Source organism: Cupressus sempervirens, chromosome 1 (assembly GCF_028749045.1).
Source record: "Cupressus sempervirens isolate cs-2001-9-10 chromosome 1, ASM2874904v1, whole genome shotgun sequence".
NCBI lineage: Eukaryota > Viridiplantae > Streptophyta > Pinopsida > Cupressales > Cupressaceae > Cupressus > Cupressus sempervirens.
The window spans coordinates 322,283,639-322,355,727 of record NC_143118.1 but is presented as its reverse complement, the minus strand read 5'-3'; the positions used below and the strand labels follow the sequence as shown (position 1 = coordinate 322,355,727).

The 72,089-nt window shown below is 35.5% G+C and overlaps 1 protein-coding gene and 1 pseudogene across 7 annotated transcripts; both read right to left on the bottom strand.

Moving 5' to 3' along the window:
* Window positions 1–6,048: 6,048 nt before the first annotated feature.
* Window positions 6,049–6,703, bottom strand: LOC149577454 (14-3-3-like protein pseudogene; annotated as a pseudogene).
* Window positions 6,704–14,706: 8,003 nt separating this feature from the next.
* LOC149577453 (uncharacterized) lies at window positions 14,707–59,975 on the bottom strand. Of its 7 annotated transcripts, none has more exons than XR_016363496.1 (14): window positions 59,669–59,960; window positions 59,437–59,555; window positions 59,133–59,296; window positions 40,208–40,281; window positions 39,752–39,911; window positions 39,479–39,503; window positions 38,946–39,032; window positions 38,263–38,434; window positions 30,539–30,612; window positions 30,306–30,375; window positions 15,916–15,987; window positions 15,648–15,781; window positions 15,362–15,446; window positions 14,707–15,142 (listed from the first exon to the last, which is right to left on the bottom strand). XR_016363496.1 is itself a non-coding variant. In XM_089823864.1 (14 exons), the coding sequence occupies exons 3-14, from the start codon at window positions 59,281–59,283 to the stop codon at window positions 15,084–15,086; spliced, it is 1,152 nt and encodes a 383-aa protein (XP_089679990.1). In that variant the 5' UTR covers window positions 59,284–59,296; window positions 59,437–59,555; window positions 59,669–59,975; the 3' UTR covers window positions 14,707–15,083. The 7 variants fall into 7 exon arrangements, 4 of the variants coding, with proteins under 4 accessions (XP_089679990.1, XP_089679994.1, XP_089680003.1 ...); XM_089823864.1 differs by having other exon boundaries at window positions 15,362–15,435; window positions 59,669–59,975; XR_016363501.1 differs by having other exon boundaries at window positions 14,873–15,142; window positions 15,362–15,435; window positions 15,648–15,756.
* Window positions 59,976–72,089: the final 12,114 nt, after the last annotated feature.

Genomic DNA, 72,089 nt, shown 5'->3' with positions numbered 1-72,089 from the left:
TATAAAAAGAGATATATTTTTGGTATTTTTTGTTTTTAAAGGAATGCAATTTAACAATACAACTATATGAATTCCTAATTTAACCATGGTTTAGCAAAGCAAATAACAGAGATAAGGTAATGAGAGATGAAATTAAATAGCATGAAAGGGGAATTCCTAACAGACATAAGCCATGGTAACAACACATCTGTGAGTTAAATCATTGAAAAGATTGGGTAGGAAACCAATTAAAGTAGGAGCAACGCTTCTTGAAATCCACTGATATAATCGTTGATGGGAATTTAGTAAAACCAAAAGATGTTTCACTTCTTATCAAATTGCAAGGCCACAGAAAGTGCCCTCATGCAAGACAAGAAGCTATGTAGGAACAATAAGGTGATCTCTTCTCCAACTCGGTACGTCAGCAGAATTTGTCAACACGTGGCAAACACCAGAACTAAAATATCATGCAATCAAACTAACATAACAAAACTATTGGCTCCCTTATTATTATGAACAAGAATCCACAAAAATAACACACTCTAGCAAGAATAACTGTACTCATAATGAGAGCACCAAAAGCAATTATTATTGCATCAAAATAATGGTCTGGAATACATATTACATTCCTAAATTTATAAGAAATCATCTCCTCAATTTGTGTTGAGAGTGAGAGATCTCTTTATGCAAACATATGCTTCTAAACTAATAAAGAAAATCTATTTATGTACAAACTGACTCTCTAAATGGTGCTAAGTAGGACTTAATGGGTGCATGAACCTTGTTTATATCAAGTAATGAGTGCATGAGCCTTTACATGTCTTAAAATAAATAAAGAAGCAATAGATAAGAAGAAGGAAGTTGTAAGAGGATCTGGGAGTCACTAGAATCTCTAGAAATGGAAGCTTGGCCTTCTTTGAATGTTTCTAGGAGTTACTGTCATTAGAATACGTTTCTAGTGCATGGAAAGCTCTAAAAATACAACAGGCAGTTAATTGTTGGCACACCTCTAACTTCTTCAAAATTTCTAGCGCGCCTTTGGAATAGCATATTGTTGAAATAGCACACCTACGCACCTTTGAAGCAGGTTCAAAAAATCCAAAAAATTTCGAAGTGTCAAAATTGATTTCTAGCTTTTGGATTTTCTTCCCTTTTATACCAGAGCGATGTCTGGATGTTTGCTCTTGAATTTTTCTATAATCTTCATCACTTGGGAAGCTTCCAAAAAATCTAAAGCCTCATATCTATGCCTGATAGTTTTCCAATAATTACTGATACCCATTTGAGTATCCACAAAATCATCAAGTCTACTATCAAGTTTCAAGAAAACATCTTCAATCTTGAATGCTTGCCTAATATCTTCATCAGATGAAACATCCTTGAAAGTTCTTTAGAATTGTTCAACCATTGCTTATACTAACTTGAGCTTCGTCTTTGTCTCATCTTCAAAAGTCTCGAGGGAAATAGCATCATAATACCTGTATGCATGCAAAAAAAAATCTTGAGACTGGCCTTTTAACTTCTAAATATCTTCATGAAGTTCTTCCATGACCTTATTTTTGGTAGCTATCTTCTCAATCCAATCCTCAAGTTTATCAATCTCATCTATTGTATACACTTCTGTGAGTGTACGATACCTTTGACCTTTTATTGTTTGGAGTGCTTGAAGGTCTTTTCCCTAGGTATGCACCTCATCCATAAGCCCAAAATCCCAGTCTACTATAGATACTAGTTTCTCCGCATTAGAATGAACATTATGCAACAGGTTCAAATTAGTTTGTATTATCTCTACACCTTTCTACTCAAAATTGTCACATCATTATTGACATGCTCCCAAAAATGAATCAACTTGGACACTCCCCTTATCTTTCCTTTCTAGTGTCACAACAAGAGTAACCTCTAGGTGGTCTTGATCCAATGGACCTACAATTTCATGCAAATATTGTCTTAGTAGCTCATTTTCTTTGCATAGCTTTATCAATTCATTCTCATTATCATCAAAATGCTTGAACACCTCCCTGACGCTCATAGTGATAATTACTTTAGCTACATCTACTTTGGGCTTTCCTAATGGGACTTTTGTAATCTAATAGTCCTCAAGAATCAAATCTTCAGTCTCAACATTTGGAGGAGGAATAGCTATGTGAGCAAGTAGGTCCTGATCTCTATTCTTCATTATGAAGGTAAATTGTTGCACATCACATGTACATGGCTCAAGCCTCTTGATGGACTCTACTAGCACATCCATACTCTCCTCTTCATTCAGGTTCAACTATCACTTTTGTTGAACCATAACTTCCCTTTTCAACTAGGTTGGTACAGTGCCCATAGGAGACATGTTTGGCTAAAGAGGAGGATTGTCTTATAGGCCCTTTTCCCTTATCCCTCCTTTTTGGAGTCTTCTCCTTTATAGAGATATCTAAATTTGGTGTCCCTACATCTGTAGTATCGAAAGTCCTTATCTTTGTATCCTGAGAAGTTTGTTGGGGATCTTCAAGTATATGTCCTTCCTCTAATACTTCATCAGTTGACCTTTTTTCTAGCTCCTCTTGATACGCCTGTCTCTCTTCTTCAATGAAAACAGGGAGGGGAATGGCTAATCCTTTTTCCAAAAATGACAAATCCTGAAATGATGGTGGTGAGGTACCCATAGATCCTTGTGGTAGAGGTGGCATTTGATTCCAATCTTCTTCCAAGGTTGGTTTGTGGGTGTATCTCATATTTTATCACCCACCATTTCAATTCCTACTCGCATAAAGTCGAAATTAGACATCTTGAAAATATTTGTTCCCTACCCCTCTTGCTCATCCATCCATTGTTGTTGTTCATCCTCTGAAATTGTAACCTCAATAGGTTGTCTAGGAACAAATGGTGGCGTAATGGTGGAGCTACTCCTCTCTTCCTAGGGAGCCCTTGCCAAGCATGTCCTTCGATTAAATGGGAGATTTTCTTCTTCATCTTCTTCATCCTCTTCTCCTTCATCCGCCTCAGGGATGGTTTTTGGGACTAGAGGAATAGGTATAAGTTTTCTTTGTATCTTTTGCATTCTAGTCCTTCTAACCGTAGGTCTAACTTTAGCTTTCTTAGTAGCTGAGGGAGAGGCTTCTTCCTCTTGTACAGGTGGTGACACCTCTGTGCTTCCTATTCTTGTTTTGGTAGAGACACTTGTGGAATATCCTAAGCTTGAGATGCTTCTTCATTTTGAGGCTTTTGGTTCTCAGGTGCTTGAGTTGCCTCTTGGGCTTGAGTCACCTCTTCTTGTTGAGGTACTTCAGCTTTAGGTTCAGCCTACTTTGGAGAATGTTTTTTCTTCTTATTCTTCCCTTTTTCATCTCTAAAATACCCAACACTCCTGTCATGTTTATATACCATTTCTGGCCTAATTGGAGATTGGGCAGGGAATGTTGGCACTATGACTTTTACACCTTTATCCTTTACTAGGCGTGTTGTGGCTTGGAAGGTGATTGTTTGAGGAACTGGGTCCATCTTAAAGGGCTTCTTGATCCAGTCTCTTGTCAATTGAATTACATGTCTTGCCCTATTATTGATATTTTCATTCTTTTCCTTGTCAACCTCTACATTCATAATTGGTCTATTAAATATCTTGTCATGATTGTACAAGGGATCTAAGACCTCTTGAGGGTCTTGTTGGAAAACCTTTAGTGGGATCTTTATCTTCAAGGCACTTCCTACTAGATATAGAGTCATCCTAAAATAATCCCTAATTCAAATATCATAGTTATCTATCGCATTCATCCAATGATCTTCTACTGCATCTTCATGAACAAATTGTTTTCCTACCAAAAGTTGAACTCTGTCAATATTGTCAAAAATTGGACAAGGGGAGTTGTAATATTCCAAGGGATATTGATCCCATTCTACATCAAAGGTCATGATATCCTATTTCCACTCAACTTCAAAAGGACCTATAGTGATAGGCCATACCTAGGTCTTCTTGTGTTGTTTCCTCACTCTTTCATATGCAAATGTGAGCTATCTTGCAATATCTAGTAAAATGAGCCTATTTGATGAATATCTCAAGAGTTTCTTCAAATTCATAGTTGTACTTGCTACCATTAGGTAGGTGAATGTCTTGAATTGGATGTAATAGGCACTAATCTTTGCAATCCTTGTTGTTGCCTCTACTGACATCCTCTTGGCATAATCATCCTCAATGAACCGAATGATTGCAAAAATGAAAGCATCATTCACTATTTTGTATTCTTTGCTATGATCCAAGAGCTTCTTCTTTACCAGTTCGGGATATACCACACAAGATCAAGCATTAGCATCTTGCATGCTTCCCTTCTTATAAAATCCTGAATAGTTAGTTGTCCTTACCGCCAATAAATACACCAAGTATGATGTTATGTAAAACTTGGGGTCGGCTTTGACTCATATCAACTACTCATCTAAGTTTTCACTTAGTATTGTGGCCCAATCAATTGGCATTTTAGCTATTCTGATGGTCTCGATGAAATGTATCATCCAAATGTTCAGGTGCCCAGCTACTAGTAGACCCATAATCCTAAGAAAAAGCACAATGGAGTATCCAATATCATTCTTCATGTATCCTCTAGTCATATCTAACTTGCCTTCTCTTCATCCCACTGGTGTTCTGTCAATCAAGAATGATGATTGTATGATCTCTTTAGCTTCTTTTTCATTTTCCCTATAGCATCTTTCTGCTTGATGATAGGTGATTTTAACATATTGTTCCACTCTTGGGAGATAGAAAACTTTCTCAATGTTTCTCGGTCTTAAGTCTAGGACTATCTTCCCTGTGATACTTTTCGCAAATCTTCCTTCTGACACAATTCTTTGCCAAGTCCATGACAAGCTCTAAAGATTGCACTGATGTGGGATGTGAGGCCACATTAACCAAGCTTGATCTTAAAAGTGCTAAGATCATCGGGGATCTCTCCTTAGGCTTGTTGCAAAGTACCAAGAATGCGCTCCAGTCTATGTGTCCCAACTTAGTATCTCTAATCTCTAAATAAGCATCATGAAAGTGTGATTTATTAGGTTCCCTTTGAAACTTGAAAACAACTTCTTTTGGAGCCATCTTCTCTACAAGTGAGGACGACGAGGAAGTCATTTTATCTGCACAAAACATAAACACATTAGTCCAAAGGGGTGAAAATTAAACCTTAAAAAAACCCTAACTATTAAAAAACCAGACCCAAAACCCTAAAACCCTCACAAAACTAGTCAAATCCCCCTTTTAGCTCTATTTATGCAATTTAGTGCACCTTGCACACCTTGATAGGTGCGCTAGGTGGCCTAAATAACCTTTATAAGGTTATTAAGTGCGTAGTGGCATAGGTGTGCACCCTTGCGGAGTGTCCACATGCGCATGTGCGCTACTACACACATTGCATGTGCTTTTAAGGGAGACCTAGGGTTCATGGGGTTAAGGGCCTAAAATGGTGTGCATATGTGCACCTTGACAAGGTGTGCATATGCGCACCATTACCTAGGTTTCTTTAGTTTAGGTTTTCATGAAAGGTGTGCACCTTGGATAGGTGTGCATGTGCACACCTTTACTTTGTTGACTACATGCTTTGTGTGCAGGAGAGGGGTTTAGTGCACCTCTATGGATGTGGATATGCACTCACAATGCCCTGAAAGAAAATAATGAATAAGGGGAGGGGGTGATCCTAGGTATTTATAGACCTGGGACCATGCACACCTTTCTAATGTCTGCATTTGTGCATGTGTGTAGGTGCACACCTCAAAAGGGTGTGCATGTGCACTAGTTCAGCTAGCGCACTTATGCACCTATCATAGGTGCACATGTGGGCTAGGTGCGCTAGTGCACACCTTAATGTAAAAATTCCCCTTTTTCCTCAAATCCCTCAATTCCAACACATGGGTTTTTTAGATAGAGGACCAGGCAGGACTCAAACTCTAGGTAGAGCCCTAAAAAAGACTTAGGCCTTGGACTAGGGGTTGGGGAAAACAAAAAGAATTACTACGATATTGGATAGAATGGAGTCATTTTCCTTATCTCTTTGTGAAAAGAATTTGTTTATTCATTTTTTGTGCTTGGTATACAAACACCTAATTTTAAGTTTTAGGAATTTGAGGGTATAACTGTGAACTTCCCCCAAATCGATAGCTCTGGCTACCCATTTTGTGAATGCACCTTATGATTGTATCCTCATTCATGTTTGATGTCTGCAAGCTCATATTATGTGCAAGGAGTTGCATAATAAGTGTTTTGTCTTTGTAAGATTCTTCACCCAACATATCCAACACTGTATATGTTCACCAAAGGCATGCTTGGCAGGAGAACATGTTCGATCAGGAGAATCCATAATTTTATTGTAGAATACAGAAAAATTGTGATGATCTAACCCTGGCCTGAGGGGATAGGTTGAAGCGAGTTCTTTCATTGCAAAATCTTGAGCATATTTGTAGGCAAGCAATGTACTTTTTTTTAGCCTCCTTCCCGTCATCACTCGTACTTAACTCTACCAGATAAGGAGATTATCTCCCTTCATCTTAAGACAAAACACAAGATGTGAATTACTACCATCAAAGGAACCAGATACAAATCAAGAAGACGGGGAATGTCTTCACGCATATTGCAAAGCTTAGACTTGACCTTAGCACTATAGCCTCTAATCATTGTCACATATTCATCACTACCACAGCTTTCTTCCGTCTGTTTAATTGAACAATTTATCCTTTAAAAATCCCTAAAAGCTCCAATCACATTTCAGATGATGAATTTGGGTATGAATGCCCATTTAGGCCGAGAAAAACACCTTACTTCTTTTGTTCATTTCCTCTAATATCATAATTCAGTCAAAACATTATTATCATGGGATTTACCCTTCAAGGCTCTACAGCTATTTAACTTAGAGGCGGATTTCCTTTGTGCCTGGTGGAAGTCATTACACTACACATCTTTCCAATGGCTCAATGTGCTAAGACTCCAATGACATTGTCTTTTGAATTGTGTAATCCCACACTGAACAAATTGGCCAAAATGGTAATATCCCTTTCATTGGTTGCTCACAATCTCTTCCAAGTCTTAAGACAACCAGTCAGAAGGGAGAGCAGTCAGAAGAAGATCCATCCGCCATTTTACCTATGTCCCAATCATAAGCTCATACCCCCAGTTATGAATCATACTGATCTCTAAAACTAGCAACAACAGAGGGGTTTGGTATTTACCAAGTAGATCACCTCATTAAAACTAACATTGGAGGCACCGACAGAGATCGTGGGCTAAGATTTGAATAGGTTTGAGGACACTGGTGGAGCAGATGACAAAGAATGTGTTATGATACCAAAGAAGAAGGGTTTGATTTTGTGTGCATATGCAGTAGAGCTATTTCCTTAGGTGAAAGGATTGTGTTGAAGTTCTTTTTTTATAACTATTGTGGCAATTTTATAGTTGCAATTGCAGGTTTCCAGAGACTGTGTGTAGAATTAGTCAGTAAAATTTGAATATTTTTCTATTGACAAATAGGTAACTAGTGTGAGTTTTTGTTGTTGTTCAGTTTGCAAGGTAGAATGGAGTTTCTATAAAGTAGGATATTTAGCAACAATGTTGTTTGTTTTTAATTTTTAAAAGAAAACATGTCTAAATAGTCATTCAAGGCAAGGAAAGTTTCTTCTTTTTAATCCAAATAATGCTACTAGACTCTATATAAGATTGTTTGTGTTGAATTTTATTAGACTTTTTCATAAAAGATCCCACATTTACAAGAATTATTACATAGTTGGGTTAACATCCTTTGTATTGATAATTACAGGCCTTTACAAGAATTATTACATAGTTGGGTTAACATCATTTGCATTGATAATTACAGGCCTAAAGTTGATCACGTGTTTCCCCAAATGACGCAAATTTTGCTTGCAAAAATAGATGATAGATCCTATAAAAAACTGCCCCTAGAATCTATAGCACACAATCAAAATTTAAGAGAACTAATGTAAATTTATCAGATAAAACTTTTTTTTTTTAATTGTGTTGGTTAAGTCAAGTGTCAACACACATTTCTTGTGGTTGAGGTGTTCAAAGGTTATGTACAATCTTTCATTTTCAAACTAATTTATAAAATATGTAAACTACTATAAATTAGTATGTATAATTGTATTTAATTTACTATTCAAACTCATTAAAAAATTTAATTTCATTTGAATTTAATGTACAAATTTTTGGTTTTGATTGTGTATGTATTTTCAGCATCAACAATTAAAGTAAAAAATTCATGCATCAATTTATTGTTATTTCTTAAAAAATTATTTAAGAAATGTAACTTTTCAATGAGTTGTTCTAAAAATTTGATATATAAAATCAATTTATAAGTTATAAATTTAATTAAGATTATGACCATTTTTAAGAAAAAATAATATGCATATAACTTAGTTGAGAAAAAATGAATTGAAAGAAAGTCATAGACCTCTTTGATGGTCATTGTCTAGTAAGACATTGCACACTAACCACAACATGCATATAACCAACATTTCCTTTGTTCCAAGAGTCCCACAATATTTTCCTTGGGGAAAATTAACTATTTATTTTGAAGCACACTATACTTGGAGAATATACTTTACCATGGTTCATGGCTCATGATCTTGAGTCAGAAGTCATCATCAACAAAAGGAACATACACTCCCTTTTATAGGCCTAATTATAACATTAACAAGTTAGATGCAACTTCCCCAAATGTTTTTCTAATATGTGATGTATTGACACTCATAAGCCATAATTTACACTCGGAGACTTACTATGGAAAAATATTTTTCCTTTTAACACTGAATTATAAACCTTTTAAAATCTATTTCATATTGAGATGCTCCAAGATTTAGGGTCTTTAAGTGTGTAGAAAATTCTACTTGGCATTATAAACTAGGCAATTACAAATTGTTTTTCAAATATCCCATTTTTCCTTATCAATATATCATTACAATGGGCTTTATTTTTTAGTTGAAATTGAAAACTTATAAATTTCTAATGTATCAATCTATTAATTTTATTTAATCATAAATTAAAATGCATGAGACTATCGATAGGAACTTTGACACTTGTTTCTAACCACATGCTTATGACTCAATCTAAACATATAAAATGATGGAATTAAACCATATGGATGAAAACTATGTGTTTCTCGAGTATTTTTTAGGGTCTCATGATATTTAGTTTGTGATGGTTTTATGTGACTTGTATAGTTGGCCAAACTAGGATATGCACAACAGGTTTTTAAGATTTCTTTTATGATTATTTGACTGGATGTCATGATGTATTTTTTTGGTTTATGTTTATGAGATTTATCTTGATGAGCATTAATGATGACTTGAGTCTTGAGAGCCAATATATATATTGGGTTCCCAAGTGGGGGGTTACAACTGGTGTCTTCAATTATTTCTAGGTACTTGCAAGAACTTCATCGAAAGTTCCAAATCTCTTTGCTTTCTTGTCCACTACTTTGGACAATAATTAATCGAAATGTTTATTGACATAATCATCATCAACCTCATAGCCCATACACGAAATTCAATGGGTTCAAGGTCTACAACTTGCACTATACGTGAGTTTGTATCCACTAGGAAACAAATGTCATTCTTATACTTTTCTACAACATTAATAGGGATTTTGTCTCACTATGCATGTTAGATTGAAAATCTCTATAATAATCCCACATAATAGTATTCAAGTTCCCACCTAACTCCTTTTTATATTCACCTATCTAAGTGATTACTGGTCGATTCTTGGACCATGTAACGTGACCTCTACCTAGAAGACAATTTTGGATGTGAAATACTATACATACCAATAGGGCTCTATACTTTAGGGATTGCTTCTTGTCTCTCGTTATCCTCTTCATGCTCTCCAGTAGTTGAGTAATATTTGTCTCAAATAGATCATACACCACATCTTCCTTTATAATCCGGTAGGTTGCATGGATGGAACCACTTGGAATACTCTTTGTTTTTATAAATTGATAAACTATATAACAAATCACCATCGAGGTGAAATGAACTTATTTATCTTCAACTTCACGACTCTTCCATCATATCTAAATTTGGTTAATTCAGTAACCACATTTGTTGGTATTTGCCTCAACATGCACTCTTCTCATTGTGCTCAAAATCATGTTACTCTATGGATTATGGTCTTTGATATCTTGTGTGGTTTATCCAACTACATGTATTTATCATGTATTTTTCTTAGTGTGTATTAAATCCAATCCAATTGAAATTATGTAGGAATATCCACTTAAAAAGCTAAACTTTTCATCAAAATATATTTTTGCTCGTATTTTAATGTTCTATCTATGCAAAACTCTTTGTACTCCTTGAATGCTTCATATCCTAATTCAATTTCACAACAAATATATGCTTGAACACTCTCTAACAACAATACTCCATGTATAATGATAAAAAAATGCACCAAGCATATATGTTACAACTATTTTGATTGGTTGGGGTTTGTATTATGATTGATGTTCCTCTGCATAATTGATTAGGTAAAGTATTTCAATATTCTTTTCCATTTTTCTTGATTGGAACAATGTAAAAAACCACTAATGGATTGAATTGGCATCTCATGATAACTTGTTAGGGCTTACAAAAACAAGATAAGAAATTCTTCACCCAAGTCTCAATTCAATCTCAATAATTGCTAAAAAATACTCAAAATAGTTTACAATTTTACAAATGAAAGCAAAGGTGTGAAATGGAATGATTTTCCTATATTTATCATTGTGAAATTGACATTGTGGTCTTCAATATTTTAAATAGTACCTTTACCAACAATAGAAATAGTTTCTTGTCACTAGTTAATGAATACTCATCAGTTAGTGCTTCACCAATGATTATGACAACTAGATGTTTACCAAGTAATATCTTAGAGTACTTGTCACAAAGTTATTGCCTTTTCTCACACAAAGATCAACATTATAAGCTTTTACAACATAATGTGCAAATTCATCGTGTCACTCTTGACTATAAAGGATCATTAAATATTTTTTCTTAATGTGCTCCCCCTAAGCAAATATTGTGCTTAGGTTGAAGAAGAACCCTCTACACAAAGTATGGTATATTTCCTTCAAATACTTGAAATATTATTTTTCCTCTTCTTTCTTTACCCAAGTCTTTTTCATCTCATTTGTGATCTTATCAAGAGTTACAAGATTCTTCATTTTCCTCTCTCGTGATTAGTTAGGAGACTAGTTCATGTATCTTCAATTTCTTGCAATGTGTTTTGGCATAATTCGTGAAGTGATGAGATTGTTGGCGAAATTGATTAAGAGATTGTTGTAATGTTCCCAAGATGATCTTGGTTGTAGGCAGGCAATATCTATTCGAATGCAATCTTAGTCGAAGGGGATCTCGATTCGAAGGGGATCTTGATCTAAAGGGAATCTTGGTCCGAAGGGGATCTCAAGCTAAAGGAGAACTCGATCCGAAGGGAAACTCAATCTAAAGAGGATCTCGATTCGAAGGAAAACTTGATCCGAAGGAGAACTCAACGCAAAGGAGAACACGATCCGAAGGGAAACTCGATCTGAAGGAGATCTTGATCTGAAGGAGCTTTCAATCCAAAGGGAAACTTGACCTGAAGGAGAACTCAATCTAAAGGGAAACTCAGTCTCAAGGAGATCTCAATTCGAAGGGAAACTCGACCCAAAGGAGAACTCAATCTAAAGGGAAACTCAGTCTGAAGGAGATCTCAATTCGAAGGGAAACTCAACCCGAAGGAGAAATCGATCCACAAGAGAACTCGATTCGAGGGGGAACTTGATCCGAAGGGAATACGGTGCAGCAAGGATGTCATACGAGAGTGTTGGTAGATTGTCATTTGAGTTTGTACTTGGTTTGAATCAACTCTTTGGAAAGTTATCATATTTGTAAGTCATGCAGTTGGTTCTATTTATGAATAAGTGAATTCCAATGTTGTGTACCAGATAAGAGGATATTAGAACACCAATTGCACAAGATAAATACCAGACAATAAAAGATGTCAAACATAGATATTCACCAATTATATTTGCAGACAAATATGACACTCTAGATGTGTGAGATCCAAAGCAAAGTAATACAAATATGGAATAGGGTGAGGGTTGAATCCCACCAAAACTAGAATAACCAAATAGAGAAGATCTTTCACTTCCGAAATGACGAATAATAGTGAACTCCAATGAGAATTTGTAGTACAAAGAAATAATCCAAATCACACATCAATCACTACCTACATGTCATCCTTATATACCCCTTCAGAAAAGACTCCTAAGGGTTTACAAAAAAGTATCAACACAGCAAATACCTACAAACAATTAATAAAAATTAGGCCCCTTTATTAAATAATTTAAGGTACAAATAATATCATTTAAATTTTGGGACCGTTAATTATTTAAAGTATTTTATTAAAATTGAGGACATTATAATTCATCACCGCCCAAAGATTGTTTTTCCTCAAGCAATCCACAAACTCTAGGATCTCATACCATGCCCAGACACAAATAACTATATCTTCTAGAAACTCCATGTTTCTTCAAGATCACATGAGCATAATTGAATTCAATTGAGATGAGTAGACCACCAACAGACCTCTACTACTCCACTCTGATATAAACAATGCTATGTCTATAACCACTAGGATCCCATGAAAGCCAATCATATAACACATTGAGACTCCAGTCTAGAACCTTCATGGGATCATGCACACAAATCTCCTCAATCAAGTGAATCTTGCCACTTCCATAAGGATAACCTTACATCGGCACAAATCCAAGTACATCACACTCCATCACTGTCATTGTATCTATATTTGGTGGCACTAACATCATACTGATGAAGAGTGACTCTAGCTTCTATTGCTTTATTTTAATATCAACATTCCTGTCAAATTTTTTTTTTGCTACGTTTTCATGTTCAAAGTTATCAGGATCCCAAAGAAGCCAGTCATAAACTACATCAATGTCCATATCCATAATCTTCATGTAATCATCTACCTCCTTAGGAATCTCGTAGCCTATGTAGGTCCTATTGTTTTTTTGAGGAGGCCCATTACATGGAGAAATTGCAATCATCTACGACTTGGGCACAACTGAAGAATAAACTCCATATTCAACCAATTCTAGTTGCTCATGCAAGGAATCATTCATAGCATCTTCATGTAGTTGAACAACTGTTGACAGAGAATTTCCATCAAGTTGATCGACGAGTGTTGGTTTGATGAAATTAGTGTAGGCATTTTTTTCACCATTTTCATCATCTTGAAGTTCCACGTACTCTTCGCTAGTAGGCATAGCAACAAATTCTTGCAAATCCTCATGTGACTTCATTTTCCTCATCTATATGACTTCATCCTGTAGCCACTTATCAAACTCTCACTTTAGACCTTCGTTGAAGAGCTTATTGTGCTGAGATGATGGATATTTCATTCGCAATTCTATATAATCATTTAGAGATATGTCTCTCCCCCATCCACAAATCACCCAATCTTGCTTGATTTTCTTCAGTGTCTCAACCAATGTGGGAGTTCGCATTTTCCACCACTCTGCCCTAGGAATGAATGTTGTCACTAATGGCCTTGTGCATATCAAGAGATTGAGTGTTTTTTTCGCCTATTCGTGGAGCCTTTGTTGACTTCTTCTTAGCTCTCTCAATACATCAACCAACCCTTCACTCCACCATGATTTGAACTCAATACCCAACAGGCTAGCAAGATCGATAGCTCTAATACCACTGTAATGTTCCCGAGATGATCTTGGTCTGACTGAAGGCAATCTCTGTCTTAGGGGATCTCGATCCATTGGGAATATTGGTTTGAAAGGTATCTTGACCCAAAGGAGAACTTGATCCAAAGGGGAATCTCAATCTGAAGGAAAACTCAGTTCGAAGGGGATCTCGATCTGAAGGGAAACTTGACTCGAAGGAGAACTTGACCCGAAGGATAACTTGATTCAAAGGGCAACTCAATCTGAAGGAGATCTTGATCCGAAAATAAACTTGATTTGAAGGAGATCTCGATCTGAAGGGAAAGCGAGAGATCTACACTATACGAAAATGCACGATTGACCAAATTTCAAAAAAAAATGAAAAATACAATAGATAAATTTTCAACATTTGTTCTTCATGGTCTGCATATTTCATGGTGGAAAGAAGATAAAATAATTTTTTTTTAAATAAAAATAAAAATCACTGTATTTTGAGAAATCTGAAAAAAGAAAGTTTGATTTTTTTTTTATACATTTTGAATGGAGGATAGCCAGCAACATGATTTTCTCTGCCTTTGAATGTTTCATCGGAAGCTTAGAAGATTCATCGGCCATTTCCCATGAAAATGACGGAGGAGCATTTTGCTCTTAGCCAAGAAGTAGATCATTTTAAAAATCTCCTCATACCACTATTACAAGATTTTTGTTTCACAAAATCAAATGCTTTTTTAATTTCTCTGCTGTAAACGCTTTATAAACATCTGAAAACATGTTGGTAGCGATTCATATGATCACATTATATATGACAATTTATGTAAGGAAAGTGAATAATATTTTCAAGTCTGTTGATCCATATTGATATGAAATATCAAAAAAGATGATCTCTAATATGTAATTTTGATTTTATTCCTGGTTAATGCTGGATGTTCAGCGGATAATTAAAGTGGGTTTTTGTGTATCAAAGCATCCTCTTCAATTCTCCTGAAACTGATGTGGAATTTTTCTATGAACAATTGGAAGCCCAAGACCAACAGGTCTTGTCAAATAGGAAAATTCAGACATTTGTATTTGTTTGTTCCACGTTACATATGATTGAAACCATGAAGCATATAACATCTCCCAGCTTAGATATTTGTAAAGCGATTTTGTAGCTGTTCGATGCAATAAAGTATCTAGCTGTCAAAATATATCCCAAAATTTATGGAGCAAAGTTTTTAATGAAAAAGAAATTGATATATACATAAAGAATAATGAATTGGTGATATATTACAATGAAAATTATGGTTGTAAATTTGTCAAGGTATAGTCAGTTATATCACATCCCTTGTCTCCAAATGTTCATTAGGAAGTTAGGTCGCAAGTACATCTCTCTTGAAGAATGTTTTGATATTGAAGTTTAGCAGCAAAATGCATTATTTGCACTCAGACATTGCTTTCCGAACTGCCATAGTTGTGTAGATACGGTGAGATCTGCATCCAGACTACAGACCAAAACATTTCCATAAGAAAAACAATATTGGCTTAGATGGCAGTTCAGATACTCTCCACTAGAAATTGACACTTGTGGTCATTACATTAAGCAAATTTGGTTAAAGTATTGATCTAATAAGTACTATAAAGCAGGATGCCAACAGGTACTTTCTTGACCACGTAAGGAACTGTTGACAAAAAAAATTGTAGAGGGATCAAAATAAACTTACTATATAGACTTGCAGCCAACCATTCATTCACAATCTTCACCCATGTGCTAGCCCAACCAACATCTATACTCCACCTGAGAGAAAACTACAAGCATTTAATATGGCATTACATCACTTCGATCATCCTTTCAAATGCCAGCCTCTATAAATATAAAAAGATGAAAGCATTTAGAATCTATACATACTATAATTTATCTGGTAATCTTCTTGTAAATTATGAGATGTATACAATTTACATGGGAGTTCAAATAAAGCTATCATAATAGGGTGCATGGTTGATAGATACTTTTCCATTGTTTGGTGCAAGTTCCAGCCCACAAACAACATAGCAAAGTACATAGATCCCATTGAGAAAACAAAATGGAAGAATCCGTAGTCGTATGGTACATCGTCATCTGAAAGAGAATCACTCTTGCGGAACTGTCAGGTATGCAAAACCATTAAAATCAATTTGGGACCAACAGCAAATATTCAACTCCTCTTATTATTACAATGTTTATATCTCAATAGTAAACATAGGATTTATTAAATTTCCAAGGAAAAAACAGTCTTACTCGAAAATATCTTGATCGGATTCCAGTTGAAAATGCTGCCATGGCAATTGCAAAAACAGCAATTACAAAGCTCTGCATATAGCAAAGATAAAACTCTTAAATTGTAAAATTTAATTAGTCAAATGTTATCAAGATTGAAAATTATTAGTGGCATAATATCCTCAAAGAAATACAGATAACATGCCTACAATATGTATGCCAGATTCTTAATTTGGCATGTAATATATGCATAACAATGCAACAAATACATCTCCACAGGCAAAATGATTGGAATCTTGCATATGAAATACTAAGGGCTAGTAAACACTTTTCATGGAAAACTACATTACTATGAAAACATCAACCCTAATCTGAACATGCGTCCTACCCTTCAATGTGGTAAGCCCCAAAAAGAAAAGAAAATTGCAATGCTGAGAATTTCAATCAACTTACATGGGCTACCTATCCTGCATAGCCATATTCTTTGTCAACTTCTATACCCTAATATATGTAGTTTCGAGATATCCAAGTCAAGCTCATAAGACTATTAACCATTTTTTTATTTGTCATTAATTAAATAGCAAAGTACATAGATCCCATTTTTTATTTGTCATTAATAGGGATTAAAAATGGTTGGAGCTAGGTGTGATTCCAAAAAAAACTGATGGCGTAGATTTTCCTCCATCCATTGGATCATTTATTAAATGGGCTGTTCTGGTGACTCTTTCGTTGTGAAAATGGAGCTTCGGGGTCTTTCTCATAGTGACAATCATGAGTGTTTCCAAGGGGAAGGTTATCATGTTTTTTCTTCCCTTAGTGAAAACATCAAACTTGGTTTACTATTGTGGAATGGTATATGGATCACTTTGATTCTATGTAAAATATGTCAATGGGGTGAACAAACTTATAATTCTGATGACACAAAGAAGCCACAAAAGCCAAATTGCACATGAAATTTGAGGATTAAAGATGCAACAAACAACAATTCCATTAGAATGAGGATGCAATTGCAAATGTACAAGATGAGTACAATGGATTGAACTTGTGAAGAGATGTGAATGTTCGGCCAACGTGGGATAATAGAGGTAGAACACGTGTAGTACGAGTCTTCATCAAACTAGGAAAGTGCAATCACTTTTATTAAGTGAATATTACTTGATTGCCAAATCCAAATTGAAATCAGGCAAGAATGCATAAATGCAATGTTCCAAGACGGGATAAAAATTGGGTTTGGATATGTTATGTGTATGGCCATACAAAATCATTTTTAGTTCTTAAATATCTAATAACTTATAAAGAATGTAATATGAATAAATAAAAGTAATGTGCTAAAATGTTAATAGATTAAAATTACTAGTCTATGAAGCAATATATTTAATTAAATGATAAATATACATATTTAAATACAATTTTAACTATAACATTATAATAATCTATACAGTGGTGTTTATCCCATAGTGTGATGGTTCTGTGGTGGTGGTGTTGTGGCCATTGAGGTTCAAACCCCTGCAAGGCCATTGTGATCGCAAGCCTGTGCCTTCAATAATCCAACATGCTCTTGGTTTTGAACCTTGGTGTTGATGCTGCTGCCATTCATGTTTGTTGATTTAGCAAGCATTGATGTGTATGCTCCTTTCCCTCATTGGACTGGTGTGCCCAGTCTCTATTGCCCTGTTGGGCTACAATGTTTGTGAATTTGGACCCTTGTGCATCCAGTTGTGGCCTTACCTAGTGCTAGCTAGGATAAAAGTCCTTGCATTCCTCCATTAAAAAATAATAATCTATACAATGACATATAAAAACAAAATATTCTACTATAAATAAATTATAAATTACAATATCTACCATATATGCTTAAACTTGTGTGAATTAGATGAATGTGATCCTTGAGTCATGGTTGGGTGGCTCAAATCAAGCAGCAGAAATATCAAATATGGAATATCCACTTCATGACTGTTGAATCTGGTTCAGGCAACAAGATGGCAGAAATTTGTTGCTAAATGCTATGTTAATTGAGCAGCATATGCATGAGCTTTTCTTGCAACAACAATCAATCTTTTCCAATGGTGAAATTAGAGATTTTTTTGTTTTTGTTCCTATATAATTAAAGGTCATTTGGATTTTTTTGAAGGCCAAAAAGTCAAAGACTCGAAACAATCACCCAGTGACAATTTTCAAATGCCATATCAGGCCTGGAATTTTGCAAGCTTGTTTGTTGCCAATTCAAAATGTTTCAGATGCCAAAAATCTGAACCTTAACACAGTCAATTCAAATCCATACCCAAGTTTAATACTTTGTACATGGAAATGCTACATTTGTCAGCTGATTTGATAACATAGGCATATTACCTCCCCATGAAAAATCCCAGTATTGTGCAAGGAAGATAACACCTATGCAATTAGATACCTACCTATGTAAGCTAATCCTAGCCACCCAGTAAAGCAAGAAAGCAATTAATAAGTTGAAGAAAATAAATATGCACCAATGCTTGGTATCAAAACTCAGAAAAAGACAAGAAAATTAAAATTCATAAAATGTTATTATCACAAAATCTTTTGTTATGTGAACAAAAAGCCAAATCTAATCAGCTGCCAAGAAACCTCAAAACTGTTATTCCCACTGCTGCAATCGAAGACAAATGTGGCACATCTATGCTATTAATAACTCGAACTTCCCGATTTGCTGACCACGTTTTTTAAACAAAAGTCTGCAACAATAATATGATAAATTTTATGTCAGCTTTAAGAAATTCAAGTATCTTGTTCCAGCCTGACATTTCAAAGTGCTCCTTGGTTCCATTGAGTCCCCCTTTTGGAGGTGATGGAGAAAATACAAGAAGGAAATGGAAATACCTAGAAGTACCTAAAAATCCAAGGAAATATATTCAAATGGGAAATGCCATGGATGTTGAAGCTGGAGAAGGCTAGGTATGGTAATGCATCATCATGGAAAACTATTTCGAAAAGTTTGACAAAAGCCCAAATAAAATGAAAGGGAAATGACATAAGAGGATTCTATGTCCTATACTTGGCCAAAAGATTAATTAATTTATCTCTAATTTTCTACAAATGCCAAAGGCTCGACTCAAATTGAGAACAGGAATGGTAATTACTACCAGTTGATATGAGTAAGCTTGCAAAGTAAGATTACAAGGTGACTTCAAGGTTCCTTCTATTGTGAATACTCACTCAATTGAAATGATATGATTTTCTGGATCACTAAGGGGACTTATGCTGTTCACTAGGACTTGTCAAGGAATATATTTCTCCACATCCAGCTTATGAAATGCAATTTAAACATAAACTTGTGGATCTAATCTACTCCTACTTATGCCTATGGATGCAAAAAAGTATGAATGAAATTGGACTCTACTAGATGCAATCTTGTCAACAACTCCACCCACCTAGTGCAAGTTTCTAAATTATTTCCAAATGGCTTTCAAATCAATAGCTCCTCTTCAACCCCATCAATGGATGCAAACTAAAGATGAATATCAATTAAAGTTATGTGCATTCAATCACTAGCTAACCACACACGACACACTTATAATCAGTAAGAGGCTAGTGGCCTAGTTTTATGTTTGAGTCTAGCAAGTAAACATTCATGATTTCTTTCATCCAACTAAATTACTTAAAGAAAAATTTGTTTAAACAAATTGAGATGAAATCAATTGTAAGTGAGGAATGTAGATCACCATGCAATACTTCAAACAAGATCACAATAGATCACCATGAAAAACAAAACAATGAACAATAGGTCATCCTCCAACAACATCCCTTTCAAATGAGGGGTGGGGATTTGTAATCAATGACCAAAATTACAACCTTTGTTCCAACAAGTATTCAAGAATATTGCGACCCATATTCACCTTAAAATGTCTATCCATCATATATAGCATCCATCGTCTGATTGCATGAAGAGCAGCAATCATTTCTGCTCATAAATGGGCTTGAACATTCTTATTGTTGGGTTGTGACTCTTGAATGCAAGGGATATTCTTTCTTGCATGAGTACATTTTTGTACCTGTTGGTTACCGAAACCATGGATTGGAAATCCAAAAGGTTTGCCACTTCCTTTTATGTGGATTCCTCAATCAGTTCTGGCCAACGAATAGGAATGATCACTGATAAAATTTCCCCTAAACTTTTGGCTCTGCCAGACACAAGTAATAGGTCTAAGGCCTTTTATAGTAGATATAAGCTTGATGATCTCTCAAGATGGCAATTACTCTTGAGGTAGATCTAATTGTGATTCACACAAAAATTAAATAACTTGTGAAATCTTTGAATTGATTGTTTACGAGAAAATATTCTTGAGTAAATGATTTCTTAGTTGTATAAGTGAATTGTAAAATGTAAATATAATTCTTGATTAGGATTGCCCTGGAAATACTTGATTAGACCACCTTAGATCAGTATGAGACCAGTACCTTTATACTTTGTAGAATATTACCAAACTCTATGAGACAGTTTTAATAACTCACTTCCTCAGCAAGACCATCATTTCAAAGGCATTGCATAATAATTTAAATGCATTTTTACAGTTAGTCTTATGGATTTTAACTTCTTTATGAAAGACCACTAAGACAATGAAATCTTGACAACTAATCTACAAACTGATAATCAAACTGAAATTGATTCAAATCACCATGTCATAAGATAGCGCATTGAAGCATCTATTTGCAATGAAACAGATATCAGACAGAACTGATCAAATTAAATGAGAGATGCAACTGTTAGAAAGTAAAGTCCACCAAGATAACTAAGAGTTGGGGGGGGAGGGTAAATCAGTTATCCAACTATTAAAACACTTAACAACTTTATTATTTCTTAAGCATGTAAACAATGTAATCAGCAACCATAAGAAGATACTCGTACACAATAACACCAAATATGTTAACTAGGGAAACCCTTGATCAGAGGGAAAACCCCGGTGGGGATGGTACCCACAAAATGATGTACTAATATAAAAGTTCCTTGTAAGAGGATGGACTTTGTTAGGATCCAATGAAATACATTCAATACATATTAGTCCCTGTTAGGAGACTTTGAATCCCTGTTAAGAGATTCCAACCATGTTAGAAGTTGTGCCAACCCTATTAGGAGTTGTAGAAGGCAAATGGACCCACTGTCCAACTAATCTCTGTATTATCCCTTGCAGAATAATAGAAATGTATAGCTCCTTCTCTATCCTCTGACCGGACCAAACCTCTTTTGATCTTAATACCAAATCACAAACTTCGCATCCAATAATCCCTTGGATCGCTTACTTGCATTTATCAAATACTTTGCATATCACTCGTGAATTACATTACAATCAAGGAAAATGTCCTTCCTTTATACCATATCCTCAAAATAATTCCTTAAGTCGGCCTTGAGACTATCCCAATTAATTATAATAGGACCTCATTAAGATATTACAAGACTTTACATCTTTTCACAATTACAAATTACTGTCGGTTCACAGTCTTTACAACTCACGTGCGACCTTTGACCTTGCGCACTCATTGACGTCATCATCAGGCTGTCTTCTATCATTGTCGAATTGCGCTCATCACAGTTCTATCTCTGCTAGGAGATACAATCCAATCACCAGAGACTACTTCTCAGATACTCTCTTTATACTGTCCTTTGTAAATCAGGCATATCTTTTGCATGTCTCTGACTTTCTTCATGCACACTTAACCACTTCATCAAGACACAATGTAGAACACATCCTTAACTGCGCGTGACATGATCATCAATATTTCGTTCATACGACCTCATTCGCTATTTGCTCCTCTGTCAGTCTTGACAGAAACAATGATATGTTAACATCAATGACAAACTCGGTCATGAATGCAACATGTCAATCATACTAACAATCTCCCCAAGTGTTCTAGCAATGCTTAGGATACTCCCCCAAAGGAATACCATCAGCATTCATGCTAACAGTTACATCAATAGGAATGAAAGGACAGCTGGAATTATATTGAAATAAGCATCATAAAATCCAACTGAATACAAATTGTGTAATTGTTCTTCCCCAGCTGTGTACTTCTAGAGAACAAACCAATAATGTATTGCATATATAAAGTTGTATTGGTGATTCTATTTTGTATATCTATCTAGACAAAAGATTCTCCTTATATAGAAGAGGGTTCAATTTTCAATATGAAAGGGCAATACCCCTTCATCCAAAGATGCATCTTTTCCTAATTACTAACTAATTGACCTATTACATCACAATACATAATATGACACCAGACTGAAAAAACATTATAAATGACAACGTAAACAATAGAGATCAATATCCCTAGAGAGTCACATTTTTGGATGTGTTCAAAGAAGCTCTTTCACTAGTATGTGTTTGCATCATGGATGGTGTCTTTAGCAATTATTTCCAACTTGTTCCTCTTCTTCATATGTGATGTAGCGCCCTCTGGTTCGACCCATCAGTGTCTGCAGTCGTTCATCAAAACTAGATTTATACAATACGATTACTCAATCATACAAAAAGAAAACTAGTTCCACATTTTCACATATGACCCATACCCTGTTGATGTGAATCAGCTCATGGAGTTCCAGCACTTCATCTCACTACTCATGGTTATCAAGTTGCAAATCCAACATTGCATTTTTTACCTCGACTCTATCCTCTTCGGCTTTAAGCTCGAGCATATCAATCTTGTATCCCACATATTTCTTCTACAAGTCCTAGGCAGCAGAGTATAGACTATTAATAACATCCAACTGGTCCTCTTAGCCTCAATTAAATTTGGTTGTTGAACTAGCTAAGGATTCTCATTCAAAAAGTCATTATTTGTAGGGAGACCCATGATCGCTGTTATAATTTGAAAAACTTAATAACTTGGCATACTGTGCATTTTCTCTTGGTTCATTTATAACAAATTTCTCTAAATGCTCATAGATGTACATCCAATCAACTCCGGACAATGGAAATCGGTTATACACTTGAAATGTCTTCAAGTAATTAATGTCATTTAATTGCCTTGGATTCTACATGATTTTCTGCCTTCAAACATGGATGTTATCATGGGAATCCATAATACCTTTGATAATCTAAGATTACCTATTCTGTTTGGGTATGGCAATTGTCATTCCCTTTGACCGTTCATTACAAGTGTCATTTTGTGAATTTCTCATTAGTCACATTAACCAGTTAGTACGCCGTCATTTCTAACCTTTTATAGAATGATAGTGCACTATAATCTTGTAACATGACAAAATGATCACTCATCGGCATAACGTCTTCCAATGTACTTTACTCCTCATTGTTGTAACGTCTTTGTTATTCTGAAACCTTATTAAGTTATTCTATATATGTTGCCGGCATAGGTAATACCGATATGTCCGTTGGAGGTTGGCCTAACCACTTAGTTGTCAGGCCATTGTGAAATGTTGCTCTAATGAATTTCTATCGATATTACTTTCTCTGGTCTGTTTTTTCATATCGATATAACTTTCTCCAATCTGTTTTTTCATATCGATATAAGTTCAACTAATATGACTTTGCATCTTTCTTCACTTTGCCCATCAGTGTGACATACACTGTCGTCTTTTTTCCTTTCTATCGGCCAAGTCAACTTGATGACCCTTTCAAGTATGGGGATAACTCAAAATTAGTTCCTCTATTACATAAAGTCCTATTGATGTGAGTTTTGTTCCACTAAAACATGCAAAATCAAATACTTAACGTTTTAAGGAGAAACTCTAAACACTCAATCCTCTCTTGATATAAGGTCATCTCTCATGCTAAGCTTGCAAAGTAAGATCATGAAATGACTTCAAGGTTACTTCTTAATCGTGGACTTCACTCAATTTTATGATGTGAAATGTTGGTTATCACAAAGGGCCTTGTGCTATTCATTCAATGGATATCAACTCTTGCACTGCTAAAGATTTGGCTCTACATGTGCAAGCAAAATATGATTTTAATCTTCAAAGTTCAAACAACCACTTCAAATTAAACTTAACTTCTTGCTTGGACTCTACTAGGTGTAATCTCACCAGTGGCTCCACCCATCTAGTGCAAGCTTCTATGGAATACATGAATGATTTTTACATCAATATCCTCTCTCCAATCTTCAACATATGATTTTAATCTTCAAAGTTCAAACAACCACTTCAAATTAAACTCAACCTATTCTACTACTTCTATCTATAACTAGAAATGCAAGGAATCGTGGATTGCTTGGACTATACTAGGTGTAATCTCACTAGTGGCTCCACCCACCTAGTGCAAGCTTCTATGGAATACATGAATGATTTTTACATCAATATCCTCTCTCCAATACCATCATCTGGATGCCAACTAAAGATCGAACATCAATTGAAGTTTAAGTGTTTTCATCGACTTACAACGCAAGGCACTCTTACCATCGGCAAGAGGCTAGAGGCCTGAATTTGTTCGAGTCTAACAAGAAAACATCCACAATAACTTCCATTCAACTAAACTACTTCAACATGAAAAGAAACCTACTCCAAGTGAAAGATTGGGGAAACCATGCAACACTCCAAAGCAATAACAAGTAATTCACCATGAAGAACCAACAATGAATTATAAATTACTTTGACAATCATCTTAGCAACAACTTCATCAAGTCTCTCCCTTAGGTAGCCTACTCTACTCTAGCTCTCTACTACCTTCAATCTCTAAGCTAATCTAAAAGTTCTTCCCCTAAGACTAATAATTTACAAATGAGAAGGCCTTAGCCTTTTATAGTCGTTCCATTACAACGAAGGGCCAAGATCGATTCAAGATCAGGAGCCGAGATTTCTTCCCACAACCCCCAATTAGGGTTGCCAAATTTGCAACTAATTACATTAAGACACCAATTCATGGGCCAATAAGAAAATTACAATGATTTTTCAAACCAATGAGAATATAGGACACTTGGCACATTGTGATTAAGTGTTCTTGAAACTAGAATTTTCTAGTTGAAGACAAACAATTGCCTCCTCGTCATCCTTTTAAATTTTCTCATGGAATCGACTTGAATCGCTTGCATCTTTGTGAACTTTTGAACTTGATCTTTCTTGAATTTCCTTGAACATGTTCTCATGTAGTTGGATCCTTGGTGCTTTCCTGAATTTCTTCTTAATCTCAATCTGACTTTGCGGGTTGATAGCTTGACCATGAATCCTTCCTTCTCACTTAAGTCGTTGGGATTGAGCCATCTCCTAGTAGTATCCACTTGAAGTTTTGAGGCCTTGATCACCACCTTGCCCTCTAACTTCTCCTTCTTGAATTCACCTTGCCAAAACAAAGAACATTAAGCTTATGAAAAATCTGAAAATGAAATCACATCAAAATTCATCCCAATTAAGACCAACAATTTTGCAAAGTTGAAGTGAATTTTAATCTCATCACAATCCAATGCCATATATTATTAGTATTTTTATATTTTATTTCTAATTTTTGTCACTTTCTCTCTCAATTTTTTTTTTTGGAGACGGTGGCTTTGGTAATTACCAAGGGATGATGGTTGGGGAAATTTCAGAAGATGCGAAATTTCCACCGAGTGGAAAATTGAAAATTTTGAAGTTGCGAAATTTCCACCAGTGTGGAAAATCCTTTGGAAATATTATCAATTTCTTTCCCTCAAAACTTCCAAAATTGAAATGCTTGAGTTGCCACCAAGCAAAGGCCTAAGTATTGAGATTTTTTGGGAGGAAAAGAGGAGTGGAAAATAATGAACTTGCCAATTTCCACTAGAGTGGAAAATTCCGAACTTGCCAAATTTCCATCAGGGTGGAAAATTCCAAACTTGCCAAATTTACACAGGAGTGGAAACTTTCGAACTTGTCAAATTTCCACAGGAGTGGAAAATTCCAAACTTGCCAAATTTCCACCAAAGTAGCTTTCTCACAAACTTCATCCCATTTCCCAAACATGCAAACCTTCTCCTTAACTAAAATTTCACTCTCCACTTGGACTTAGACTACGAAAATTAGTCAAAGGGACACCAAAGTGCTGACACAAACACGAGCCCCAAACTTGCTCAAACTCACCCCAGACTTGAAGACTTGAAAAAATGTTGCCAACTAAAACCATCTAAGACAAAGACTCCCACTTGCTAAAGAAAAAAGAGGGGGTCCCCATTTGCAATGGGGTGATGGTGTGAAAAGCATCCTCCAATAGGTTCATCATTGTATGGTCTCCCAATGAACTCATAATATTTGATTTCTATAACTTACTCTATCTCTTCACGATCCTTTGTTCTTAATACCCATCATCACCATAGGATATTCCGACAATGTCATCGAGAAACGACATAACTCCATGGTATCGTCTCCGATGCTTTTAGTTACTCCGATGGAATCCATCAGTGTTAGTTCTACCAATGCCCCTTTCTCCTTAGTTATTACATCAACATATGCTTTACTAATGTCATTATAAGGGGTCAGTGTAACTTAAATGAGCTTTCACCGATGGCTTTTATTATACCGATGACAATCATCATTGTAAGTTACTCTAATAGATCTATGTCCTTAATCCTTTTCCTTGAATGTGTTCATCAGTATAAGTTCATTCAATGCTTTACGTTAACATCAATATAGGCTTCACTGATATTTTCATCATCTATTGGCATAAGTTAAACTCCCCTTTGCCACTAATGTATGCTACTCCGATGGATTTCGCCGATATAGGTTTGGCCCATAATGTTACTTTCTTTTGTAGATTATGTCATCGGTATATATTACTCCGACTTCATTCCTACCTTAGGTTGTTTTACTCCTCATCGGGATAACTCTGATTGAAAAGTTGAAATCTCATCAGTATAACTCCTATGATGTCCAAATGACTTAATTCAAAGCCAAGGTTCACGATTCTTGTGCCTAGTTTCCATGCCAATCCTTAGAAATCACTCCAATGGGTTGAACTTTCAAAGCCACCACACATTAAAACATTGCTAGACACTTGTTTATTGAATCTAATCCTGCATATGTAAAACCAGCAGTAACTATTCTTATAGAATGGGCAAATGATGTTCACTTAAATTTGCAAGTACCTAAGATCATAAGGAGCATGACTACTGAGACAAATTCATTCAAAACAAAATGAAAATTTGTGTGCCAACAGTACCTTCCTATGTTATTTCTTGAAGCATCACTTTTTATAATTACCATTTTAGAAAAAATTGATGTAGCTAGAACTACCATGTTGCACATAGCTTCTTTCAGCTTCTCAAATGCCTTAGTTGCTGCCTCAATCCATTGGAGGGCATTGAATAAGGCTATGATTGATCCTATTATGCTGCCATAATTTTTAACAAATCAACATAGTAATCTATTAGCCCTAATAAACCTTGTAGGTTCTTGGGAACTTTCCATTTTACCATGGCCTTGACCTTATTACAGTCCAATTTCATTCATTCATATGAAAGAATATGACCTAGAACCTAAAAACACATTTGGATGGCTCATCACAAGGATGATGCTTTTATAGAATGACCAAAACCTAATTCACATGCCACAAGTGTTCCTCACATGTTTACCTAAATATTTAGATCTCATAAAAAACACCAACACTTTTTTGTAAAATCAAACTTTGAAATGTACATGTTGCATTTGTGAGAGCAAAGGGTATCATAAAAAATTCAAGAAGATCCTCATCGGTCCTCAAACTTGTCTTTTGCACATCCCCATATCTAATTCCAATTAGATGGTATCTAGAATGAAGAGCAAGTTGGGTAAAATATACTAAAACCTTGTAGCTCATGTGGAAAATCATCTATTAATGAGATTAGCAACTTATCGTTGATGGTATGGTTATTGTGCTCTGTATAATCTAGCCACATACAAGTGTTACCTTTTCTATGCACCATCACCACTGGTGAAGACTAAGCACTCAGGCTATTCTTTGATTGAATCTACCTGCAGCATTTCATGAAGAACTTTATGGTTTTTAAAAGGTCATAGAGAAAAAGGTGATTGTGGTTGCTAGCTTATGAGTGTTGATGGGAAGCATTTGGTATCTATGGAACTGCTCTTTGCAGATTCTCTCCCCTTGCTTCATGTTGATGGTGGTCTAGTGATGCAGGGGCATCCTGAATGCACCATTTGAGCCAAATTATTGTCATTTGTCTAATCTTAGTTTCTTTTGGTTTGGTTGAGTCGATAAGGTCATACAAGACCACTGCGGGCCATTTGGGAGCATTATTAAAAGATTTGAGTGATTAGATGTCAAAAATGCAAAAGTTGTCAATGTTACACAAAAGTTGTCAGTAACATTGTCAAAAGTTGTCAAGTGGATGTGTTTGTCAACAAAATGATTAAAGGGTGGTTGAACACTGGATACGGTTCCAATTGCATAAATATATGCTCCCAACTCGAATCCAAGGGGGAGAAGATCGAATGAAAGAGATAAATCATTTTCACTATTTTTTCCTTGTAACTTTTATGAAATCTGATTGTAATTTGCATTGTCCGGACTGGTACAAATTGATACTGGCCTCAAACCAATTGAAGAAGTGGGAGAATGTTGTTATCTTTCAAATTCTTTTAGTTTGACTGATTTTCATTATGCTTTGTGAAAGTTATGATCAAACTAGTGATTGCCATTTCCAGACTTTTACTATTTTACAGCTAGAAACTTGTTTGGTACTGATTGGTACAACCTTGTACGGTCAATGTCGGGTATGTGGATGATAAAGCTATGAAATACAGAACATTTTCTTTCTGTTTGGAACCATTTCATTGAGTTTTGCATAAGTTAGAGCATTTTTGGTGAGAACGGTCTCAAACCCTGCCTAGGGTTTCCATAAACAGAAACAAAAACATCTCTCCCATTTGGTGAGGTGTAAAATGCTAAGTTTTTGTGGGAAGGCCTGTAATGATGTTGTATTTGATTCCTCCAGGTTGCAAGGCTTCAAGTATTGGTTTGAATAAGTTACACTATGACAATCCAAAAAACAGTCTATGACAGCCTAATGGGCAGCAAAAGGAAACATTGTTTAATCATATTCAGAGTTGATTGAATAGCCATACCGTATGATGTTGAAGTGTGTTGTGAAAGGGCTTTCAGACTTGTTCCAAGTTGACATGCCTTCAATTTGTGGTGTGTGTTCCTTTGATGTGCTGAATTTTTTCGGGAAGGTCTGTAATAACATTGTCTTAGATTCCTCCAGGTTGCAGGCTTCAAGTATTGGTTTGAATAAGACAGACTACAACAGTCCTAAAGAGACTGTGAATGACAGTCTAATAGGCAGAAAAAGGAAACACTGATCTATCATATTCAAAGATGATTGAATAACCATAGTGTATGCTGTTGAAGTGTGTTGTGAAAGGGTTTTCAGATCTGTTCCAAGTTTATGTGCCTTAAATTGGTGGTGTGTGTTCCCTTTATCCTCAAGAGGCCAGTCTTAATGCTAGACAAGGGTATATGGAGCAGTCATGCATAAAGTTGTTGCTTGGCCTTGTAACGAATCTGTTCAGTTCTTGAAAAGTTGTTGCTTGGCCTTGTAACGAATCTGTTCAGTTCTTGAAACCAATAGTGTTGTGGGATGTTGCCAACCTGGAGTAGGATGTCATTTGCATGTATGCCAAAGACTGTTGAAGTGGCCCTAATGTTGATTGGTAGAGATGAAAACCTAGGATTGCATTGGTCCTAGTTGACAAGATTGTGTAGAACCTTGTTAAGGTGTGATTGGATAAATTGATTCGATCTGATTTGATCAATACTAATATGCTGATAATCCATGATATAATTCAGATTGCATGATGTCTAAATATCCATAACGCTTGACCATGTCGATGTTCAGACTACTATCATCAACGGCAGACAGATGTAATTCGGGATCACTGATTGTGATCAATATTATATGTCTTGGTATCGCCGATCAGAACAAATGACTATGTTAATGTTGTATTAATTAAAACACGATTAGTTAAGGGTCATTCATTGTATAGACATGACCCTACGAGCCCAAAGGGCATGTAGAGTCATGTCTATACAATCAGACATGACTCTTTCCAATACTATATATATTGAGAGAGAAGATCGATGGAAAAGCATCAAGTCAACACATGTTATTACCTTCGGTCTGATGATATATATTCACCTGTTACATATAATAGAAATCAGTATCATTTGCTTGAAGATTCAGAACAATACTATTTGGTTGAAGACTAGGTCGGAATCACAGAAAACATTGAGATCAGAAAAACATTATATGCAACTGGTTCTTATAAGAAGATTTCACAGTAAATAAATTATTAGAACTAAAATAAAACTCTACCTCAGATCCAAGTTCGTTAACAGAGACACCTTAATATATGCTTGTAAGTTAATCTAAATACATAAATGTCTGCATGTACAAATAATAATAATACAAAAATACTATGAAACGTTAGATAAAGGTGAGAAAAATCAATATTTTCAAATTTAAAAGTTCATAATCCTTACAACAATGGTCATCCAATCTCCCTTTGAAGGTGCTTCTTTCCTTACATTGCACTTTTCTGTAATAGGCTCACTGTTAACATATAACGGACATCACAAGCATTAATCTTTCTCAAATTAGAAAGAGAGGTCTTGAAGATATATAACCAAAAGTATAAACAGTTCTTTAGTAGAAAAGGATACTTCTGACCACAAAGAATTATATTGAAGAATAATTAAAAATAAGTTCTAAGTACCTTCTGATAGCAGACCAGCAAAGGAAAACAATATAAAGTCCCATAAGTCCTGAAGCCAAGAGGCCTGCATTAGCCTACAAATCAACAGTACAAGAAAGACAAAAATGAAAAGAGGAAAAAAGTTCATTTCCTAAAGTAGCACCGTAGGTAACATCTACCCTATTGTTTGTCTTAAATGTCTATGGTACATTCATTCCATTGTGCAACCTTTTAAGAATGAAATTAAATGATATCAATTCTTTTCTCACTTAGTCATTTGCATTGAAGAATATTAAAAAAGCAAGCTATAAAATGGACACATAGATGACAATATTCTTGCTTATAGATCATAGTGCACTAGAAAGTCATTGTTGTTTGCTATCCTAATCAGATACATAATCATATGTATTTTTCATTCAAAATTCAAATTTCTACTCATCAATTATCCCAAAATATATATGCTCGGCTCATATCATTTAGTCATATCTGGATAGGAACAACTAAAACTATGCAGTTAATTGCTTTGTTAATAATGCACAATTGCTCAATATATGGTATAAAAACCAATAATTTGTAAAAATAAATGCCGCCGCCCTTTTAACAGCATTTAGTCATTTCTCATAGAACCAAAGAAAAAATAACTATTTGCAATTTCTGTATGTATTGGTTTGGGACAGTGCTGACAAAAATAACAGCTAGGGTTGGGAGAATGTACTGTTGTGGTTTCTATATTCAATTTTGGAAATCCTTTGATCTAGATCTGTAGTTTCTTTGGATCATTTTTGGCTGTGATTCAAGATGTGCAATGGCATGAAGGATGCATGGTTTCACAATTGCCTCTCCTTTCTGGCATGTCTTATTTAGGGGAACCCCTTTTCAAATGAATATATAGCAATGGCCATAGTTGGAAAACTCGCCAAGCCCCCCAAAAGTTTAATCGGGAAAAACTCGGCGATTTAAAAATAAAACTCGGGAAAAACTCGGGAACCTAAAAAACCGCTGAAATTTAATTAAAAATACATTTATTTTGCAAAATTTAATGAGAAGATGCATCTAATAAGTTAATTAAAGAGAATACAAAAGAAAAACATAACAGCTCTTACACTATGCCGAAGATTAAATCAGAAAAGAATTCCACAACCAATTTCAGAATACAGAGAAAAAACTTCAATAGATTGGTCTCACTGTGCATACAGCAGAGATATTAAATTGCGAAGTTAAAAGAATTGAAATTGTACTGATTTGAATTGCTTACAAACTACTGTATCAGTAGCTTCAATAAATAAAGAGAGGCAGTTGAAGTCTTGACTGTGGATGAACTAAAATAGAAGAAGATATTATTACCTAATGAATCTAATAAGGAGATATGTCATGCATTCAAATGCATGGAGAAGTCAGACAAAGAAACTAGCTACCAAACTGCAAGGAATCTAAAATTGTTAAAACATAACTGGACTCAGCGGAGTATACAATACACATCAAATGCATATTTAACTGAAGCTAAAAAAGATTAAGATTGCAATAAAATGCAGTTTATTGTGCAAAGTTGCACACAATGATAGTTGAATAGGCATGCATTCAATCTCTAGCAGTTGTTAATACATTAATACTTTAAATACATGCTAGAATATGCATGTCTTAATGTAATGCTCCACTACTTCCTCACTATGATATTTTTCTTTTGTGTTAGCATTTTATGTAAAAGTCAGTATGCACTCCATGATTGAAAAGACCAAATGAAATTATTTGACAAATTTCATAAGCCCCTTTTCGTTCCAGCTAAGCATTTCTACATTATCGAAATATATGAAGCATTGAGGAACAGATTAATGCATTTTTCCCGCTGAAAATTAAGCAAAAATCTGAAAATCAAGCAATTCACGAGTTTTTTGAAAAAGACTCGCCGAAAACTCGCCGAGTAATCGGCGATTAATCGGCAATTAAACATGGTGCAGCCGAGTTTTTAGACCCGCGAGTTAAGTGGTGAAAAACTCGCCAGGCTGAAAAAATCGGCGATTTGTTAAAACTCGCCGAGTATTCGGCGATTTTTCCATCTATGGCAATGGCTATTGGAATGTCAGAAAAGTGAACGTAATTGCAAATCAAAAGGTTCCAAGTGTGTACTTGGGGGTGATGAAGAAGAGTGAAATCCTAGGATTGAATCTAGAGAAATTGCTTGATATAATATCTATGTTCCCCAAGTACATGTTTGTGTGGTTTTTACAAGTGTACTAATCTCAGGGGCATTTGAGGATATGTGGGTGACTTGGTGATGTCTAGATAAAAATATCTATGCTTTTTGGGGATCACAATCTTCTACGCATACCTGTCCTGAGGACATGTTAGGGACATCCCCTAGCTATCACAATTTTTTTATTGCTCCCCTACCCATTTCCAAGTCCAGGACAATTAGGGGATAGATAGGGGATGATCAGATGCTTAGAGACATCTTAGATTTCCCTTAACCATCCCAATGGAAGTCAGCTATCCCCATGGCTTTGCACTTAATTATTTTTAAGAATAGATTCTAGATTACAAACATATTTTAAACTTAGTTTTCTATATAATTTATGACAATATTGTATATGATGATTTAACCCATCTTTGAATATGGTCCATAAGATAACTACTATCTGAAAATAAACATTAATAACCAATGCCAAAGCAAAGAATCTAGCCTAGTCAGGAGTAAATGTCTTTACACAGTGAATGTACAAGCAAACCATCTAGTAAGAGAGGTGGTGAAGACCATATGGCATTGACCAATGGAGGTGGACTCCATTCAAGACTTGGCTGACTATATGGTCTTCCCTGCAACTAGGAGGACAAACATCCACACATGAAATGATAGCTATGACTATTAGACTTCAACGTTATTTATTTTTAAGAAAAGATCCTAGATTACAGACATATTTTGAACTTAGTTTTCTATATATTTTATGGCAATATTGTATATGATGATTTAACCCATCTTTGAATATGGAAATTCAATGCATGCTAGCCCCAATATGCTAGGTTTGTTGTTTGAGTAGGATTTTTTTGTAACAACAGGAATCAATAACCATAGAAATAGACAAAATATGTAATCAAATCTGTTAAAACTTGCATTATTAACATAAGTAAACATGAATATACAACCTCTAAATATGCAGGTATACTAACAATATGTATATATACACATATGCTAACTTTATCAGTAGTAATCACGGTTGGGCTTCAGAAAAAATTTGGCTCAACGAAGAGATACACAATTTTAAGCCTTCAATCATTATAACATAAGTATTAATGAACTATTAGTATTATATGAAGTTTATGAATTATAGAAGCAATGAAATTTTGAGTTTGGACATTTATCAATTTGTTCAACTTTAATGAGAACCCTCAATTCAACTCTAATATTGTGTATTAAGGATTCTATAATTTATTTGATGAATGTCTTATCAATGTTATTATATGAATATTTGAAATTCCCCTATATTCTTAAAAAAAACAAATCTCTATTTCTTATATAGCCATCCCCTCTTCTGTCATTTCTTGTCCCCTAAAATGGCCTAAAAAATCCTATCTAGGAATGCATCCCTGTATCCCTTTCCAATTCCTACCAAAATCTTAGTGACATACGAAAATTTAAATTTCAAGTATTTGAGGGTAAATGTATAGATTCCTTGTGATTCAACAATCTCTAGAGGACATATGGAGAAATTGGAAAACCTAAGGAACATGTAAACTCCAATCCTATCCTCACTATTTCTTTATGAAATTTATGGATGAAGAGGCTAAATAAATGATATTTCAAGGGGTACTTTAGTTCTTCCAAAATGTGAGAATTGTTATGAAGTTTTGGCATTGTGACTTCAAGATCACACAAGAAAATACGGAGACCTAGATTAGATCAAGTTTTATGGCTTGCCTAATGACTTTGAAGTTAAAATGTGTTTGAAAAGGTTGGGAATCTAATCTCTCAATTTCATCCACTTCAAAGATGATTACAACTAGTGTCCTTTCTTATTATGGTAAGATGTGTGTGATAAAAAATCCAAAGCATTTTCTCCCTAAAACACCACTCTACTTTGAAGGATAAAATGGTTGAAACAAATAGATTTTAATTGCATTCCATTTTGTCACAAGTTCCGTCATGAACATGATAATCTTGCCAAGGAGTGCCCTTCCACCCTAAAACAGATGATTAATCCAGAGACAAGCTTATCTAAGGTAGAGGAAACTAGAGAAAATTTGAAGAAGTGATTCATTGTAAAACCCAATAAGAAAACGAAGTTCCAAATAAATCCAAGACAAAGTGGGAAGAATACAAAACAAGATCACTAATAATAATATGTCATTATGGTAGATGAGCAGGAGGAGAAGTTTGCTCCACAAACTAAATTTGAATCAGATAAAGATAAAAATATAGAGAATACTTTTATAAAGGAATGTTATTAGTAAAGAAATGGAGGATCTTTTGAAAGATAAATAGGAGAAAAAATAGAGAAAAATTGAAGTCTACAGATTTCATTGAGGATAAGGAAGAGTGAAAAAATTTGTCTGAACTTTGAAGGTCTAATTCAATCAAGGATAACATCAATCTAAATGTACCCAAAAAACTGCAAGAACAAAAGCAAGAGGGGAAGAGATAATCTATATAACAAAATCTTAGTGTTCTATAGTGAGTGACCACCCACCAAAGATGGACATTTTTGGAGATAAAGAAATCTACAAGATGGTGAGATGCTAAGGAAATGTCCAATTACCATTCCGCCACCACCACTAGGCAAGAGATGTCCTTGAGATGCCTCCCTCATAGAAATTTGGTTTCTTGGGCATCCCCTATTGATACGGATGTTAAGACAACCCTAGAATGTCCCCAAGGTCCTCAAGAAACTCAACAATGTGCCTTGAACATCCTAGAAACCTAGAACCATCCCCACATCTAGCACTTTAAAAAGGCTTTTTTTTTAAAACAAGCATTTTTCATAATTTGAACCACTCACCCTAATATTAATAATCTAATAGGTTGCGCCCTCACTGAAAACATTTTAAAGAATCTATAAAAAATACATAGCCCTCATCATTAGACTATTCAATTTCTAATTGTATTGTTAGTCCTTTGAAGAATGAAAATTTCAACAACTATTGAAATATCAGGACATTAGAGTTGAAGAAAACAAAAAGGTGATAACACTATGAAAATGGCATGCACCATGAAGGTCCATGTGGTCTAAACAGACTTAATTAGGCTTGATGGTGGGAGCTCTCTTCCTTTACCCTGCTCTGTATGACAACAAAATATGCACTAAAGGCATTATCCAGTCAACCCATGAGGGACTTCCCCTTGACCTTGCTAGGGTCATTGCCCCTAGACCCCTGCAAGGGTTGTTGCCCCTCAACCCCATAGGAGGAGATAACCCATGAACCTCACCAACTAGTATCCCCAAATCAAGGTCCTTGGTCCCCCTTCCCCAAAACCCATTCCCCTGTTCCACATGTTACTCATTGTTGAAAGAATGGCTTTGAATAGACTTCATATTAACTTGCAGGCTCTGAGATACATCATGAATTGTTTAATTATGAAAATGTTTAATTTTAAGGGCTATGATGGTATTTCTTCTTTTATCAACATTTGGTGCCTAAATGGAAACCTATGCTGGTAAAGTATTATATTTGATTGAAAAGAAAAATTCAAAATCCTTTTTTTCATTTTACCTGGAAGTGGGAGCTGCTTACATTATTGGAGGGCTCGTTAGATTTATTTGATATTACATGAACATCCAATTGCAATTGGTGAAGACAAAAGAAGAATGGATGTGATTCCTAATGTATGGAAAGGTGGGTTTGTGCTCTCACCATTCAAGACGAACTCAGTTAAGGCATATATGTAACATGCAATGAAGTAAATTGTCTATGCCTAATTCTTCTAGAGAAAGATCCATATGCAATCACTCAAGAAATGCTCTGTTCGCTGCTTCAAAAAATCTAGATTTATTTCACACAAAGACTGGCTAAGGCATCCTTATTATGGAAAATGGAGGGGAATTTACACAATTTCAGCTGAAATGTGTCTAACATCAGTTAGCCATCCTTCAACCCAGAGGTCGCTAGCAGCCTTTACATCCAAACTGTCTCAGTCAAGAATGTTCATCAGGAAGTTTCATGATTTAGTTGAAGATTTCAAATCATCAACAATTGTGCTGTTTCATAGCTCTTAGCAGTTTAAATTTGATTTATCTGCTTGAGAGTCAATGGGATTCATTCTACTAAATATTTGTAAGTATCTTTTGGCATTTTTTTTGTGTTTGGCCTTTATCCAGCTAACACAAATCCTCATCATTGTACATCTATTAAAAATTTTAGTGCAGAACAATGAAGCATACTAAAAATATCAATTTTGGTGGCTCATTATTGTCTTTCTATTCTTCAATCTCTATGTGTATTACAGTATTCCCTCCTCAGTATCTGTGCAGCTGTACCAATAGTTAATTATTTTTGCAATTTTAGATGTCTATTCTCCCTCCTGCAAACTAACTACTGTGGGTCTCTGGTAATCCTGACTGGTGGTTCTTTTATCCTTCAGAGTCAATTTGGTTTGCATGGCTCTTGTTTATGTAATTGTCAAACATGGCATGAGCTTCTTTTAGGCTATGGCCTAATATGATACCATACTCACAGAAACAATGGAGTTCTATACACCTTTTGGCTTTCGTTTTAATTCAAATTAAAGACTTACTGTCAGCCTCTGTTGCAAATGCATTTAATCTGAATGAATGGTTTTGTATGGGATAGTTTACACATAATTTTGGTAGAATTGATTTTATTTTTTTCCTTCAGGTCTGGTCAGGAGATTAAACTTGCACTCAGTTCAAATTCTCAAAACTTACTATTATGTATCTAGTTTTTTTATATAGTTACTTCCCAGAGGAAATTTGCTATGAATTTGTATTTTCCTTAAGTAAAGAATGATCTTTAAAGCTATAATACTTGACGAAGTTCTGTAACACATTCAAAGTCAAACAGATATTTCTCACAATTGCAAGTGTTGTCCACATTACTCATGCCTAAGAAATGTTGGGACCCTTAATGAAGTCTTGAAGACTGATACATAATGAAGGAGCTTTAGTGATTGATGAATCTCAAGACGAGATTCGTCATCTAAGGTCTAATACACTTTATGGTTAATAGAGATGCATTTTCTTTTCCTTTTACATGAAATTAATTTGTCTGATGGATTTTCTCAGCTTCAGTTTTGGTATTGATGCAACCATCAACTTTAGTAGGAACCTCCTTTGAATTTCTAGTAATGAAGTGTGCACTAGCACGCACACGCACACACATACACTAGCTTTCTAATTTAAAAGAGACCTTTGGGAAAGTGTTACTCAAATATATTAAAAAGATACAGTGCAAACAAGAGTTGACGAAATGCTTAGGCAAATCAACATTTTATATGAAAACTAGGTTCTATTTTGAAAGGTATTGTTCTGTATAGAGGCTGTCAGTCGTTCAAATGTGGATATCGGCTATCCAAAAAAAATTACTTAGGCCAGGACAATATTTAATCTGCTTGCTGCTACTTTAAGAGAATATTTTATTTCACTTTTGAGGAAACCTTAAAACTATTCACATCTATGGATGATATCAAAGAACATGCATTCTATTATATGTTTCCTACTTTTAAAAATGCACGATAAACTATAATGCAAAGCACAGCATGGAAGATGGTACAACTATTGAGTTGCCAGGTCAAAACATACTTTTGAATGAAGAGAGATGCCGGTCATTATCTGAAGAAGGATTAGCGTCCATGTGACAAAAAATATGTTGAGTGAACATGATGCCTTTGGAGCATACCATATGTACATCAATATGATTCCACACACAGAGGCAGAGTAGGCTGTTGTTGATACCATTATTGCTGCTGCGCGGCTACAAAGTAAACAAATCTCAATTACAGATAAATCATTTCAGGGTTAAAAACATGGTAAGATGGCAGAAAACAAAACTTGGGGAAAGATATAACATAAAAGTAATAAATAGATTACTAATGTTCAAGTCCTTCCATGATTTTAGAGTTAACAGAAGATTATGGGGAGAAACAGCACCCACTAAAATAAATAGCATTTCTTTAGTCTTCCAGCAGCAGGGTTTTATGATAAGCGGACAGTTGTGGAAGACTGAGAGCCATGTGATTTCTTAGAATGAGCTTGCATTAAATATTCCCCACAAAGAGTTGAACAATGTTGAAATATAGAAAAAATTTATCATCAATAATAATGGAGTGATAGGGAAAGAGAAGAAGCTCCCCTGCCATTTCATAGCTATTTAACTTGAAGCAAACAACTAAACTGAAAACATGTGTAGCATATTCTAAAGCATATAAAATATTCTAAATAAAAAGAATAGAAATTTAGAGATCATGGTGTAGAGAGAGAGAGACCATTGGCCAGCATCATCAGACATCCAGTGATCATTCCACCAAGAAATGAACTTGACAATGCAAAAAAGTTGAATGAGCAGAAATATCCTGACCAATAAATGAGTGAACGAAGCTTCAGCAATAAAATTTCCATTCTGAAAACAAGTTCCTTGTATATAATCCATATTGAAATTTCTCTAGTTATAATTTAAAAAATATCAAAAGAAAGATACGATAAACAAAAGTCACAATTTGTATATAGTTCAGTCTCTCTAATCTGTAAAAACTTAAGGTAAATGATCTCAAAGGAAGCATATTTGATGGTAAATAAATCAATTATGTTGAATTATTATAGATTTACAAGGACGAAAGGTAGTTGGGTGTCTAAAAGATGGCATTGAATAAAAGGAATTAAAAAGTTTCCCAGTATCATGTGATACAGAAAAAGAAGGAAAGAAACGAATACAGTATTCATGCTTGAAATTAGTCTATTTTATCTACTTGTCAGCTACAATGGATCTCCTTTCTTTGAAACAGATAGATGAAGAACATACCCTGCACCAAATCGTGCTGCTTCCCCTACAACAGAAATAAATAAGATAAAATTTAGCACAGAAATCTTGCTCAATTGATCGAATAATACAAATAGCTAAAATATGTTAAACACGCGTCAAACTCTAGAACATCCATTGCTTATGCATGGAATTAAACAGAAAACCTCAAATATGTGTTTTCAAGCTGACATAATGCACTAGTACATTTAAATAAAAGTTGAAAAAAAAGAAACCGCTTTTCTATATGAAGTTTTCTAGTAGAAGATAACTAACCATATAGTTGAATGACAGTGGGTGGAAACAGAAAAGGCATTATCATAAAGGAAATCCACATAAGTAATTTTAGATGCCATAATCCTGAATGCCATGAATCACGATAACATTGCAACTTTTTTGCTCCAAATGTTGTAATAAACATAAAGAAATGAAACATCTATATTCCTGTCAAGGATTACTTGCCGTGGAAACATAAATGTTTGTAATGCAAAAATGCAGAAGAATAATTGCTGATGTCTCATATTTCCTATGCATGATGCACATTGTCTGCTTACTTGGGAAAGCTTCTTAAATGTAAACTCACTAAAATATTTTTACCTAATAAATGACTCCTCCATTTTAATCTTAATCAACCACTGGATAGTAGGTGTGATGTAGTCACGACTAAAAATTAATCCACTTAGAAAACCCCCAGAATTCTCTTTGAAATGAAAATTAGCACAAAAAGGATACAAAGCAGCCCATGCTTACACGAAGAACCCCTTCTGTCCCTAAACAGTCATGGCCACCTTGACAACCTTTCAAGTCTGCACAACAAGCACAAGAATTATTGTGATAAGACATCACTAGCCTTTGGTAAAGTCAAAATATGATAATGGTCATTTTAATTTCACAGAAGTTGTAATTACAAACAGGAGAAAAGATTAAGAAACCAAAAACAGATAAAAGAATAATATTTTTTTAGTTTCATGGGCACTGAGTGTACAAGTGATGTCCTTATATATCATGGCCTGTGAGTATTTCCTAGAAGTACAGTTATCAATCATAGTACACAAATGTAATAAGGTTAGCTTTTTTGAAAATTTACGAGAATTATAGGCAACCATGCAACATAAGTCCTGTTGTTGAGTAATTGATTGCTTCTACAATCCTGTGGCAGTTATTATAAATTTTAAAGGTTTACAATATTTGATTTAAGTAAATGGAGACCACCTTCGGGGTTATGCTAAGGTGATTCAAGTTGGGAAAAAATGCAAAAATGTCAGACTAGACAGATAAAATGTTGCTATTTGAGAATTTAAAACGAATCATCTTAAGTATATTATTGTGTAGATTTAAAGAGAAGCACTCAACTGAGTTCCAAAGAATGGCCTCATAAGAAGCTATATGATATTGGAGTTTCCTATGGGTTCATTACTGCCACAATAAAACTTTGCCTCTTCAGAGTAGACTGCTTCCAAATTAAGCACGGCCTTCTGACTGTATAATGAGCACTTTGGAGCTAGTAGCAGGCTCCAAATTCCAGCCATATCTGGGATCTACATAGATGAGGTCAAACAATTCCAAAGTGAAGAGTTGCAAGGAGATAATAGTTATCTTATGCATTGTGTCCTGAATTTCATGCCTCCTTTTGTTGATGATGTGATTTTTTTAATCCTCTTAATTAGAGATTTTGTAGGAAAGTTCGGGTAATTTGTGATCCATAATGACCAGGACAGAGACACTGCATCAGTAGGAGGAAAAATTATGAGTTTAAAGCTCAGAAACATTCCAGAAAAACTGGTAAGACAAATTGTCAAATTCTGTCAGGCAGTCATATGAAGATGCCTGTTCCTTGAAGGGGTTGTTTGAAAACTGAGTTGCTAAGGGGCAGTTAAGAAACTGTCCATGTGATGAAAGGGTCAGTTACATCCCAGTGAAATAAGCAAGAATGTGAAATGTACAGTTGGACAATTTCCCTTCAAAATCCCATTCTACAGATTTGCCTTGCCTTGCCTAGGGAGAACCATTCAGCATCTATTTAAGGACAGGAGGTTGAATTGGACCATTGGAGGCTTGGAAAAACAATCCAATCTTCCTGAAGCAAAAGTACAATACGTGAGAGAGTGAGAGTTCAGAAGAAAGGCAAAGTTCCAAGTAAAGAAAAAAGCTCTTTGGTTGGAAATAGTCAGTGCCAAAGAGCTCTAGGAAAATAGGAAGCACATGGATTTGAGTTTTCATACATAATTGTTTCCACCTTCCAAGAAAACTTGGAAGATGTTGATTTGCCATTTCCAGTTGGTATTCTTCATTGTGAAATTTTTACTGATGTGGGTTTTGTGACCACTCCAACATGGAGAATAAAATACCAAGTATTCTATCCTCTCTTGAACAAGAAAACCTCTTATGCTAAACAATATGGCAATTTTGTAATAACAAGGCAAACACAAGGTTTACACTACAAACTAGCGAATTTGTGTTGGATATAACTCAATTCATGATGTGATTTGCTAGTAACCATGCAAGGACTTACGCTATTCACTCGATGGGACATGAACTTTCTAAATGTGAATAATTTGGCAATTTAAGCTCTTCAACTATTCCTAACAATAATATAAAAGAAGTGCATAGAGGATGTGGGTTTGGAAGTCTAAGATAACTCTAATCTACCAATGCAAGAGACTATTGAATAATAGATGAAACTAAACCAATACTTGCTTCACCAACTTGGACAACTACGCAAGAGAAGGTGCTATCTTCCCCGGGTGCATGGATGATTTTGAAATTGCTTATGCCCATCAAAACTATAAGTCATGCAAATCAATGAACATGAAGAAATTAAGTGTTTGCAATGAGTTCAGCCTAACCTTGCACTGTTACTTGCAATCAACAAGTACCATAAAGTGTGAACTTAAGTTTCACCGTGAACCACCAACAATAATATCTTTCATCTTCTACTCAACTAATCAACAACTTCTACTAAATATAAGAAAATCCAATCTAAGTGAGAAGTAGGAAACCATGAAACACTCCAAATCATCACAAGTATTCAGCATGAAAAACAATGAATTTGGAATTATTTTGGCAACAATTTCTCCAAATCTCTCCCACAAATTATTTGAGAAAGCCTTATATAGAGGCTTCAAGTAAAATGGATGGCTCAGATTGATCCAAGATCAATAGCCCAAATTATTCTAAATAACTATGATTATGGTTTGCCTTAACTACCAACTACAAGCATTAAATGTCGACCAATGACACAGTTACATTGCTTTGAATTCATATCCTTTTGAGGATGGGCCAATAAAAAGTTCAATGGGTGAAATACATTAAATGCACTCCATATATCCACTTGGAATAACTTGGATATATCAAGTTGGAATCCTCTAATTGGTTGAAGATGGGTGGACACCACCTCAACATGTTTATCTTGTAAAATTCATTTTCATTCCACTCTTTCATCCTCCTCACTTTAGAAACCTTCTCATTGACATGTGAGGTTTTAACACTATACCCTATTACAAATGGAGACCCCCTCTTTTTGCTTTAGCAGTAAGAGTGGTGGTCTTAGGTGGTCTTGGTGGCAAATTTCAAGCCTATGAGTCTTAGAGATGAATTTGAGTGATTTTGGCTCATTGGGTAGTCAAGTCAATTAGGGATATGAGAGAGAGCTTGGGAAGCTAGTCAAGGATATAGAGTTAAAATCAAGCGATTTATGATGAAATGAGTTAGAACCTTTTGAAAATTCCTCTTCTAGTTTCAATTCCATCTTAGAAAGTCAAGAAAGTTTATGGTAGGTAACATTGATGGATGCTTGTTGAATCCTAAAATTTGGCGAAGTCTAGATTTTTTTAGAAACTCTCAAAATCTAGAATCTCTATTATAACTCCTATGAGCCTAAAACCACTCTTATACATCTTGACAATATTTATATAGAATATATCTTAAAAGTATAAGTTGATGTAACTTAAATGTCATATTATATATAAATTATTTCACCTTGCAAGCTGAAGAGACTGAAGTAGGCAAAATGGAGTTAACTTGCAAAATGGAAAAATCCCAAAAGGTGTGAACCTGACCATGTCTTAGGACTTTGACTCTTGACAACCCTCAAAATTTTGCCCAAGTTTACATGATTTTCAAGTGACTACAAGGTGAGATTCAAGTGCAAACTAATGAAAGGGGGCAATAACAGAGATGATTAATCAAGAAAAAGTAATCCCTAGAGGAGGTTGGAATCTACCCATGTCTCAGGATTCCTAATCCTGATCGCTATCAAATGTATGCCTCCTTTCCTTGTAAAAATCTCAAAATACCCTAGAATTCCACCCAAGCCTAAAGGCAATCCAAGGTGAGATTTCAACTCCAAGTTGATAGGGGTGATGAAAAATGTGGATGAAAGATGAAAATCAATCAAATAGCTTGGAGATGGGTGATCAAAATTTGAGAAGAATATGGATTGAGAATTAGATAGTGATGAAAATGAAGCTGCAAACCACTGAAAACCATAGGAGTGAGCCTCAAAATTTGAATTGAAAACAGGAAGAGAGGAGACAAAATCATGTAGAACACCTATTCCTGACACTGGGTTGGATTCCGACCTCCTGTCAAGATTCAAAATCCTAACACCCCCCAAATCTCTCCCATTGTTTAGGTGAATTTAAGTGGCCAAAGGGGGAAAAATTCAGATGCAAACTGATGAAAGGATAATGGAATGAAATGATAAGATGACTCGAGTGGAAATGATGATTTCGCAAATGCAGATTAATGCCAAAAAGCCCAATGCAATCAGATGGAAATGGGAGAATTTTATCAAAACAGAGAGCTAAGGATAGAAGACCAAGTGAAACTAGTCAAGTCTTGAAGATTTGCAAAATCAAGTAGATGGAAAGACGATCCGGAGAGGAGGTCAGAAACCGATCATCTCTCAGGATTCACAATCTCAAGAGGCCTTGAAATTCCACCTTGATTTCTTGATTAAATCTCGCCTTGATTTCTTGATTAAATCTTGACAATTTCAAAATCCCACCAAAGTAAGCAGGCTATTCAATGAAAAAATTAAACTCAAAGCTGGTCAAAATGGTGAAAAAATGAAGATTTGAGGTAGAATTTCTGACTTTTTTTTGCAAGAAGACTGAGTTTTGAGCAAGAAATGGATCAAAATCAAATGAAATAGGCTTCATCAGCTATAAAGGAAGATCACAGTTAAGAAGCTCTAATGATCAACCCTTGAAATGAATATGGAAACATGAAATGAAGATAGAAAGAGTAAAAGGGTAGTTTGATAATAAGTCAAGAATAATCCTGACAAAGGGTCAGATTCTGACCCCTTGTCAGTATTGTCAGGATTGGCAATCTCGACAATGCCCAAATCTTCGCCTTAGCTTTACTAATGAGGTGAAGTTTAATGTGAGAACAAGATATCACCCTCCTTAAAGGCAGATTGAACGCCATGAATGAGGTGAAAGAAAACGTAAATCTCAACATAAGGGCAGAATCTGCTCCCTTGTTAGGATTGACATTCTCAACACATGCTAAAACTCTGCCAGATTTGCGGGGCTTGGAATCAGATTGAATGGGTGGTAAAAGAAATCAAAACTATTGAAAAAAAATATTCAAGTCGACTTAATGTTGAAGGATAAAATGGTGATTTTAAATGTGATTTTTGCTAATTGAGCAATTCGGCCTCTTTAAGGACATCAAAATGTTTAAATTAAACCAATTTGATTGGCCAAGTGCAAGTCAGCCCACCAAGGAACATCACCTTTCATCCTAGGCACCTATATAAAGGGGGAAGTTGATTTCATTTTCACCATATCCTTTGTTTCTTTCCAGGTGCAGATTCAACTTGCAGTAACAAGGCAGCAATTCATTGGTAAAAAGGCAATTTTGAGAGAGTATTAGAGAAAATTTCAATGGTTTTGTAAGAAATCAGAATTGAAGTGTTCTAAAAAAAAGAAATCAGAGTAGAAACAAGGAAAAATCAGACCCTAGAGAGTTCGAAATTCAAGTAGAATCCACTTTGAAACCAAAACTAAGCATTCATATTTTAGACATCAGCCAGCAAGGTAAACCTTTGTATGACATGCTGATGAAAATCTTGTGAAAATTGAAATGGTGAAGTCACCTCATCTTGAAGAAAGGTTGATTTAAAGTTAAACCTAGATACATTTTCATATCACGAAGCTTTTCAATTTCCTTTATTTCGTTCATACTTATCATTTTGCAAGCCTGATACAATCTCTCTTTTGTTTTTGCAAGGTAACTATGTGGGAGGCAAGGCTAAATCGAGATTAACTCATTGCAGCAATTTCGAAGAACAAAACACGGATGGTATGTAAATCCTGTATCATCACGCCAAAAAAATGGATGCTGCAAGATCAAGTTCAAAGCTTCAAGCAATAAGATAATAGAAGACAAGAAAGATTAAGCTCAAAGTTGAAAATGCAAATTCAAGGCAAGATCAAGATAGAGTCCAAGAAAGCAAAGAACAAGGAGAAAGAAAAATCAGAGACAATTATCATCAACATGAATTTCTTTTGGAATACCAAGTTCACTTTGAAGAATCCAAGTGCATGAAAGTATCATCACTTCAAGATCAGAGTCAAGGTATCAAGATAAACATAAAGTTTGCAAGTACAAACAAGTTCAAAATATTGTCAATGAGAATATTTTCACAGGATGGAGAAAATTTGACAAGATGAAGCAATTTGGGAGTAAGCCCCAAAATTGAAGGCTTGATAATTTTGAGTATCAAGAGATATTTTCTCATCATCAAAGAATTGACTAAGTCTATGAGATAGGAATCTTGAGGTGGTGTCCACTTTTCTTCAACCAATCAGAAAATTCTAGTAGCACAAGTTCAAGCACATTCAATCACATTATGACAAATGTGCATGCGGAAGCCGTCTAACACCTCTACCTAATGTATTTTCTCATTGGCTCTCAAAACCATGTGATTTTCTTATTGGCCCACAAGGTCGTGCCTTCATGTAATTGGATGATAGTGTGGCAACCCTAATTAGGGTTTGTAATGGGTAGATCTTGGCCCTTGATCTTCAATTGATCTTGGCCCTTCATTGTATTCTGAAGAGAGAAAATTTAGATTAGAGTAGAGTAGGAGACTTGGAGAAATTTTTGCCATAATGCTATCAAAGTAATCATTGATTCATTGTTGGTCTTCATGGTGGATTACTTGTGTTGCTTTGAATTATTGCACGGTTTCTACATTTCCTCATTTTGGATTTATTTTATATTAAGTACGAACAGAAGTAGATGAATAGAAGGTATTGTTGAATGGTGATTACTGATGGAGCTAGTGTCCATACCTTTTGGTACTTGTTGATCATAAGTAACAGTGCAAGGTTGATTTGGGCCTAAATTGTAGGCATTTAACTTTTATTGGAAATGTTCATTTGCATTGTGCCTTCGTAGGGTATTTGGATGAATAGTGACAACATGAAAACTATTCTCGTATCCATAGAAAATAAAACCCTTCTATGCCTGTTGATCTCAAATTGGTTTTGACTAATGAGTGTCTACACACTTAAGTCATTTACTTAGTTCATGCCGAACAAGTAGTACATGCCGAGCACAGCATGTAAATAATAGAGCATGTCGAGTCCACAGTGAGTGCTGAGCCACTCATGTGCCAAGTCACTCAAGTGCCGAGCAGACAGTGTATGCCAAGTGATTCAGGAGCCGAGCAAGCAATGCATGCCGAGCAATACAGATGTTGAGTCACAGTGTAGAAGATAGTATATGCCGAGCATCAAAGACTTTAGATGCCAAGTGACGCAGTTTTGACATAGTTGTTTGTAAAGGCACAAACTACTATGTAAACCATCTTGGAGCCAACTTAAAGATGAATTATGATATTTTGGAGGTAAGGACGAATCTTAAGTTGGATTCCCAATACAATTACATACAGCCAATCAAAAAAAGGGAAGCATTAAGTGGCAAAATGGATGAATCACAGCCGTTGATTCATACCTAGCCCTAAGTCACCTATGTCTTCTTAAGGAGGACAAACCCTAAACTATCATAGTGCGAAGAAGGTGTATGAAGGATAAAAGAGAGAAGTTTGCATGTGCAAACAAAGCATTCATGGTGACTAAGGAGTTATGATCTGAGATTGCATTGCAGAATCAATTAAAGGAGAACAGAGGAAGTGAAGAGCATACAGCAGAGGGACATTTGGTCAAGAAGGATCGAGAATACATCAATTTAGAGGTGATTTGTCATCAAGCAATCAAGTGCTAACCGCAGGATCATTGTTGAATCATTCTAGCAAGTTAATCGGTCAAATCTCTTAACAGAGTAGTCCTAACAAGCTTTATTGAAATCCTCTAACAAGGTGCTTACTTAATTGTGAGTTAAAGTCCTTTAGCAAGACACACTTCTAATAGGGTGTTGAGATCCTTTAACAGGGTGAGACCTAAAGGTCTTTGTAAGCTTTTAACAGGGAAGACCTTTCACAGAGTAGATCATGTCTCATGATCAAAACATTGTAACCTTCATTGGATACACTTTATTACTGCAGTAGTGAAGATTTGTGGGTGTCATCCCCACCCCAATTTTACCTTCTCATTGGAGGGTTTATGGGTAATCATATCTGGTGTCATATGTGTGTGAATGTTTATATGTTTACATGATTTAGATGTATATGTTTTATATGTTATTTCAGTTTACTTATTGAATGTATGAGATGAATTTGTGGTGAAAGCTTTTATGGCTCACAGTTTAAACTACTGATTCACACCCCCCCCCTCCAGAAGTTTACCTTTCCTATTGTAATTCCAACAATTGGTATCAGAGCTTTGTTCTCTAAAAAAGAAGCTTTGCAGCTTTGAGGAAAGATCTTGGAAATGGAAGTCTACAAGTTGGGAAAGATTCTTGAGAATCAAGGAATTGAAATACAACTCATTCTACATCAACTAAATAAAGCAAGAGAAGAATTAAAGAAATCTTTAAAGATAAGGAAGGAAATTGCTATTGGAGAGAATGACACACAATACAGAAAGATGGACGCTACTAAGCTATTTACAAATGGAGACTCCAATGAGTGTGATGCAAGAGTTGCAGTTCTAATGGAAAATAATAGAGCCCAAGCTAAGGAAATCAGAAATTTCAAGTTAGAGCAAGAATCACAAGCCATACTACTATGTGAGGTGACTGAATAGAAGAAGAAAGCTATGGAAGACAAAGCCATGATTGAAGAAGATAAAAGAGTTTTGAGCAACAAACTGGAAGAGAAATTATCAGAACTAACCAAGATTTCCAACATGCAATTGGATACTCTAAGTCAAATGATGAATACCAACTATGAGCTGAATGTCAAGGACATTGAGATAACAACATTGAAGTTGCAGAATGAGCCAACATTGAAGTTGCAGAATGAGCAATTGCAAAGTGACCTAAAAGGGGAAAATGAATTTGCTGAAAGTTTCAATAAACCAAGTGAAGTCATCAAATACTTTGAGCAATTATTGAGATCCCCTAGATCCAATAATGATACTTCTGGACTGGGATACACAAGTACTGAAGAAGGAGAGTCATCCAAAACTGCTGAAAAAAGGAGCAACAAAGGTAAGAATTCCAAACCTACTTGTCATAATTGTGGTAAGAAAGGACATACTGCTAATGTGTGCAGGAGTAAGACTGTAAATCAGAATGTCAAGTACAAAAACATGGTTCATTGTCATAAGTGCAACAAACAAGGACATCAGGCACATAAATGCAGAACCAAGACCATGCACACACAAAGATTTGAAAGATATTGTTATAACTGTCAAAAGTATGGACATAGAGCTTTTGAATGCAGATCCAAACCCATGTGGTCATCAAATAGGCAAACAAAGGTAAAGAACAATGGCAACTCTTATAACTGGGACTATAATACAAAACATAGCTGTCATTATTGTCAAGCATATGGACATGTTCCTGAGAATTGTATTAGGACACACTTCAGAGGTGACTACAAGGGGTGGTTGAGTCAAACCACATGTTTTAGTTGTTTGAAGACTGGTCACATCAGTCAATATTGTCCAACAAGGTCAAAGGCACCTAGTTGTGAATTTGATAACGGCAAAGGCAAGGCAGATGTTGAAAATGTCAGAAATAAAATGAACAAGACGTGGAAGAAGAAAGATGATTACAGTACATCAAATGGAGAAGGGATCATTTCACCCAATGGGTTAGGTGATCACACCTCATCAAACTAAGCAATCAAGAGGTATGTGGGACTGATATTCATAAGGTCATATCATACATCAGTTCCAAAAGGATTTAGTACTGAAAAGTTAAATAAGCATTAACAAAGATGCAAGATGTTATTAGGAATCCAAGAAAAATCTTTAAGTTTTTCATGTTGTTGCCAAGCATGAAAAGTTTCCTATAAGTGTCAAGTGAAATGCAAGAGGATGTCGAGCTAATAGACTGGCTAGTTGATGCCGAGCTCGTAATGGTTGCCGAGTGAATGAAATGTTAATGGATGCCGAGTGAGCCTGAAATTGGTTGATGCCGAGCTTACAGTTGTGTAAGCACTCAGCATTATTTGCAGTGTTTCATAAGGGTAATTGATTGATTTCAACTCATTTTTCATCATTTCAAAATCGAGAAAGAGCAAGGAGAGCAAGAGGCAATCTAAAAATCCATCCAAAGTGATTGCAGAAGATTTAAGCAACAATTCAACACCATTTTGTCAGATCTTGTGAGATATTTACCAAGTGTCGAGTTACGCTGTTTATATTTTCGTAAACCCTAGTTTCGCAAAATGGCATCTAGTTCAAAGAATGTAGAGGGTAAGGAGGTTTTGAATGTTCAACTAGTTAGTAATGAGGTTAAGCAACCAATATTCAAAGCCATTCCTGACATTGCTTACAAACAAGACGCCTCTAGTGCGTTATACATGATACCACCGAATGTTTTAACGTTCAAGATGTTAGGAAATGCTACAACTATAAAATTGGAAGTATTGGTGATATGGAGATTAGGCAGGCATATGACAGACTGTGTGATAATGGTATATTGAGGGAAGAATTCAAAATCATAGAGAAGAAAGGGTTAACACGAGCCCTAGATTTCCCGAATGTGTTCAAAACAAAATGGATTAGGATAGTATTAAGCAGGATACACGATAGTTCATTATGGCTGGATAATGGACCTATCAAAATAACCAAGAGGATAATCCATAGGGTTACAGGATATCCAACCCTAGATCGGCCTAAGACATTGAGAAGTGATTCAAAAGAGGTCATTGAAAAGAATACAAGAGCAGTGTGGAACGAGAGAGGCATGACAATTGATACCATCATAGATCTTTTATTAGACTTTGCAGTCAGGGTTATTTCACACAAGTTTTACCAATCCAGCATATTAAACAGTGTGCCCTATATTGCAGTAGATGTGAAATATAAGATTGTAAAGAAAGATCACTCATATGATCTTGCAGGAATTACAACTACAGCAATTGGTTGAGAACCTAGGAGCTATAAGAAAGACTAAGGGTGCTCAATGTAAATTTGGTTCTATATTGATATGCATTGTCTTTTATATTCAAAATACTTTTCCTACTTTTGGCACTGTTGGTTGGAAAACAAATAGGTTAGTGGCAGTACAGATTGGTGAGTTCATTGAACAATTAGGTGAGAATTTTGAATCTATGATGACAAGCTACTTTGAGGACTTTATGCAATGAATAAAGAAAAGATTAAGAATTTCAGTATCACTAGTGGAAAAACATATGATGACATTTGTTTCCTAGTGGATGCTGACTATACTTTTGTTCAAGCTGCTACACCAAGGGTAAGATGGTTGAGACCCTTAGGATATGAAATAAATGTGGACGAGGCCTCTACAACTATTACTACTTTACTTGCAAAAGAGGTAGATAAAAATGACAAGGTATTTGGAAATTATGAAATGGTAAAATCTAAAATCACTATGGAACTCAAGACTGCCTTTGTCATCAAGAAGAAAGATAAGTTGGTGAAAAAGTTGAAAGCCAAGTTTGGTTAAGGTGTCGAGCAAGAAGAAGAAGAGGATGAAGAGGAAGAAGACTCTCAAACCCAAGCACCACTAGCTTTAACACAAGGAATGGGAGAAGATCAGGAAGAGGAGGAGACAAAAGTTGTTGAAGGTGCCGAGGGAGAAGAAGTTGAGGAAGCACCTACTCCCACTGATCAAAAAAGAGGAAGGTCAAGTCACAACCTGTGACAAGGGCTAAGAAGACTGTCAAACTAGGTCAAGCCAAGCCTATAGCACCTACTACAAGGGCTAGTGCACATGTGACTACACAAAAGGCAAAAGAGAAGACTAAACTAGCAGAGCAGAGAGGTGAAGTGCAGAAAAGACCTAGGAGGAAATACATTGCACAAGCAGAATCTAATGAGGAGAAAACAGAATCAGATGACAATACCCAATTCAAAGTGGTGAGTCACAATCCACTGTCAGATCTAGAGAATCTATGTGAAAATGTTAAGAATAATGCAGACTTGTCTAGATTCTCTCATGTTGATTTTGATAACCTTGGTAAAGTAGAAAAGAATCAAGTGTAGAAAGCTATATATGCCATGATGGCAAACTTTAAGAAAGCTCCACTAAAAATTGCTAACACTATGCCAAAAAGCTTATATGAGAGAGTTGAGCAGAAATGGCATTATTGCTTGAACTTGGAAAGACAAATAAGGGAGACTTCACTTGCACAAGTGATGCCTGAACTAAGGCACAAATTGCTAAGGCTATGAAGAAATATGCAATTAGGTTCGTACCTAAATATAGAGCCTTCAGCATTTTGCAAAACAATATTGAAGATGTGGTTAAGAAGTCCACACTAATGTGAAAGATAACTTATGGACTTGCAACAATAAAGGAAGGAGAACAGCAACCCATAGAGGTCAAGGATGACGAAGAAGATGATAACAATGCAGGTACTATTGAGGGAGGCACACAAATGCAAACAGATGACAAGGCAACAGCTGAGACAAAGCAGCAAGAAGAAAATAATGTACCAAATACACAATTGCCTAGTGTCAGCCCTCAACATGTAACAAGTGAAAATACTGAAACAATAATAGTTAAGGATGTTTCTGACCTATCTACTCAGAAAATCAATCCCCTTACAGAGGAAGATCTGAAGAAGATACTTGATCAGTCTCCACTACAAGCAAAACTATGTGATAATCTTGTATTGATGAGTGTAGATGAATTGCAGAAACAAGTGACTGAAACAACAAGGGAAGAGGCGAATACAAAAGAACCACCTACTATTGTCCCTCAAGTCACTAATGTACAACCTTTGGATAAAACACCTAAAGCTACATCATAAAAGGTTGATACAGTTAAGAAGAATACAGTGGAAACCCAAGCCACTACAGAAACGCAGAGTGGAACAGGTTAGATAGACTTATCTGCACCTACAGCACAAGATCAAGGTGCATCACAAGGCATTGTGGCAGAACAAGACAAGCCTGAAGAGACAAAGTTGACACCTAAGGTGAAGGAGCAAGTAGCAATACAGGCCCTGGTAACTTTACCAGAATTTGAAACACCTTCAAGTCATACTCTTTAGAAGCCGAGCACAGATGCAACACCATTGCAGATTTCAGTGTTGAGTACAAGATCCTCAAAGGCAAAAGAAGTGATACAATATGGAGATGTAAGCCTTGATGAAGAGATTGTGTTACCAAAGTATGACTTTGACACAATGACCATAGAGCAGATGGGCATATTGCGACAAGCTCTAGCAAGAAAGAAGCATCAGGAACTACTCAGAAGGGAGCACAGGCAAAAGCAGGCATTGTTGGATATCAAACACATCTTTTTAGATGCATTTAGTCTACCTACTCCAGATGAGACAAAGCCACTCATTGAACAACAGACAAATATAGTGGAAAAGGTGAGTGATGCAAACCTTGACACAAATGCAAAATTGTTAGAATGGTCAGAAAAGAAATTTCAGAATAAAGTGAATGAGAAAATATCAGGTGACATGGCACTCACACAAGTTGCATTGGCAACTAAGGTTGAAAGTGTGAAGAAGGTACTTGAGAACATTTTCTCACTGTACACAAAACTGTGCAATCCAACACTCTTCACACAAGAGACCAGAAATCACATTTAGAGTCTGGAAAGCCAAATTAATGCATCAAGTGCAAAGCTACCTATGAATCTAGCTCAAAGTGAGAAGCACTTGAGAACTTTGCTACAAACCCATAGTTAGTTAGTTGCATTATCAGCAGAAGAAGCCAATATAAGGGCAAAACTGATTAGCATCCAAACAACACTCACCCCACACATGGAAATTTTGCACAAGGAATTAGGCTACACTGAAACACTTATGAAGAAAGACCCAAATCTTTCAACATTAGATGGCCTAGTCCACCTTGTTGTTGAGCTGGCTATCCAAATCAAGTCTTTGGATGTAGCATGTGAAAATTGGGATGCAATTCTCAAGATTATACTGAATGTCCATAAATCTTTTCTGGACAAACACACTATTAGTGTATAGCCCATTGACATAAATGTCAAAAAGGGGAAGAGTAAGAAAAAGGGGGAGATATAGATTTTGGGGAGATAGAGAGTAAGAAAAGGGACAAAGTAAATGATAGAATAAGCTAAGGGGGAGCAAGTACAAATAGCATGAAGTTTTGGATACAAATTAGACCTATCAACTCAAAGAGAGTTATCAAATTTTGAGGTATATGCTATTGCAAAATTTTGAAATTTTGAAGTTTTGTATATAAGCTGAATAAGAGATATGTTATGCTCGTAAGATTAAGGATATCAATGCATGACCAAGTGTTTTTGACACTCATGTCAAACGGGGAGATTGTTGATCTCAGATTGGTTTTGACTAATGAGTGTCTATACACTTAAGTCATTTACTTAGTTCATGCCGAACAAGTAGTACATGCCAAGCACAACATGTAAATAATAGAGCATGCCGAGTCCACAATGAGTGTCGAGCCACTCATGTGCCAAGTCACTCAAGTGTCAAGCAAACAGTGTATGCTGAATGATTCAAGAGCCGAGCAATACAGATGTCGAGTTACAGTATAGAAGATAGTATATGCCGAGCATTAGACTTCAAATGCCGAGTGACACAATTCTGACATAGTTGTTTGTAAAGGCATAAACTACTATGTAAACCGTCTTTGAGTCGACTTAAAAATGAATTACGATATTTTGGAGATAAGGACGAATCTTAAGTTGGATTCCCAATGCAATTACATGCAACCAATCAGAAAAAGGGAAGGATTAAGCGGCAAAATGGATGAATCACAGTCGTTGATTCATACCTAACCCTAAGTCACCTATGTCTTCTTAAGGAGGACAAACCCTAAACTATCATAGTGTGGAGAAGGTGTATTAAGGAGAAAAGAGAGAAGTTTGCATATGCAAATAGAGCATTCATGATGACTAAAGAGTTATGATCTAAGATTGCATTGCAGAATCAATTAAAGGAGAACAGAGGAAGTGAAGAGCATACAACAGAAAGACATCTGATCAAGAAGGATCGAGAATACATCAGTTTAGAGGTGATCTGTCATCAAGCAATCAAGTGATAACCACAGGATCATTGTTGAATCACTCTACCAGGTGAATCAATCAAATCTCTTAACAGAGTAGTCCTAACAGGCTGTATTGAAATCCTCTAACAAGGTGCTTACTTAACTGTGAGTTAAAGTCCTTTAGCAAGGCACACTTCTAACAAGGTGTTGAAATCCTTTACCAAGGTGAGACCTAACAATCTTTGTAAGCTTTTAACAGGGCAAAACTTTCACAAGGTAGATGATGTCTCATGATCAAAACATTGTAACCTTCATTGGATACACTTTATTACTGCAGTAGCGAAGATTTGTGGGTGTCATCCCCACCCCAATTTTACTTTCTCATTGGAGGGTTTTTAGGTAATCATATATGGTGTCATATGTGTGTGAATGTTTATATGTTTACATGATTTAGATGTATATGCTTTACATGTTATTTCAGTTTACTTATTGAATGTATGAGATGGATGTGTGGTGAAAGTTGTTATGGGTCACAATTTAAACTACATGATTTAGATGTATACCCATCTGCACATCCCCAGGTCCCATCATCATGAAATTCCATGGAACTAAGGATACCATTAATAAGTAGCACCACTAAACCTCAACAGTAACAGTCATTCAAGATCAATAACATTAAACATCTAAACAGTAAGTTATCGACATCCAGGAGCATTATTAGCTGTACAGATAAGCCTGAAAACGAATGTAGGCAATCCAGTTCCCATTTGATGCATTCCTTGAAAGGAAGATGAGAAATTTGAACAAGAGCCTGATGATTTTGCGTATGCTTTAGAATTTAAAAATTATAGATTGGGAAGGCAGAGATCTAAGAGGCAGAGCACTTGGAAAGCAGAGGTAATGATACCTCAAGCAATACAACTTTAGCCTTTCACTTAAAAGCAAAAATTGTTGGAAATACTTTTCAGAATTCAGAAGTGCATTAGAATGGATATTTTCAGTAAATAAATTAATTCAGGTCCACACTCACCACAAAGGTACAACAATAGGCAAGCTAATAATTTGGAGGGCATGTCGTGAAAGTCTTAGGGCACATTTGTAGTCGGCATCCCGTGCTCAACAGCACTTTGTAGTAGACAACCTACATTCTTTAAGACCACAATCCCGGTATAGAATCCTAAAGGGAAAACAATTATAAATATGACAAAAAGAGGAAGTAGGATTCATCCTTCAAACTGCCTAAGTACCTGCCCTTACTTTGGTTTATTTGCTATAATTTTTAGTTTTGGTTCTGGAATTTACTCGAACGGCTTAAAAAAATGATTGCATTAGTTTTGCCAATTCAAAACTTCTGATGGTAAGAAAGTTTCAGTAGCATAATTGCTAGAAGACTAAAATTCCGGGCCATCAAATATCTTTCAGTGAACAACACCATAAGTTATCAACTTTACATGAAAAGATTCAAGAAGAAATGTTTAAGTATCTCTGATCGGTAAAAACCATACTATTGATCATATTGTCCAAAGGATTCTGACACAATTGTATTGGCGCACTGTAAAAGTGTAGGCAAGTGTCACTACCTCAAACCCTCTTCACTACAATTAAAGTACCTATAAATCCACTCCAGCAAACATATAGTAAGGTTGTAGGGTAACATCCACGTTCTACGCGTAATCCAAGTATCACAAATTTTAATAGTTGAGATTGCAAGCCAAGATTTACCAAGCAAACAAAACATTAATAAACAACCCGGCTAATGTATATGCGTGCTACGAAAAAAAAATTCGCAACAGGGGAGCACCTTTCATGACAAAATGTCCAAGTTCCAACAACGTGGCGGCTTTGTAACTTAGCAAGAACGAGAATTTGACCATGTATGCTCTTGCTAGAGAAAACGGATCCGGCTTTTTGAACCTTCATAAGCTTCACCTCCTCCTCATCTCTTGATGACATAAATGTGGGTTACTGTGAATGACAGGTAACCTTGCACCCTTACCATCACCTATGGTAATGAATACCAAATAAAGTACCAGAGTCGGGTGTCCATTGAAGTGCAGTTCCATCGAAAAGGCTGCTAAAGACTAGGTTCGGAAATTTTGCAGCACTTCACAACTATTTTAGAAACACATTCTGGAAATGGCAGCCCTGACCTATGTCAGAGATTTTCCGAGGCCCTTTATTACAGTCTTAGATTAGAGTTGTTCGTATGCGTAAAAAAGCGTTCTATTAAACCAAGTACTTTATCCGATCTAAGGGCTGAAATGATATTGTTTTTGCGTGCGAGCATTTTCTCAACTGTTGTTTCAGTTATATTTAATTGATGATATTGCAGTTTATTCGTTTAGTTTTTTAAATTTTAGTTCTTTTTTCTAATTCCTTTTGAGTAAGCATTTTAGGAGGTGAAGTGAGGAACGAGTTTGTTGTGGTTTAATATGTTAAAATAAATCACCATAAATATCAGTAGTTCTTTTTTTCTTTTTCTTTTTGTTTTTTGGGTTGTTAGACTTATTTTGTCAATCAGCCAGTGCATAGTATTTTTAAGATTGTTTTATTTTTCTAAATAATAGCTTCTTCATAAAAATAGGAAAATATTCAATATTTTTTCTAATGGTGTTAGTGGCTACTATGTTGTTTCTCTAGTCAGTTTTTAGAAAAAACAAAAGTTTATTGGGTCTAAAACTTTGATATATTGTTGTATATTCCATGACACCATGTCATTTAGTTTTTACTAATTTTAGAAGTGTGTGTCATTTAGTTTTTACTCATTTTAGAAGTGTGGAAACATATTTAGGCATTGTCTATTTTCCATGCTCGTAATATTATACAAGCTAGTATATAAATAAATAAATTACCAGGGTTCGAGTGTGCTATCCAATTTTTACTATCTTAAAGTCTTGAAATAAGTCATGAGTATTTTAGTTTTTTTATTATATTTACCTTTCTAACTTTTTTTATAAAAATAGCATGATTATCTTATACAACATTTAATTTATCAATTTACTTGACTTCTTATTTCCTTGACTTTTTCTTTCTCCTACCTAAAATTTTCTTTCACTATATTTTAAATCAAGATGTGATTTTAAAAATTAAGCAATCAAAAAGAAAATGTTCTTTATCTTATTTGTCATGTAGTTTGTTTTAGAAGTATCTTAAACATACAAATACTATCTTAAATTTATTTATTTTTAAATTAGCATATAGTTATATTGTGTTAATCTTTTTAAATGATCTTATATTAGCAAGGAAGTTTGGTTTGGGGCAATATGTATACTATACAATATAAACTGAACCTTTTTTACTTAAATTCAATGTTAAAAAAAAATCCACATTTTATAATATTCAATCAACAAAGAAGGAAAAACATGTCCATTAAGTGGATATAATTAATTGTGTCATTCAAATGAACTCTTCTAAAAATCAATTGAATCATATTTGAACAACTTTTGACACATAAATAACACCCCTTGTAAACTAATGTCTAACACAAATCAATACTTTATAAATTTGAAAGAGCTAAGTACAAATTAGAGTAGCACAACTTCATACTTTACAAAATTTAAAGAGGCCAGTGAAAATATAAAATATTTGGAATAGTGTTGTGAGGTATAAATCTTAAGATATTAATAAATATTATTTTAAAGACTAATATTTTATCAATTAATTACTTTCCATAAAATATCATGTAGAAATTTTTCATTAATTATAAGTTCTAAATAATTTTGACATTATTTAAATTTATTTGCATCACTATTATTATTATAATATTTTATAAATGTATTATATAATATTGAATCTTCCAGCTATTAACTCAATAATATAATTAAATAAATAATATAATCATATTACAATCATATTATTTTATTATATAAATTAATGATGAGCAAGTTCTAAAGAGGACTAATTTCGCCTCAATGGCCTCAAAAAAGACTGACTGGTAAGAGAGACACCCCTAGTTTATATATATATAATCAAACATTCTATTACTTAAAACTAAATTGTTACATATGATATTTTTTCTGATATTACAAGATAAATAATGATAAAATTGAAAACAGACCATATTTGAATACAAAACAACCTTTGAGTGAAAATGAAATAGAAGATATTATGAACTTTTAGATATGCACATCACATCTTCTTTGAGAAGCCAAGGAAGAAAAACTTACAGTGCAGCTTTGCTAATTCATTGTGACTGTAATCCCGAACCAGCCACGCCAGCAAGTTTGTTATGAGAAATACGAATGAGTATACATATCGTGCGACCTCAGCGCGTGCACTCCTGCTTTGCCCTTCACAGCACCACCGCAAGTATCCCATATTTTGCCTTGCTCTATCACGCGTCAGCAAGAACTAAATTATTCTCAGTGCACAATTCATCTTGCAAATGCATCTTCTTCTCTTAATTTCTATAAAATTCAATTTTCCCTGCAAAAACATTCAATTCGAAAGTATCCGGCACAGTAGACTTGCCTGATATTCAGACAAATTCAATAATTTGCATTCTCTTCGATTTAAATTCTGCCTTCAATTTCTGCAAGTATGCCTTAGCTGCCCTGACTTTTTCGATTTATCCTCAAAATTTATTACACCTGCAACATAATTTCATGAAAGACAGAGGACATTAACGCCAAAAATCCAGAGATCCGTCAAATAAATCTCTATTCTCTGAAAATAAATAAAATATTTATAATTTTCAGGATACCTGAGTTAAATAACAGCAACTTCCACATTTATTATAGATTCTTGCAGCCCTGTGACTCCAAATTAAACTGGTTCGTGGTTCCATTTTTCCGCTTCAAATCTGTAAAGCTCTTGATATTTGAAGATCCTGTCTTTTCATTTACATCCAATAAAGCTTTTCTAAGTAAATTAATGCCGAATCTCCCATCCACCATGATATTCTTCGTACAGAGTCCTGTCATTTTTCATGTATAGTTTATGGTTGCTTGCAAGGAAAATTTGCAGTAAAGGTAAGATAACGTCCTGGCCAATTTACTTTCTTGAAGAACACGAGACTATTAGTTGCACGGCATATAAAAGTTCAAAACTGAATGAATGCGGAATGCTCGCTCGTTCCACGTGGAAGTAACGACAAATACAACACGGCTTATTTTAACCTGGGTTCGTGATGGTCAAGAAACATTTAGCTGGACAACATCGTTATGTCCCTTGTTCGTTAAGTTTGGTGTCGAGAGGTCAATATACCGTTAATTATTGAAATGAGAATTCTTTTTGACGGATGTTTGATGTTATTGGGGTTTTCATATGAGTGGAGTTTTGGTAGTACATGATTATTTTATCAGTCGCCTGCCAAGAAGTAGTATGGGAAACTTGAATGTTCATCTCCACTTTTTCATGTATAGTTTACCTTCACTCTATTGAATACTTCTCTAACGGTGAATTTTTGTACAAGAAATCTATATAAAGAGCATCCATAGATAGCTTTAAGAAAAATATTTTTTATATTTTTAATATTATACCATACATGTCTAAATGTGGTACTTAACTTATGGATTCATTTAGACCTAATTTTGTTCATTTGACCAAGTCAATAAATTTATAAAAAATAGAGAATTAAATTTTATCAATTCAAAGCATAATAGTTAACTATTAATACTTATTTACAATAATTAGAATACATGATTTTTCTTATTTTCTATTGGTTTGAGCAATCTGAAAAATATTTTTCCTTTGCATAAAATATTAAATTTATTATCTAATAAAATGCAAACAAATTAAAAGCTTCTTATAGAATTATCAAGCTTCTCCTAAAAGTTAAAGAACATGTTGTCCAATTGAGATCAAATAGAAATAGATAGCATTCCCCTAATACCAAGCTTGCTTCCCCTATTGGAAAACTAGGTAATAAGCTTTGTTAAAAATTTATATTCTAGGCCAGTGACCATTATTTTTTCTTGAAATAATGCCTTCTATAATCACCTAAAAATGGTCATCTAGATTATTAGCCCCCTTCTCAGCATTTTGGCTGATTTAATTTATCATTTACCTAGACCAAATTGCAAATAATCAATTAATTTGATTATAACCTATAGTTTGTCTATACTATCCTAAGTTCATTATTTGATTAAAAGAACATGTCCCCTTTTAATTAAATAAAAAGACCCCATTCTTCTAATCCACTTAAAGTGCACACAAAGTTTTTTTTTCTATTTTGTAATTAAAAGAAAAGGCTTGTAAGACTTTTGTTTTATATGACAAGTCAACTCATTTTCTATTGGTTGACTTGTGTGTTTGCACAGATTCCTCCCTTTTTCGATTTTAATTGTTGATCATCCACCTTCTCAATCTTGATCTCTACCGTCCATACGGCTTTAAAAGGAAGAGAGCTTCTCCCCTCAAAGGATCCACACTCTTGAGTATTGTTATGCTGCAGGATTTTTCATTTGAGTGCTTGAGAGCTTTTGTCGAGAACATCATCTTCTTGTCTTCATTCCTTGCATCCATAGCATTTTGTTATATGGCATCTTAACTTAGCTTGCATATAGTGTAGTTATTTTTGCAAGTAGCTTAGATCACATAGTCTAATTAGAATGACTATAATACTTTCATTTGTTCAGCTCAGTTGCATTATGCATCTCATTTTAGCATAGTTGCATTCTTGCATTGCATGCATCAAGAGTTCTTTGACACTAGCATTCTTGCTCTTGCTCAAAGAATCTCCCATTTCATGGTTTACTAGCAAGGGTTGCATTTCTAAGGCTCGGCTAAGAGCCGCTTTATGCTTATTTGTATGCTTTTGCACTCTATGACTAGGGACCCCTAAGCCAGCATTCAAACTTTCCAATCCATGGAAAACCTTGGATAAAAGGGTTTAGGGAAGTGCACTCTTTTTAGTGTACATTTTTTGCACCCATCGTGGGGCAGAATAGTGGTTTTGTCCTTAGTTTTGTTGTTTTCATCACCATTTTCATTTATTGTCTTGCATTTTCTTTTTTTAACAATCGTAGTTCTGGGCGACATTTTTCCAGTTTCGTACGACAGTTCACATGACTGTTGTGCGATACTTTTTTTGGAAATAGTGTCGCACAGCCATACTGGGTTCTATCGCCTCTACATACAATTTTTTGTCGTCTGGCTTAAGGAAATATATTACACAGAGAAGTTTTGTCACATGGTTATACTGTGAAGTATCGTACGATAGTCTTCTAGCAAAAACTATTGCCTGACAGAGATTGCTTATTGTTTGAGGTGTTTTGCTCAGTTTTTAATCGTTGTTCGCTGGTTGTTGGTTTTTACAGGTCTCTAAATGGTTTTACAGAAGTCCATTTGCAAGTTTCCCTTTGTTTTTGGAGCTAATCTGTGGTGCTAACAGTGGTGGTTGCAAGTTGCCATTTTGAAAATTTGAAACATTGTCTAAAAGAATGCATGTCAAAGCTCCAAAAGCAAAAGGGCTACTAGCGGTTGTTTGCAGGGATGCCCAACGCATAAAAACTAAAAACTTGCTTGTTCTTTTATTCTATGTGTAGCATATACTAGTTGTTCATTTTCTATAGGCACATTAAAACTTGTAATCGGGATTCCTTGGTGATAAGAGAGTATGCTCTTCACCCTTGTTGTGAATCAAAAATCTTGACCCACCTTTGGATTTCAAAAGCAAGCAGATAACTTAATCTTCTTGGTCTATTTGGGGTGAAACGATTGGAATAGGAAAGTATGCTCTTCACCCTTGAGGTGAATCAAAAATCCTGACCTCTAAGAGTTGATCCACTCAATGTTTAGTTAGGATCCTTTAGAGGGCCTATTCTCGGACAACCTAAGAGGAACGACCCAAGTGGGGACAAGCAAATTACCCGGCTCTTCCAACCCACTATAAACTCAAGGCTATCAAGGACACAAAACCTTGGTAGACGTAGTGTTTTTCTTCACTTAGTGTGATCACTTACAGGATTTCGACCATAGGGAGATCACTAGGCAAGAATGCTCAAGGTGCTCTTGTGGCCACGGGGTCTGTTACCCACCGCAAGGTGGGTTGTCCTGTAATTGGGAGCAAGAGGAACACTATGAACGAAAGCCCTATCTAGATACCCTAGGTTAGTATCCACCCTATTTTGCCGCTCAACTTCTTGGTGCAAGGATCGATCCTAGTGGACTACCTGGATCACCCCAAGAATTACACTCACCATATGTGTTCCCTTAGTTGTGCTTATGGCACTTCTATGACAAAGCCAATATCTCTTGTGGGTAACCACTTGGTGTGAGTTGAAGAAGCATCAAGCATGGGCCAAGTTGTTGAGTAATGAACTGTGACCTTAAGGTAGATTGCTTGGCTATTGCTTTCGAATGTATTGACTAGTGTTAACGTTCTTGCACATCAAACAATCACAGTAATATTAGTAGAAAGGTTGTTATCATATCACAAGTGTGTGTTGGCAAGGTTATTTTTACCCTTGTTCAACTATTTAAAGACATGTTAAATGTTCACTTACTATTTGCAAACCTTGCTGGTAACTAACACGAACTGGAAACATACACTATCTGATTCGAAAAATTACTTGATTATCAAGACTGGAACACAAATTTTGGAGTCAAAACTGGTCTTTTGCACACAAACTAGCACTTTATCACCTAGTCTCTGAAGAAATATCATATGACTATAATTTTCCAAAATTGTATCGCTTGCATGTTGTGAGTTATATTGCCCTGGGTAGTAAGTTCTATTGCATCGCTTTGTGCAAATTGTCATTTGCCAGAAAAGTATCGCCCTCCTCTTCTAAAGAATGTCGTACAACATTGTATGCTATCCTATTGTCGCCTACTAACTAAGAAAGTATCGCCTGTGGTTATTTCTTGCAAAAACAACATCTGCATTCTGGTTTTTCTGGTTTAGGGTGCACCACTTCCATTTCTTGGGTCCTAGTTGCACATTTGTATTTTAGGAAGTTGTCCAAGGTTGAAAAGACGAGTCTAGTCTGTCAAATGTAAGTCTTGAAACATCACTGATAAATCACTTATCAAAATTTGGTTACCGTTCTTTTTAGCTACTTGCTATTGAGCTTCTTGCTCGCTTGATCGGCTCAAGTCACTAGTGTTGTACATTCTTGAGCATTGCTTGACAAGCCATCTATCATACTTTGACAAGTGACTAATCTTGATTGTAAAAGCTTCAAATCTGACTTACTTTTCTCGTCGTATTAAACAACCTAGACAAGTCTTTACATGTCAGTTACAACTAGATTTCAATTTGGGAGTGTTAATCATACCCCTTTTGTTTTCAAACAATTAGAAACCCCACCTAGATGTCCTCATGGACAACCTTGTGTGGAAGACCCTAAGCCAATTGAAACGCAAATAGCTAACATTAGGCATAATCCGCTTTACAGTTTTGAAAATCCATTTGACACACCTTGTGAGACAGCTAAGGGTGAGAATGATTTGGTCACCATGGTGCACCCTGATGAAGTCCAACATCATTTAGAGGAACAAGCATGTGAAAATCAAAGGATCTCTGAAGCCATGTATGCTAGGGAGAAAGGACATCAACAAGCAGAAAATAATAACCATACCCACCATGAAGGGAACAAAGGGACTTGCTCTCAAAATGCTCTTGATGGTAATGATGGCAACAACACACTGCCAAGAACTCCTAGAGTCACCACAAGCACATTCCCTTTTCATCATGAAAGTGATGAAGAAGTAACTAGCAAAGATGTCATAAAGTTCCAACAAGATGGCTTCTCTCAAAAACTAATGCTTAGCGCTTTAGAGGAAAATGGAGACCAATACTTCCAATACATGGCAACAAAAGGATGGAAACTTCCCCAAGATTTTGATATAGAGCGCATCATCCCAAAACAGGAACCCACTGAAGCTGAAATATTAAGGGAAGAAATACAAGAACTTAGGAAACAAGTTACACAACTGCAAGTTTCAAAAGAACCACCTAAAACTTCATTTATTGAATCAATATGTGCACTTCCATTTGATAGGAGTCTCTACATGTTACCATTTCCTAAGGATATAGAGGTTCCTAAGTATGAAAAATATGATGGAAATGGTGATCCTCATAATCATGTGAGGCATTTTTATGCTCTTAGCATAGATTTTATGCATGAAGACACCTTTCTTATGAGGTTATTCCCTAGGAGTCTGAGAGGGCAGGCTATGGAATGGTTCACCAAATTTAGTCCTCCCATTAAGACATTTGACAAGCTTGCACAACGTTTTATCCAAAAATACTCCTATATATTTATTCAACATCCTATAATGGTGTTGGATTTATGCAACATCAAACAAAAATTGGAAGAGCCTTTTGCAACATATCTTCAATGATGAAGGTCATTATACTCTCGATATCCTAGCAAGTTCCTAAGGCTGAAAATTTTGATATCTTTGTCAATACTCTTGTACCAGAATTATACTTTGATCTAAGGAAACAACTATTCACAGCTTTCAATGCCATGGTTGAGAGTGTGTATTGTATTGAAGATGTTGCTATCAAAAGGGGTGATATTGTCATAAACAAAGACAAGAACAACAATGGAAATGGTAAAGACAAAGGTAAACCTTGGAATAAAAACAAGTATGTTGTCAATGATGGAGTGGTGGATACTCCTAAGACCAAGGAACCTTTGTTTAATCTTTCCACTGCCATCTATGCCATAGAGCAACAAGAAAATGCGAAACCACAAACATCTAACAAAAGCTCTAAGTTTACCAAGAAATGATGCATTTACACACTAATGGTTGAGTCCTATGAAACGGTCTTAAAAACTCTAATTACAAGCAACTTGATTACTTTGCTAGATAATTCCTGATCCTATGATCCACTTATTAAACCCTCATGGTGGAGATAGGATCATATCTATAGCTATCATCGAAGTAAGGGTCACAACATTGAAAACTATTTTAAGCTCAAAGATGTAATTCAATATCTTATTGAGGAAGGCAAAGTTATCGCAGATGGTCTTGCCAAAAATGTTGATCACAAAGCTTTTAAGAAACCCTTACCAAAATATGAGAAGGGTGAAATCTCTAAACCTACTAAAATGAATCATGATGCCAAGATCATTTATGCTTATGCTAACACAAACAATGTCATAGGTATGCTTGAGCTTGTTGAATATTTATGCATGGCAAATTCTAATGATGACAATCGATATGTGGATGAACGACCTAAAGTTGTCTTAAAAATGAGTGATGTTCCTCAATACCATAATTACTCTAGACCTAAGGTGGTGCTTTGGGTGACTAATTTTTTTCATCACAAAGTGAACCACTTAATGTTGTTACTAGGGGGCAATCTAAGGTTGTTCTAAAAATTGCCCAGGATTCCAAGAACGCTTCATCTTCTAAACAACCAACCACTTCCAAGATCTCGAATTATGATCTTGTCAGTCAATTATAGTGTACTCTAGCTCAAATCTCCATTTTTGAGTTGTTAGAGTTATCTCCTTTGCACAAGGATATTCTTGAAAAAACTTTATGCTCTGCCAATGTTCCCACAGATATCGATGCAGAACGGTTCCAAGCTATGGTGAATCATATCTCTTCACCGTATCACCTCACCTTTTATGAAGAAGATGACTGAGCTCCCAGTCATCACCACAACCTTGCTCTCCATGTCAAAGTTCAAATCTCTCATGCTCGTGGTTGCTGAGTCTTGATAGACAATGGTGCAGGGTTAAACATTGTCTCCTTTAATGTCATCCAACAGTTGGGCATGTCAGAATTTGCTATTGATCCTAGGCGCAAGATCACCATAAAAGCTTATGATGAGGTTGAAAGATCTTCTCAAGGTCTAATCATGCTACCAATTAGAGTTGGTCCAATGGAAAAGGATGTTGTTTTCCAAGTCCTAGATATACCCCTTGCATATAATTTATTGTTGGGACAACCATGGATTCATGACATGCAAGTGGTGCCTTCTACGTACCATCAGTGCATCAAGTTCCCTTTCAATGGTACTAAAGTAGTTGTCCCTGGTGACAACTCAATGTCCATCAACACATTGTTTACTGTTGAAACACTAGTTCCACACAATCGCTCTTCTCATGAGCCAACATTGTCTCTTATAGAATATGAACTGAAAATGAAAATGGTGAGTCTTGGTATGGGTGAATACTCTTTAGACTCTATTTCTACTCTACCTATTTCCCCTCGGTCTTATGGGAAGCCATCCACCAAAAGAAACCTTCTACGTCTACCATGACTCTTTTTGGCACTTTTATCCAGTCCTCAGTTCCCCTGGAAAAAGGAAAAGAAGAACAAGCTATTAAAGACTAGATATATACAAGAAAGGATGATGAAGAGGATGTTATAGTTACCACCCCCATTTCTCCCAAATGATATGGAAAATGATATAAAATGCTTGCAAACATGGGCTATTAAGGTCATGGGTCTTTAAGTGGTAGCTAAACCTTTAAGTCATACTCAAGGTCATGACACTCAAGACATTGCTAGCTTAGGATTTGGGCTAGAGAATAATATGCTAGAGTCTACTCCAAATGCACCCATATCTAGTGAATCAGAGGACGGTGATTCTCCCTTTGTTACTGCCACTTTGCAAGATGAAGACTTTGTGCCTACAATTTCTCTTCTTTGGGGGGAAGACACTCCAAATACTACTAATGATGCCAAAGCTTCCACTTCTCGACAACTAGAAAAAGATGAATCCGACCATGAGGACATGAATAGAGGTTGGATTAGACAAAATATTGCTTGCCTAATTGCTAGAGATTAGAGAACAGACTCTCAAGAGTATGAATGGGAAAGTTTATCAAACACCTCTTGTGAACTTGAGGTTGATGTCATTCACACTTATGCAATTCAATCAAATGTGGTAAATGAGTCTAGTGTAAGGTCTGATGAGTGTGACTCGCAAAATGCTTTAGTGGGTCATGTTAGTTCCTCTAGGACTATTCCTAATTTGGATACCTTTGCAACATTCAATATAGGCCCAACTTTGCATGTCACTAGAGATGACTCTTTTTGCATCAATAACCTTGAAGCTTCTACCTCACTCTCATTGATTCATCTTGATCTCATAGATTGGTCCATTCAATATCAAACACCAAAATTATTGTATTTCCATAGTGACTATGAGATCACCTACTACCTAAATGCCATTGAACCCGTCACTTCTTCCACCAATCAACCCACAATTCACATGATAGAATCAAATATCAATTACCTTAGTCATAAATTTAAAAGAAAAAACAAATGATCAGATAGTGAAAACCACATTGTGACGGTGTCTAAACCTAAAAATAGTAAAAACAAAGATATATCTAATGGTGAAAACCTCTTTGAGGCACCTATGGATGAGGTGCTTGATAGTTTGCCAAGCTATTTTCAAGATAGATCATTGTTTCTCATTGAGCCTATGCAGCCAATCAACTTGGGGACAAAGGAATCTCCTAAAATTATTCATGTAGCTCAATCATTGTCAGCTGAAGAAAAGGAGCAATTTGCCCAATTTTTTCAAGAAAAAAAGATCAATTTTGCATGGACACACTCGGACATGTCTGGGCTTGACACAAATCTTATCATGCATCATTTGTCTATTTCTCTTGATATCAAGCTTGTTAAACAAAAATTGAGGAAGATGCATCCACATGTAGCTTTGTTGGTGAAAGCAGAGTTGGAAAAACTTTTGAATGTAAACTTTATTAGAGCAATTGACTATGTGGAATGGATCTCCAACATTGTACCTATATCCAAACATGATAAAACCATCTAAGTTTGTACTGATTTTAGAGATCTTAACAAAGCATGCCCTAAGAATTGATTTCCCGCTACCAAACATTGATATGATCGTAGACATGATTGTGGGATATGAAACGTACTCCCTTATGGATGGGTTTTCTAGGTATAATCAAATTAAGATAGCTCCAATTGATCAAGAGAAGACAACCTTCACATGTGCATGGGGTACTTTTTGTTGGAACTTCATGCCTTTTGGACTCAAGAATGTCAGTGCTACCTACCAAAGAGCAATAACCACCATATTCCATGATATGATGCATAAAAATATGGAAGACTATGTTGATGACACATTGGAAAAATATAGAACAAGAGATACACACCTTCAAGACCTTAGCTTGATATTGGACCATATGGAACAATTCCAACTTAGGCTAAATCCAAAAAAGTGTGCCTTTGGTGTCACTTTAGGAAAATTGCTAGGCTACATTATCTCAACAAAAGGTATTGAGGTTGATCTTGAAAAAGTCCAAGCTATCATGGATATGTGTCCACCAAAAAATATCAGTCAACTTCAAAGTCTACAAGGATGTCTACAATCCATAAGAAGGTTTATTTTTCAATTCGTTGATAAAGCTCAACCTTTCAACAAGAATTTGCACAAAGTTTCTGCTCATATCTAGAATGATGAATGTTAACAAAGTCTAGATCAAATCAAAGGGCACTTGGCAAAACCTCCAATTTTGATGCCACCTATTCCAGGCAAACCTTTGATCTTGTATATCTTAGCTACAACTTCTTCTCTAGGAGTGCTATTAGCCCAAAGTGATGAGACTAGTAAAGAATGGACCATATATTATATTAGTTGAACTTTGGTTTCTTATGAGATGAATTATACCAGCATTGAGAAAGCTTGTCTTGCAGTGGTCTTTGCTTCTCAAAAGCTTCGACATTACATGTTGGCACATACAGTCCACCTAGTTGCTAAAATTGATCCTTTGAAATATCTGTTGAGCAAAATTGCGCTCACTAATCGTCTAGCTAAATGGATGATGTTTCTTTCAGAATTTGACATTCAGTATGTTCAATGTAAAGCCATCAAAGGAAAAGCTATAGCTAATCAACTAGTTGATTTTCCTCTAGAAGATACAACACCCATACAAGCTAAATTTCCAAATGCCTCAATAATGTACATCATTAAGAGAAGTTGAAAAATGTTCTTCGATGGTTCTCAGACACAAAATCATGCCTTTTGGACTCGAGAATGCTAGTGCTACCTACCAAAGAGGAATGACCACTATATTCCATGATATGATGCATAAAAATATGGAAGACTATGTTGATGAGGCATTGGCAAAATCTAGAACAAGAGATACACACCTTCAAGACCTTAGCTTGATATTGGACCATATGGAACAATTCCAACTTAGGCTAAATCTGTAATGCCCCACCAAGGGATCCAAAGAATTAACCTAGAATTTCACTAAGTTTGGAAGCATTTTTTTTTTTTTAAACATGAAAGTAATATCATTCACAACTGATACAAGAATAACGGAAGCAATAGCAATAACCATCTAAAAGTAAATATAACATAACATAACAGGTTACATTCTTTAAAGATCCCTTAACATTGAATTACATCTAAATCAACTAACATTATTGAATCCATCTAATACAACAACCACATGATATAATAATGATAAGTCCAATGTTTATACATTACATTTCTAAATGCTCAATCATCCACTGTACATGTCATAGGGTATAAAAAGCTTAAAAGAATATACATATGTGGAATAAGGTACATCATCCTATTCTAATCCATGATACATCAAGTAAAGATAACCATATGATACACAAGATACATCATCATCATAGAAGATATATACATCCATCATAAAGATCAAACATAATAAACTAAGTGCACGGTTCCTCCCAACTGTTAATAGCATCATTAGACCATCGTGGGTCCTAGCTATCCCTTCGTGTGTAACATTCCAAATCATCAAGGAGATCATTGGTATTAACATAGTAGGAATGTCACTCCTAACATATACTACATCATATGCAGAAAGTAATCTAACATGCAAATATAAGCATAAGATAACATCATCTAACATATGCTAATCATCAGTGAAAGGATACATATCCACCATCATGAAGGACACATCAGCCACGATGTCTCAAATGGATCTCAAATGATAAGAGTGGAAAAACACTACCACTTGACTGCGTGGAACCTAAATGGTCCACTCCCACCATGCTGAGGACATAATCTCAAGTCCCAAACAGGCTATCCAAAACACATAGCATAAATCTCTATAAGCCTAGGAATCCTAAAAGTATACTAACTCAAAGGTTCCAATCATAAAACTGACATCTAATCCCGAGAGGCACACAATGACATGTAAGAAACCTACTATGCAAGTGGGAAAGTGTCATCGCATATATCATGTAGAAGTTACCCTGGCAGTTAGCTATACTCCATGGGTCCCTACTGATCCTCATGTGGCCACTAGTATCCTCTCATACTGACAAGGCATACTATGGAATGCAAGGTTGCAACCAAGCATTCTCTCTACTCCCATCCTAGTCTGTACAAGCACTCGAGGCATGAGCGAGAACAAAACAATTATCTTTTTAGGTTCATTAATTCAGTATTAGGTGTGAATGTTTTCACTTATTAAAAAAACTTACAATGAGTTACCTTGGTAGCCTCTTAGGGCCCCGACCCCCATTGCAAGCCACTTCCCAACACTACAAGCAGATAACCTACCCTAAGCTCATGGAATCATAAATCACCCCAGTCCTATACAAGCGACTGGAAAGAAAAATTGAAAGATAATCCAAAATAAGAACATCAAATATCCACAATAATAGCATCAAATCTCCATGAGCAACTGAAAAGCATCCATAGAAAATCATGACCACAACAGCTCTCTATTGGCAACTGAAGCATCACTGATAATCAAAAGTATCCATTGGTTCTCAATAACCAAAATATATCTCAAATCATACTGATTAAAGACTCCAAAATGGTTGAGTCAAAACATGTCACAACATGACATCATAAATCAACATTTCAGTTCCATCATGGCGACTGGAAAATATCCCAAGGATAACTGATCGACGACTCAAAAATGGTTAACTCAAGTGTCTCATACATATGAATCTCAGCTATAACAATCAGTAATTACAAACATTACATAGAGCATTCCATCACATAACTATGGTTGGGTTAATAAAGATCAGAAATAAGACATCATCACAACATCACAATCACAACCCCCAAGCCTCTGGTAGACGTCCTATAACTGGTCAACACTAGTCAACCCAAAACCCAAAATAGAAACATAAAGAATACACAATGCAAGCACATGTTTTGGTTTTGCTAAAATTACATACTTGAATTAAATGTGGAGGTTTTCAGTTTCCGTTTCCAATTCTGGATAATGAATGGA

Excerpts from the sequence above, each read along its gene's own strand:
- LOC149577453 (XM_089823864.1), bottom strand. The coding sequence starts at position 59,283 with ATGGGATACTTGCGGTGGTGCTGTGAAGGGCAAAGCAGGAGTGCACGC. Across the intron at positions 39,033-39,478 it reads GCAGCACGATTTGGTGCAGG|GATATTTCTGCTCATTCAAC; the intron begins GTATGTTCTTCA and ends TTTATTGGTCAG. Across the intron at positions 38,435-38,945 it reads TCTGATGATGCTGGCCAATG|CCGCGCAGCAGCAATAATGG; the intron begins GTCTCTCTCTCT and ends TTTACTTTGTAG.